A 72,089-nucleotide genomic window follows, 5' to 3' on the forward strand; every position below is an offset into this window, starting at 1 on the left:
AAGTGTCCTCCGTGTATGTGAGATGACGCAAGTGTGCATTCAGGATGGCCAGGAAGTTGTGCAAGATGCATGCTGCTTTGATGACAAAGTCAACATTCTCCGGCTTCAAAAGAATGGTTCGGAGGAGTATGCGCCAACGTGCTGCCGTAATCGCAAAGGCATTTACCACGCACCTCCTGGAACAAAAAAGAGAACATTATTGCATTGCCTCCAGCCTGAACAAAAAACAATACCTTCCTTTATAAGAAAAAAGTTCAGGCGGGTTGGAAGCGCTTGCTTGTACATAGTTTTGGGCTGCATAATACTTTAGAACAGAATAAAGAAAAGAAAACGCTAATGCTGCTTCTTGTGTAGTCATCTCCAATTTTTTTTCTTTTCTCTTTCCGAGGTATCCAAGAAAAGTTGTTGATGTGAATTGTGATAGGTAAGCTAACAACAAACGGTTAGAATGCGAGCCGTCACACTGAGTATCAGCTAATAATGAGCCATGATTAATTCGTTAAGTAGATATTTCATGGGCATACCGTCACTGTCCGTTACAGTTGTGTACCAAGACAACACTGGCTTCAATGTGCAATTTTGTGGACACACAGCTGTATTTTCCAACCCATTGCATGTTATACAACACCACACTTAATGGTGAAAGTATCTGATTGTGGAAATTCGTAACGCAAAGCTTAATAAAGGCTTCTTGAGCGATACTAATAAGAAATGTGTACTTTTCCTGGGTTTTCAGTAACAATGTCCACAGATGATAGTGGCTAATTTATGGTGAACTGGATGCATTCTTCTATAAATTTATGTTTCATTTTAAAATAACAAAACAATAAATTATGGGGTTTTATGTGCTTAAACCACTTTCTGATTATGAGGCACGCCGTAACGGAGGACTTCGGAAATTTCGACCACCTGGGGTTCTTTAACGTGCACCTAAACCTAAGTACACGGGTGTTTTCGCATTTCACCCCCATCGAACTGCGGCCGCCGTGGCCGGGATTCGATCCCGCGACCTCGTGCTCAATTAAAATTTAACCACACTGACTGCAAATTTTTTACCATCTCAGTAATTTTATCTTACCGTGCTCGGCTCAGTCGATAGATGAACACACGTTGTGCATCATTCAGATGCTTTGCAGGAAACTGGCTAATAAAATCGCTGCGCATCTGGAATGCCTTGTCCCCAATGAATGTGAAAGGCGCAATGGTGGCTGTTGTTCCAAGATGTCGAGCACAAGCAGGCACAGAGAGCCATTCTTATTGGAGGGATTTTGCAAATGTAGAGATCTGGAAGACACCATCCCTGCTATGACGGCCTTCTGCTCCTACATGTATCAGAACGCACTTGTAGCTGCTGCTGACAATAGCCATCAGTACGACTGAAAAGCTGCCCTAAAAACTGGCGCTCAAGAATGACACAAGAGGCATGAGTGCACCAATCATAATGCAAGGGTGACAGGCAGTTAATAAGCAAAGTGAAGGGGCACCTTTCCAACTGCTAGGTCATCCACTACACCAAGGTTACATGCGATGAAGATAACTAAGCGGAAGCAATTGTATTGCAGTCTTGTGAGCTCTGGCGACATGCATCTTCTGTACTGAAACGAAACTGTAGAGTTGGCAATCGCAAAATTACCTGCATTTGTTTATATAAATATGTGAAACAGCAGCACCATGAGCACAGTACTGCTTAGATAAATGCCATATTTTAATAAATAAAACCTTGAATGAAAGCATTAAGGTTGGAATCAAGTAGTTGGTAAGATCTGTAAATCTCATCACAGTACCACAATTATTTCAGTGGTGTTCGCACACATTATACATGCACAAATTTACCTTCTAGTTGTTGAAGAAGCTGCTGGAATTCCGAGCAGCAACTTTGCCAACGTGCTTTCCGTCAACTGCTCCCAAGTAGTTTGGGACCTGCCGCTGTGCGGCAAATCTCTCAGCAAGCTGTGCCCACTCAGACGTGCGTGGTGCCTGTAAATACCCCAATCAACAAGAATTGCTCCTTTGATTTCTCGATACAAGTGGTAAAAAGGAATAGTGGAAATTCACTTGTGATTGTGCAATGTGTGTAATTGCCTCTTATAGCTACGCAATTTTTTAAAGTAGAGCAATATAATTCGCAATAAAGTAATTGCTATCATTGGAGTGTGAAGATGGGCTGCCTCTAGATAATGAGTAATTTGTAGAGGTTGGTGAACATCCAAAGTTTCAAATACGCCAGAAATTACACACCAACTATTCGTATATTAAAATGAACTATTTGTTGTGTATTTTGAACTATCGAAACTAAATAAATAGTTCACAAAAACGAAGTATTACACTTTCGTTACTGTCGTTCGTCTGCGAAACAAAGTGGTGTGTCGCTAATGATCAAAGTTGAAACAACAACAAAACTTTTCGAAGCAATGCAGAAACAAATTGGTTAATGCAGACTTTCGTTTTGCAGCTGAAATTTTTCTCCAGGGGTTCTCGAGTGTTGTGCTGCCTTGTGAGGTCCTCTGCTACAAAGCTCAAGAGCTTGTTAAAGAGCTGCGGCGTCATGCGAAAGAACGTATAGAAAGATCTGTGGTCACCTTGACGCATCCGTTGCATCTCTAAAAAAAGGTGCAATATTCCCCGACAGAAGGCCCGTGCCCTACCCACATACACGCGCAAGTATCAGGAGCTGTCCATTTTTAACTGACACACGCGCATACCCACCAGCCATGATTAACTTTACCCCCTGCATTGTTTATATGCTTGAATACGAACAGTGTGTCGTCGAAGCAGGATAACTAGTGAAAGTTAGATTTAAAAAATTGTGCGGCCACTGCCAAGAAACTTCCGAAAGCAGTGGAACAGCATTTTAACCTTCCAGGTGGCAATTTTATTACCTTACACTTCATGTTCTACAATCACACTTACGAGAGACAGAAAATGTAAGGAATCATATCCATAAAGTTGATATATGACAACCAGCACGGGTTCTTGAAAACATGCACTATACTAATGGCACAAATATAACTAGCAGTCCTTAACAATTTTAGTAGGTGTGTGCAAATGTCGCATAGCAGATTTAGAATCGAATATTGAATCAAATGAAGGAAAAAATAGAGCGTGGATATCGAATGAAATATTGACTAGCAGGAAATTTATTACAAAACTTAATCTTTACAAATGCTGTGCAAGGATAGAGGGTGCTACGCAAGCTGTGTATATACAGTATGGTCTAGTGTTAATAAAAGCAGCTCCAAAATAGTAGTCCAGCACTAGTTACACCTTTGCTTTAGTATATGAAGGTCTCGAAAATACATATATTATTAATATATTGTCTGTTGAATAGGATCAAGCACTTCTCCCCCTATGAAGCTGAAGAATCAGTGAAGCTATGTTGTACTGCATACGCCTAGATGGGTTAGACGGACGGCTGTTGAAGCCGCGTCAAATATCGTCACAGCATAGCTAATACACGATCTGCATGCATCCGGTGGCTAATCAGCCCGATCTTCGCCCATGCTTTCGCACTTTCCGAAATACAGCCTGCACCTGTGGTTCCCTCTGTTCGCATACGTTACGTTATGGTTTCGATCGGTGCTGTCAATCTGGACGAACCTTGGACCGACGACGCGGTGACGTCCTGAAAATTGTGGCGTTCCCGCGCTGTGTGTGCGATCCCTGCATGACTGTATCAACCTTTTTCACTTATGTCTGCCATGCGCGCACATAGAAACGCTGATAAGAAAAGTAATTGCTGTCCTGACGAAGATAAGTCCGCATGTCCATACAGTGGCTCCTTGTTCTACCTCTGTAGATAATCCAAAGTAAAAGGGTTACTCAAAACCTTAAAGTCCTACTTTTTTACGCCCTTGAAAGACGGGCCGGACACACCAGCGTCGCTGTAAACGTTTTCTGCGCTCCCGCCGCCTTTGTAGAGAAGCCCGTGGATTCTTTCTTATCTATAAGGTTGATGTCATCGCGTCAGGAATTAATGAAAGCGTTGAAAAATTGAGTTGCCTGGCCACGTAGCCCGTCACATCTTCGCGCGTTTCCCTTTTATTTAGAAGTACGGCCCTATATTGGCCTTTCAGTAGCTCGTTAATATTGTTATCTTTTGTTATCACTTGTTGTTCTTGATTGGTGGCATAGCACCTACTCGGTGACGCTTTTTGCTGTCACCTAATAATATTTTCGAATTTCATATTTTGTGCACATCTTGAAATGATGTGTTTGCAAACGCCATCTGTTTACATATGTACCAACTGTTCATCAGAACGATTGACACGCATTGTGTTCGCGCATTTTCTTCGGTTTTTATGTAAATATATCTTAATCTGGATGATGGGCGGATGTATATGAACTGTGCTACAGCGATGGAAAGAAACGCGAACAGCGGAGCGCGTGAACGAAGCATACCTGAAGTCATAGTGCGCGTGGTCCAGTCATCACCATTGACAGGCGGGCACATCCGGTTTGATTGCGCTGTACGATGGTGCGCCCCCTATCGTGCGATATTTTTGTTTCTGTTCTGCTTCTGTTTTATTTGCAAACGAGGAAAGGTGACGGTACAGTACTGATGCCAGCGCAAACTGTACTTTCGCGATGAAAAGAAACGCGAACCGCCGAAAGCGTGGCTTTTGGCACAGTCAGCGCTAGTGCGAGGATACGTGTCCCACTCTCATATGCTTTGGCTGTCGCTAGGCGAATCTCTGCTTTCAATCGGCGCCTCCGAAGCGCCAGACATGACTGGCAGATGATAAGCTTTCCTTGGCAATATGACCGGCAAGTAAACTGCTGCGCGCTTTCATGCTGTCGCGATGATTGTGTGCTTAACAGAACTGAAGCGTTAACTGCGAGCTTGATCATCGCTGCCTCACGGCAGTGGTGATCATGGGAATAAAGGAAGAACAAACTTCAAGAATAAAAACGATGATTGGAAGTGGAGCTGAGCATGCGCGATCTATTGTCCTACGGCGCACGAGCAAATCTATCGGCTTGAGTCCCTTCAGTTTGAAAAGAAAAACGTGCCGTGTGCGTCGGACGCCGACAGGATCGGAATGACCGCTTTGTACCGCCAAGGAATTCCGCGGAGAAGAATTGCTGAGATTACCGGAAGAGTGCTTTCGACAGTCAATAGAGTTCTGAAAGCCTCCAAACTGAAGGTGGACTCTCGGAACGGTTCGCGGCCACTTTCCACTACCGCGGAACAAGACCTACTAATTATTGCAGCTGCCATAGACAATCATTTTTTAACAGCCCCGCAGATCAAAAACGAGCTCGGGCTAAACATTGGCGTTCAAACGGTTCCACAGCGCCTCAACGAAGCAGACGTTCACAGCAGGACAGCCGCAAGAAAGCCTTTGCTTTCAGATCGCCACAATGCCGCCCGTCTTCAATTCGCACAATTGCACAAAGACTGGGCTGTGGAGGATTGGGGCCAGGTGATGTTCACAGATGAGAGCACATTTACCACAAAGGGTCACGAGAGACAAAGTTTGGTGTCAAGACAATCATCGGTGAGCCTTTGCACTCCATAGTGCTTTTGAATTGCGATGTTCTTTGTATATATGTGGTCCTGAATTTGTTCACTTAGTGCTAGTGTGGTCAGAGTAGTATCACAATTTACCGAAGATAGCTCTACGGCGAATGTATTATGACGGTGCGACTACCGATCGTTTAAAGGACATAATACATATTTCAGCGTTTTCAAGTCAGGCATGTGTTCTGCATTTTTAAGTCTTAAGTCTTAAGTCTGCAGTCTTTAAGGAAATAAAAATGAAATGAAATGAAATTAAGATTGGCTACATTTTCGTTGCTTCATGCCATTAATTAGGGGCTCGAGGTGCAGTCTCAGCGAATGAATAAAAACTACGTTACAGTCGCAGCGCAGTCCCCGTTGTAGTGTCAGGTGCCTACTTTCCTACAATATACAAGAAAAGTGTTTCGATACAGCAGCGATTCAGCTAAACGTATTATACCACTGTGATGCACGTAAATACAAACTTAACTTTCATTTTTTTTCTTGCTTGAAGCAGACGGGATCAAAGCTGCATAAAGTGAACAAGCCTCAGCGAGCGCTGCTCCGTGAATGTGTGGGGCGCCATCACAGCCGAAGGCTTGGGTCCCCTTATACGGCTAGATGAACGTTGCACTGCGGCAGAATACTGTAATGTAATCGAGCAGGTTGTCCGGCCCTTTGCTTTGGATGGGCCATTCAAGGATGGGCTCTTTTATTGATGATGATGATGTATGGGGTTTCATGGCGCAAGGGCCAGGAATGGCCAAAGAGCGCCATGTCTGTGGTAGTGGGTGTGCAGTGTAACTATGATTACTATGAATTGGTGTGTCGTGGCTGTAAAGGGGCCTTAAAATATACGCTCTAAAATGCGTAAAATCTGTGTAATAAAATTATGGCGATGACGTATGACTTGTACTATGAACATTTAGATGCATATAAAAACATGATATGATAGCTAAAATATATCAGATTATGAGAAATGCCAGAGCACTACTGCCTCCTTAGAGCCCTTGAAACACAAGGGTCTGGAGGCATGTGCTATACCGTACAACTATCCCAGCGGCATCCTCTAAAGAGAGGAAGCGCTAGGAATGCATGGGGCTAATAACATGTAGGACCACATCTCTCAGAAAACCTAGGACTGTGTCTGTGTTAAAAAGCGGTTCTGGGCCGAGGAACATTACTGGATGAAGAGGGATGTGCTGTCTGTAAGCGAAGGAAAAATGTTTCATTGTTTCATATTCGGCTTCCCGACACTCCAGGAGGACGTGGAGTACGGTCAGCCTCTCCCCGCATCTACCACAAGTAGGAGGCTCACTTCCGGTGAGTAGAAAATTATGGGTGCCAAACGTATGTCCTATTCTGAGACGACAGAACAGGACATCTGTTCGGCGCGATTTTATAGTAGAGGGCCAGAATCCTAACTGCGGTTTTATCAGGTGCAGCTTATTATTTGTTTCCGCGTCCCATATGTGTTGCCAGTGGGCTCGCAGCTTCCTTCGCAAGAAAGGCCTCAGATCTGTGACAGGCACCTCAGCGGTAGGATTAGCGGCTCGCGATGCGATGGACGTGGCCATCTCGTCCGCCAGAACGTTACCCTCAATGCTCCTGTGGCCAGGCACCCAGCATATAATGATACGCTGGTTAGATATGTACGCTTTACACAAGACGGTGTAGAGTTCACTAAGTACAGGATTTTTGTGTGTATAGACTGACATCAAGGCCTTCACGACGCTTAGAGAGTCTGTATAGATCGCTGCTTTTGGAAGTTTTGATTTTCTTATATGCTTCACAGCAGAAAGTAATGCGTAGGCCTCAGCCGTAAATATGCTTGTTTCCGGATGCAGTACGTCGGATTCCGAAAACGATGGGCCGACGGCTGCATAGGATACCCCGGCATTTGACTTGGAAGCGTCTGTGTAGAACTCTGCGCAGGAGTGCTTGTGCTGGAGTTCTAGGAAATGCATTCGGATTTCAGCCTCAGGAGCGTGCTTTGTAACTTTTATAAAGGATATGTCACATTGTATCACCTGCCATTCCCAAGGAGGTAAGAGCTTGGTTAGGTGCATTAAGCGATGCTCGAGGAGCGGGACATGCATTTCATCGCTAAGCTGCTTCACACGCAGCGAGAAAGGCTGTCTTATGGAGGGACGATTGCTGAAAAGTGTAGCGCACGTCATATCGGTAACGTTATGAAAACATGGATGTTCAGGATTGGAGCGTGCTTTAAGGAAATATGTAAAGCTAATGTATGATCTCTGTAGGTGGAGAGACCATTCATTTGATTCCACATATAGACTTTGTATGGGACTCGTTCTGAAAGCGCCAGTGGCCAGTCGGATTCCCAGATGGTGGACTGGGTCTAGCATCTTTAGCGCGCTCGGGGCGGCAGAGTTATACACAACGGCACCATAATCCAATCGAGACCGAATTAGGCTCTTGTATATGTTCATTAAACACTTCCTATCACTACCCCATGTAGTCTGGGATAGAAGTTTCAATAAGTTCATTGTTTTCAGACACTTTTCTTTAAGATGTTTAATGTGTGGGACGAAAGTAAGTTTATTGTCGAGTATAACACCTAGAAATTTGTGCTCTTTGTTTACAGGTATCTGATGTCCACATATTTCCAAGCAAGGATCCGGCACCAGGCCTCTCTTCCTTGTGAACAGCACACAAGAACTCTTTTGAGGATTGATTTTAAAACCATTTTTCTCTGCCCACCCTGACACCTTGTTCAAACCATGCTGTACCTGTCTCTCGCATACTGCGAGGTTACAGGATTTGAAGCCTATTTGAATGTCATCCACATAGACGGAATACAAAATGGCCGGGGGTAAGGAAGCACGAAGCGTTGTCATCTTAACAATAAAAAGTGTGCAACTGAGCACGCCTCCCTGGGGTACACCAGTTTCTTGTGTAAAAGGACGTGACAGCACATTGCCAACTTTCACCCGGAAGGTACGGTTGGACAAGTAGCTTTTTATTACGTTGAGCATATTATCATGAATGCCCATTTCCGATAAGTCTCGCAAGATGCCGTATCGCCACGTTGTGTCATACGCCTTTTCCATATCGAGAAATATCGAGAGGAAGAACTGTTTATGTATAAATGCGTCCCGGATATTTGTTTCAATACGTACAAGATGGTCGGTTGTGGAGCGCCCTTCTCGGAAGCCACACTGATAGGGATCAAGCATTTTGTTCTGTTCAAGCAAATGGATCAGTCGCCGATTTATCATTTTTTCAAACACCTTACACATGCAACTTGTGAGGGCTATCGGGCGGTAGCTTGCCACTGATGAAGGATCTTTGCCTTGTTTTAGAACAGGGATCACAATGGCTTCTTTCCACGCGGTCGGAAGGTACCCTGCGTCCCAGATAGTGTTGAAAAGTGTAAGTAGTGTCACTTGCGTGTCATTGTGTAAGTTTTTCAGCATTTCGTACATGATTCTATCAGATCCTGGTGCGGAGCTGTTGCATGCACTCAAGGCAGCTCTCAATTCGGCAATACTGAAAGGACGGTTGTAAGGCTCATTCTCTCGGCTTTTTCTTGTTAAAGGCTTACGTTCTTCTATTTCTTTATATATGAGAAAAGATTGCGAATAATTGTTTGAACTTGACACGCTCTGAAAGTGCTCCGCAAGTGAGTCTGCCTGATCTTGCAGTGTATCGCCTTGTGTATTTACAAGGGGGAGTGAATATGTTTGTCGCCCTCTAATTCTATTTACCCTGTTCCAGACTTTGGCCTCGTCTGTAAACGAGTTAATGCTCGATAAATACTTCTGCCAGCTTTCTCTTCTGGCCAGTCGGCGGGTTCTCCTGCCTTGGGATTTTACTTGCTTAAAGTTGACTAGATTCTCTGCAGTGGGAGAAGCGCGCAGCAACCCCCACGCTTTGTTTTGTTTCTTACGAGCGATCCTGCAGTCTTCGTTCCACCACGGGACCCGCCGTTTACATGGCAAGCCATGTGCTTCTGATATGCATTTAGATGCCATGTCTATAATGAAGCCTGTGAGATACTGCACAGCAGCATCAATTCCTAAATAAGACATGTCATTCCATGAGATATTAGTTAAGTTTCGGAACTTCTCCCAGTCGGCTGTATCGATCCTCCACCTAGGAGCCTGTGGTAGACATTCTTTTTCTTTATGTGTTTTTAGCAGTATGGGGAAGTGGTCGCTTCCGTAAGGATTCTTGGTGACCTCCCATTCGAGTTCAGACAGCATACAAGGGGAAACTAGGCTGAGGTCAATTGAAGAAAATGTTCTGTTTGCGACAGAATAATATGTGGGTGTCTTCTTATTCAGCAGACACGCACCGGACGAAAAAAGGAACTGTTCAACGAGGCGACCTCGCGCATCGATACGAGAGTCTCCCCACAGGCTGCTGTGCGCATTGAAATCCCCAAGCACAACGTAAGGTTCAGGCAATTCGTCTATGAGGGACAGAAATTCATGTTTAGTTAATTTGTAATGGGGGGGTATGTAGAGCGAGCAGACAGTGATAAGTTTGTTGAGGAGAACAGCACGAACCGCCACTGCCTCAAGGGGCGTTTGTAGCTGCAAACGTTTACACGCTATGCCTTTCTGAATAACAATGGCAACACCGCCCGATGATGCGAGAGCATCATCGCGATCTCTGCGAAACGTAACATACTGTCGCAGGAAATTTGTGTGTTTAGATTTTAAGTGTGTTTCCTGTAGACACAGCACTTTTGGATTGTGTTTGTGGATGAGTTCCTGCACGTCATCAAGGTTTCTAAGAAGGCCTCTGACGTTCCATTGAATTATTTGTGTATCCATATTGGAGGTCAATAAGTGCTGTGTGTACAGAAACAGAAGTAGAGATTATGGAAATTACAGAGATTAAATTACAGAGCCCTTTCGAGGCCCTGTAACGGGAGTTCTGCCCTTTCTGGAGCGTTCGAGGGAGCCTCGCCGCTCCTTAGGCGCTTGATGCGCCTTGAGGATAGGTGTAGTGTCCATTGCCTCTTGTGAGGCGCCGGACACGTGCTCTTGCGAGCGAGAAGTCACCAGGGAGAGTCCCGCCTTGGACGGCAAGACCCCTGCGCCCACCAGCCCGGAGGTCGATGGGGCTCCCTGGGGGATTTGGCTGCGCCGGCTGTTGCCAGCGCTGGATGGGACCTGGGAGGTTGAGGCAGCCTCGGCTGCACCCACCTTCGGGGTGGATGGTCCCTTCTCCTCGGTTGGCGGAGCAGCGCTAGCTGCAACCGCCGCGGGGGCAGACGGCGTAACTGGCGACTCACTGACTGTGGGTCGGACAGCCGCCGGAAGCCTTTGTGTCGCTGCCCACTGACGCGTCACATCGGCAAAGCTTTTCTTGGGCAGGTATGAAACCCGCCTGCGTGCCTCTTTGAAAGATATGTTTTCTTTAACCTTGATTGTAACTATTTCTTTTTCTTTTTTCCATGATGGACAGGACCGCGAGTACGCGGCATGTTCCCCATCACAGTTCACGCAGTGGAGAGAGTTCTCACAAGCTTCAGAGGTGTGTTCGTGGGCACTGCATTTCGCACAGGTTTGGCGGCCTCGGCAGCTCTGCGAGCTGTGGCCGAAACGTTGGCATTTGAAGCATCTCAGGGGGTTTGGCACATATGGCCTAACACGAAGCTTGATGTACCCGGCCTCTACAGACTCGGGCAGATTACTTGAGCCGAAAGTCAATATAAGGTGTTTTGTCTTGATTTCTTTGCTGTCACGCCTGATCTTAATTCTTTTAACATTGATAACATTCTGGTCACTGAAGCCCTCCAAGAGTTCATCCTCAGTGAGCTCCAGCAAGTCATCGTCCGAGACAACACCGCGGCTGGTGTTCATCGTACGGTGCGGGGTTGCAATTACTTGGGTTTCCCCAAACGACACTAGTTTTGTCAATTTCTCATATTGTTTCTGATCGCGGAGCTCCAAGAGGAGATCACCGCTTGCCATCCTCGACGCCTTATAACCTGGACCAAAGACTTCAGTCAATGTCTTAGAAACAAGGAATGGTGAGATAGTTCGCACTGGTTTAGCTGATTTTTCAGAGTGGATCACGTGAAAACGAGGGAAGGATTCTTTTTGCCGACCAAAAAACTGGAATACATCATCGGTGCGCCCTCTTTTCTGAGGGCGATCAGGAAGCGGAGGGAAAGAGGTTGCCATAAAGGGATTGAATTTTCGGCAATAACGCCAGCCACCCACCGGGGAGTCCTACAAGGGGACGCTACAGGGACTGTAAGAACAGGTCCTGCAAACGCCAGCTGTACGTTATCACTATAACCAAATATGAGATAACCTAGGTTGGTTATTCACACAAGGTTAACCCTTGCTGCCTGGAAAATTGGAAGTGAGAGGAAGATAGGAGAATACAGGAAAGATGGAAAGTAAGAAAAAGGCGAAGGTTGGAGGGAGAGCGAGAGACAGGAAAAGGCAACTACCGATTTCCCCCGGGTGGGTCAGTCCGGGGGTGCCGTCTACGTGAAGCAGAGGCCAAAGAGGTGTGTTGCCTCCGCCGGGGGGCCTTAAAGGTCCTAACACCCGGCATCGGCTCAACCTCCAGGATCCCCCTTTCCCCGGACACGGCTAAGCCGCGCACGGCTACACGCGGGAGGGTCCAAGCCTCGTGTGCTCGGGTACGTGGTGTCGCAACACACCAAACGCCTGCTGACGCAGACGCCCCTGCGGGAGGCTCTTTTATTAGCACGACTTTTTTCCACTCCATACTTCTCGTTCTCCCCGCAGGGGCGTCTGCGTCAGCAGGCGTTTGGTGTGTTGCGACACCACGTACCCGAGCACACGAGGGTTGGACCCTCCCGCGTGTCGCCGTGCGCGGCTTAGCCGTGTCTGGGGAAAGGGGGATCCTGGAGGTTGAGCCGATGCCGGGTGTTTGGACCTTTAAGGCCCCCCGGCGGAGGCAACACGCCTCTTTGGCCTCTACTTCACATAGACGGCACCTCCAGGCTGACCCACCTGGAGGAAATCGGCAGTCGCCTCTTCCTTTCTCTTCCTCTCGAATCTTCGTCTTTATCTCCTACTTTTACATCTTTCCTGTCTTCTCTTCACTTCTAATTACTTCCGCATTTCCTGGCGGCAAGGGTTAACCGTGTGTAATATATCCTGCCTTGGGTATATATATTAGGTTATAGCGGCGATGCACGGCTGGCGTCTGCAGGTTCTCTTCTAACCTTGTAGCGTCCCCTTGTAGGGCTCGGTGGTGGGTGGCCACCATCGCCGCCGAATTTTCCAGTGTTTACATGGCAAACGCTTTTCCCCCCCTCCAAGATCGCCCTCCAAAACGAGGGCGCACCGAAGCAACATTTCAGTTCCTATTAAAACCAAACTATGACACCTTCCCAAAGTTTCATGTCCTTCACAGTGAAGGCGACACAACTATTAGAAAACTATCACCTTTCATAGTATCCAAATGCCTATCAAACGCGATCGGATCAGGCTACAAAGCATCAAAGATGGCAAGTGGAGACCTCCTCCTCGAACTGACAAAGAAAGAACAAGTCGAAAAAATCAGTGAACTCAAAAGCATCGGTGACACTAATGTCACAATTTCCCCACATCGCTCGCTCAACACCAGCAGAGGAGTAATATCAGAAGAAGATTTCATGAACCTCAGTGACGAAGAGCTCCTTGAGGGATTCCAGGAGCAACATGTAATCAAGGTACAAAGGATAACACTTCGACGAAACGACCAACAGATCCCCACAAAACACGTAATACTTACATTTGGCTCCAGTACTGTACCAAGTTCACTCGACGCAGGGTACCTGAAAATCAACGTCCGACCATACATACCGAACCCGAGGCGGTGCTTCAAGTGCCAAAGGTTCGGACATGCATCACAATCATGCAGAGGAAAGGAGACATGTGCAAAGTGTAGCGCCAACGACCATCCATCTGACAACTGCAATGCTCCCGCACAATGTGTCAATTGCAAGGGCGACCATCCAGCTTACTCGCGGAGCTGCCCTTGCTGGAAAAAAGAAAAAGAAATAATTGCAATAACTGTAAAGGAAAAGATTTCATTTTACGAAGCGAGGAAAAGGTTAGCGCACTTACCTCAAGTAAGCTATGCCAGTGTGACGCGGCAGGGGGCAGCGCCACACCGGTCTCAGGAATCTACAGGGTCCACTTCCGGTACCCCTGTAGAAACCCCAACCGCCCCCTTGGTGGCTGCAGCCAGTACTGCTCCACCAGCAACGAATACGGGCCCGCAGACAACAGTGCCGCAGGGCCCGAAGTTGAAGCGTACCCCACGGCCCGAGACGCGCGTCTCGGCGCCTGGCTCTCGAGCGTCCAGTGCCTCGGAAAAGGCGATGGACGTCGATCCAAAAATCCCGGCGTCATTGACGCCAAAAGACCCGCCAAAAGACCCGCGCTCCTTGGAGCGCACACAGAAGGAGAAACATATTTTTACTTCTGTGAGAAAGGGAAAGGTAATCTGAGCGGTTACCGCCCTTCATAAGAGTAACCAGGTTTTAAATAGATGCCACCTACAATTTGTAAGCTCACACACATAAGCATTTTTTTCCCCGATTCCAATAAGATGGCTTTTATCATTCATTGGAACTGCAGAGGCCTAATTCACAATCTAGGTGACATCAAAGATATCATAAATAAGTTATCACCAGTGGCATTCTGCCTTCAAGAAACGTATCTAGGACCAAAGCATACAAATTTCCTTAAAGGCTTTACAGTTATAAGAAAGGACCGCGAACACTCCAGTCGGCTATCAGGAGGTGTCGCTATTGTCGTTCAAGGCGGCATCCCTACACGGAACGTTACATTAAATACTCCGCACGAGGCAGTAGCTGTCACCGTTTTGTCATTTAAGACTGTAACCATCTGTTCATTATACATTCCTCCCCATAGCCATTTCACAACTCGAGATTTGGAAGATTTAATTGACCAGCTGCCGGAGCCTTTTGTTTTAGTTGGTGATTTTAATGCTCACTGCACTCTTTGGTGTAGCGATAACAATGACCAAAGAGGACAAATTATCGAAGATTTTATTTTGACTAATAACATCTGTCTTTTAAATTCAGGTGCGCCAACTCATTTTTCACCCAGTTCACGTACTTTTAGCTGCATTGATTTAGCATTCTGCTCTCCCGACATTTTTACCGATTTTAAATGGGATGTACTGAAGAAATCATATGGCAGTGATCATCTACCTGCTATAATCAACCTCACGTCAACACTACCCATTATATCTCACAAACCGCGCCGTTGGAAACTACAAATGGCAGACTGGTCTGTTTTCACAGAAAGTGCCAGGCTGGAGGAGCTTACTTTAACAGATTTAAGCATTGACGAAATTAATGAACAATTTACTAACTGTATTATTTCTGCAGCCGAAAAGGCCATTCCGCAATCTTCTGGCGTTGTTCCGAAAAAGCTTAATCCTTGGTGGACACATGAATGCACCATAGCAAAAAAGCAGCAAAATAAGGCCTGGGGAATCTTACGCAGGTACCCAACACACAACAACCTTCTAAATTTTAAACAAGCCAAAGCGAAAGCTCGGTATATCCGGAGACAGGCAGAAAAATGTTCTTGGCAAAAATATGTATCTACGATTAATAGCACCGTTACATCCAAAAGGATGTGGGACCAGGTCAGAAAGTTTAAGGGGGACTACTCACCATACACGATACCCATACTTACACCTTCAGGCACTCAGACAACACTACAAGAACAAGCGAATATACTTGGGGAACATTTCTATAACATCTCTAGCTCGGCTAATTATTCAAACAGGTTCTTAAAATACAAACTGTCGGCAGAAAAAGAGAAGCTACCAACTGCGTGTATGTCAAGGGACGAAAACAATGCTCCATTTACGCTACAAGAGCTTAACAGGGTTCTCTCTGCTGGCAAGAAAACTGCAGTAGGTCCTGACCGGATTCATTATTCCATGCTTGCACACCTGTCCCCAGCATCCGTAAATGCTCTCCTTAAATTTTTTAACAGAGTATTTGAATCGGGAAGCATGCCAACAAGTTGGAAAAACGCAATAGTTGTGCCTTTTTTAAAAACAGGTAAATCCCCCACATCCCCAAGCAGCTTTCGACCCATTGCCCTCACAAGCTGTTTGGCGAAATCATACGAAAGTGTCGTAAATGCGAGATTAACTTTCACGCTTGATACACGTAACTCCATCGATTTTCACCAGTGCGGCTATAAAAAAGGGTGTTCAACGACAGACCACCTCGTCCGACTTGAACACGAAATACGTGAAGCATTTCAACAAAAACAGCACTGCCTGGCAGTGTTCTTCGACCTTGAAAAAGCGTACGACACCACGTGGAGATTTGGTATCTTACGTGATCTCGCCGCGTTAGGAATCCGTGGCAAAATGCTAAACTGTCTCGCTGATTTTATGTCCAACAGAACTTTCCAAATCCGTCTAGGCACTGTGCTCTCGCGCACATTTATCCAAGAAAACGGCGTGCCACAAGGTTGCGTACTGAGCACAACACTCTTTATAGTAAAAATGAACTCTGTCAACACAGTTATTCCCACCTCCGTTATGCACTCCATATATGTCGATGATCTGCAAATAGCATGCCGCGCCTCAAACTTACGAACATGTGAAAGACAGCTCCAGATAACAATAAATAAACTAATGGAATGGGCTGAGCAAAATGGCTTCCGCTTCTCTACTCAGAAAACTGTTACAGTGCTTTTTTCGCAAAAACGAGGCTTGTACTTAGACCCGGATGTAAAATTGAATGATGTCGCGCTGCCGGTAAAACAAGAATATAAATTCTTGGGAGTAATTTTTGACAAAAAACTAAACTTCCTATCCCACATTAAAACACTAAAGATTAAGGCTAATAAAGCATTGAATATCCTGAAAGTTTTATCTCATAAGCACTGGGGTTCCGACCGAACGTGTCTTTTACGTATTTACCGCTCTCTTGTTCGCAGCCTTTTAGACTACGGCTCTATTGTTTACGGCTCAGCCAGACAGTCCTACATCCAACGACTTGATCCAGTACATAACCTTGGATTGCGACTGGCAAGTGGTGCCTACAAAACTTCACCTATTCAAAGTTTATATGTTGAGTGTAATGAACCCTCCTTACACCAGCGCAGAGCATTACTCACTTTTTCCTACGTACTAAGAATTCAGTCGTCACCACAACACATATGCTACAACATCCTCACACAATGCAACTCACGCCTACACTATACAAATAAACCGAACATGATCAAACCGCTTGTCCTGCGATATGAGGAATATGTCCGGGATTATGACATTCCTTGCGAAGTCCTCGAGGTTGCCAGAAAGCCACAGCGTTTGCCCCCATGGTACGATTTTGAACCGTTATGTGACTGGACATTGACACATTTAAAGAAGAAAGACACCCCACGCGAACACATTACACAAGAATTCCGTGAACTTCAGGACAAATATCAAAATAGCGTGCAATATTACACTGATGGCTCCAAAACGAAAGAACACGTGGGTGTGGGGGTCATAACGGAAAATTGGGAAAAAAGTATCCGATTGCCACAACACGCCTCTGTTTTCACGGCCGAAGTTTTCGCTATATGGGTTGTTGTGAAAAAAATTATCGCTGATAAACACAAAAATGCAGTCATATACACAGATTCTTTAAGCACACTGAAGGCACTACATCTGAAATCCGAGTGTGAACCCCTGATTGGAGACATTTTAAACATGGTGGTTTTTAACGAATACGGGAGGACAATTCGTTTCTGCTGGGTCCCAAGCCATGTTGGGATACCGGGTAACGAAGCAGCTGATACATATGCATTGATGGCAGCACACAAAGACATTACAAACACAACACTCCCATATAAAGATAGCATCCGCGCAATTAGAAAAGCCTTAACGGTAAAATGGCAACGCGAATGGGACCGCTGTTCCGACAACAAGCTACATCTCACGAAACCAATAGTTGGGGAGTGGAAGTCATGCTATCATCAGGAGCGGTTCATCGAAGTAGTTTTATGCCGACTACGCATTGGACACACACACATCACACACAATTACTTACTTAGGAAAGAAGACACACCAACATGCGAGAAATGTCAACAGCCACTAACAGTTATACACATATTACTCACATGTACGCAGATTGAAACACACAGACGAGCACTTTTGCACAAATTATATCAACTACACATACCGTTACACCCTGCTCTAATTTTAGGCGATGATCCACTAGTCCCATTAGGTGACGTGCGTAAATTTTTAGACGACACTGGATTTTTACATAAAATATAGATTATTAACATAGTCTTTCACTTTATAAACCGTTTTTTAGAACACCTCGTGTTTGGCGCAGTATAGCCTTAGCCGCTTTTGCGCCATTAAACCCACATTTAACTAACTAACTTCCCGTTCCGTGGAGGCTTTGCTAGAGAACCTTGCCATCCGTAAACTGTCTTGGCCAGCAAAAGGAGCGCACATCAATCCAATTGAGAATGTCTGGGGAATTATCAACTCATGCTTGTCACGTCTGCAGCTCCATAAGATGAACAAGACAAACCCTTTGGGCTGCTGTTCACGCTGAGTGGGACAGGCTTCGCGGCACTGAGCTAGCCACAGACCTGTTTGCCTCTATGCCAAGGCGCATGGAATCCGTCATCCTGGCCGAAGGAGACTTCACCAAATACTAATTAATGCAAAGTACGTTTTTGTCGAGCGAATCCGCTTCGTGATTTCCTCAGACATTGTGCCAGCTTGAGCTTTTGTTTCAGTTGTTCTTTATATCTTTCTTAGACACATAAATTTGTTATGGTCTGGAATTCACGCTCCAGTTCTGTTAAAGGCCGATCCACACGACGAACTAAATTGCACTTTTGGACCATTGTCCGCGCATCACATGAGAGGACGTCACCAGTTCGTGCGACAGCCGTTGGCCCGCACAAGACCGCGGCCCTCGCGGTCCAACAAATAACCGAGACCTTTCCCGCTTCAGTTCTGGCGGCGGACCGCATGCAAACCGCAGCGATTTTGGCGTAGCCAACAAATGTTGTCCAGCAACAAAGTGTCTTCAGCCAAATCCAATCTAGTCTTCGGCTCAGCAAAAGCCAGTCGTTTTATGTCCGCCGTTCCGCCTACACGTGCGTGCAGCAGGGGCGCTATTCTGGATATGCCGTCATTTTCTTCGATGCGTGACGTAGACGCGACGCGAATAAAATTGCGCTGATGGCTCCATTTTGCTTTCGTAACGTGACGCCAACTTGACGTTTTGCCTAAGAAACTGAAATGAAGGCGCTGTACGTAAAGTTCTCGGTAAGGCAAAACAGTTTTCCTCCGCAGTAAAAATAAAGCAGCTAGCTCAAAGCGCATAATTCTTGCGTCGAAAACGCTTCTCGCTTCCGTCGTCTGCTGCGTACAAGCCGTCGACTGCTTCAATAGCTAGGATGCGTGTCCCCGGGAAATGGAATGACTCATCGTACGTTGGCGCCAATGCGCTTGTTTTGTTCCTTGAGACAACATACGCGACCTACCAGAGGTGATGCGCGCACGTTCTAGGCCACGTTATCGCTATCTCGTGAAACGCAAGTGACTCAGCCCGACTCGGCTGGCTGAGGAACGGCCGAATATCACCGATAGCGTTGCGGGCGCCAGAGATTTCCACTAGCGCGACGCAAGCGCCGGCGCTGCCATCTCTTGTTCACTTCGCTGGTTAACTTCAAGGCGTCGCCTTGCGTACATTTCTTTTATAAATTGTAAAGACGCCCTTGTCATAACTTTTGATTGTGCGAAAAGGCATTAATCTTGATTGCAATACAAATGCCGCAGTGAAAAGTGGACAACATTGCTGAAAGTTTGGTATGAACAACCAATATTGTTTTGTATAAACGCGTTCTTTTAAAAAAATGATGGCCCTAAACACAAATGCTAACACCAGCCGAGAGAGATGCAAATACTATGAGCACGCGTTATGAACAGAAGATTTTCATGGCGCCAAACGACGGGGAAAATGCGGCCATACACATTCTTCTCGGCTGCCATTGCATATGGCTGCTCATTAGCGAAATTCGCGCGACTCGTCACACCAAAAATTATGACGGAAAATCTCAGCGATGGCGGCCCAGCGCAACGTCACGCATCGTCAAAATGACGTTTACAAAACAGCCCTTCCTGTCACGCTCCTCACGGGATATTCCATCAGCCAATCAGCAAACTGGCATGGGCGCATATTTTGGATCGCCACCACATATTTTCGAAATTGCAGATGCATTGCACTGGCTTCTGTAAGCTCGCGCTCACATTCTTTTTGAAGAGCTAACGTCGCAATATAGCTGCCAAAGACCAAAACATGTATTAGTCCATAAGATTTGCAGCTCGACGTCACGTTTCCTCATCTTTATGAAAACGCAAAATTGCATTTTGCAAAACTTCCGCTTCTCGGCACAAATTTCAAAGCACGTTACCTCTCGACAATCAATGAATAAACATGGCGGATTATGGCGGCCGTGCAGTCGCCATGCGTCTCGAGAATAGCGCTTCTGATATATTTTTTAAATGCCATGTCCTCTAGGAGTGACGAGGAGGTTTTTTTATATTGTATCCCTCGTTGAGCAGTTCACGGCTTTGTGGGACTCTAGCCGGAGAGATTACAATTACAACGCGAAAACGCGTTATTGTAGCTGGTTGGTCTGCTCTGCCGTCTGCTACGGCGGTTCGCCATGTGGATGTGCTCTGCGCCGGACCGGATCGCGGTGGGCCATGACGTCGCATCACGTGACCGATCGGCTCGCAGACTAGGTCCGTCATGTGGATCGGCCTTAAGCAAACAAACATCGCGACAGCATGAAAGCGTGCCGCATTTTACTTGCCGGGCTTATTGGCAAGGAAAGCTTATCATCTGCCAGTCATGTCTGGCACGCGGAACGCACACGTGGTGCGATAGCGCCAGCCGGAACAAGATTGTAGCGCTACGGTGGCGCTGACTCAAAGAAGAGATTCGCCTAGCGACAGCAAAAGCATATGAGAGTTGGAAAAGTATCCTCTCCAGCGCTGACTGTGCCAAAAGCCACGTTTTACGCGGTTCGCGTTTCTTTTCATCGTGATAGTACAGTTTGCGCTGACATCATTACTGTACCGTCACCTTTCCTTCTTTTCAAATAAAACAGAAGCAGAACAGAATAAAAAAATATCGCGGGTAGGGGGTGCATCACCGCAGAGCGCGATCAAACCGGATGTGCCCGCTTGTCAATGGTAATGACTGGACGGCGCGCAGTTATGCTTCGGCCACGCGCTCCGCTGTTCGCGCGTTTCTTTCTATCGCCAAAGTACCTAGGCCATTCACTCTATTCTCATGAAGGCCAGACCCTGGCCGAAATGTCGATAAATCGCTTCATACGCGCGTCTACTTCGCTGTGTATACTTGCCCGGATCCAGAAAGGTTTTTTTCTGGTATATGTTATAAGAAGCCAACGAACACTGACACCAAGGAGAACATAGGGGAAATTGTGCTTAATGAATGAAATACAGGAACGATGAAAAAATGAACATGAAAGTGGATGAAAAACAACTTAACGCAGGTGGGGAACTATCCCACAACCTTCGTATTTCGCGTGCGATGCTCTACCAATTGAGCTACCGCGGCGCCGTTTCCGCATCCACTTTCTTGGGTATTTATGTTTGCTACAGTAGGACCACGGGAGTGTTACCCAGCGCCACCACCCACAGACCTTGGTGGCAGACGTGGAACATCCCTTCTACCGCAGGCATCACGAGAACTTGATCTTTTTGGGTGAAGGAAACCGGTCAATAAACCCACACATGCTACCTGAAGGCATCGACGTTGCCAGATTTGAGACCCTCGTTATGTAATGAACGAGAAGAAAGGGGGGTTAACCAAGGAGCCCGATTTTTATTAGTCATATCATAAGAAGCCAGCAAGCACTGATACCAAGGACAACATAGGGGAAATGACTTGTGCTTAATAAATGAAATAAACAAAATATAAATTAATGGAAATGAATGTGGGTGAAAAAACAGCTTACCGCAGGTGGGGAACGACCCCGCAACCATCGCATATCGTGTCCCATGATCTACCAATAGAGCTACCGCGGCGTCGTGGTAGCTCAATTATATATATATATATATATATATATATATATATATAAGAAAGTCAGGGTACGCCGCCATCCGGTAGTTGAACAGAGACTTGTACGTTGAGGACTCACGTACGAAGAAAACCAAACTTTATTTACTGCGTATCGGCCGTGGTCTGGCCTTAGCCATGGAGTACATGATATGGTGAGGCGTTATAGGTAAATAAGCACATGAGATAACCTCCATTCCCTCCCCTCCGTAAAGCTTATTCACTGATAAGACACATTGTTGCTGTGAGGAGCTTGCACTCGTGACAATGAACAGTACTTGTAAAAAAAAAGACACCCGAGGGGATGGTTGTAACAGATTCCCAGAGCAACACTATATACAGCAAAACAGGGTAACAGAAAAGATGACTCATGGTTCAAAATTGACCATAAAAAAGAGGAACTTATGAATGACGACATGGCTTTAACCGATTCGTAGGAAAACACTACACACAACAAAAAACGGGGTTCACAGATAAGATGACACGTGATAAAAAAGAAACATGAGAGAAGACAGATTTTTGGTGTACGGTGACAGTACACGTCAAGATTCATCAGCACGCATTTCAAGCGTGATAAAATGCACCACTGTAAAGGCGAGGTTTACAAAAGAGCTTAGCAAAAAAGGTGTTTGCACACGTTTGGAGAAAAATCTGACAACAATCATTCATGAACATCACTAATTCTAGGTTAAATACAAAGAAATTACACATCAGCACCAAGAAAATTGTTTTGGGCGAATCGCACGCGCGTGTCGGGTGGCCGAGTGACGACGCATTCTGGCGTATTCTGTCAACGTCGCATAAACGAAGCGATAGAAAACAAGCTGTTTAGTCTGAAAGGAACGACTATGCGATTCGCTATATTGCCAACAAAAACCTGAATGTACCCGGGTACTCATTAATGCTATAAGTTACGGTAGAAAATGTACGGATTATAAATGATTCGTGAGCATCCCTTTCATAGTGCGATTTGAAACCAGATTCAAGTATGGTGGCGGCTAGCTAGCTAGCGGCTAGCTTGGATTGTGACATGTTTGGATAGAGGAAGATTAGGAAGGCTCACGAAATGCGACCTATGATTGTTAAAACACACTCTAATGGCTGTTTGTTTGTACAATGTACTGTAGCTTGACGCTGAACATTCTAGCATAGAGATTACATTGGTCGTGCTACACTCGAAGTCCCCTTTTATTTCAGGGCTAAAAATAGACGCGGTGTTCTTAACACTTAGAGAAGTCATGATGTGAGCGCAAGCCTTGCACAGTGATTTGTTACAAGTATTTTAGCCTGCGTGAATGGGTCTTGTTGTTTTAGAAGACCTTAGTACGTCGCGTAAATGTTTTAAGCGTCGGAAGACTGCGTGTAGCAGCTCCGGGCACACGTCTCCGAGACGATTACTCTGCATGAGTATGACTTGCCAAATGGACTGACACACTGAAATGGGCATCATTCGATATCATGCGCATTGTTATCGTTCGTTATCAGTCATCTGTCAAAGCATTAATGAACAGTCAAGAACAGTTGCGCAAATTTTGTGCATCGAGCCCTTTCGAATGTGCTATGCTTCTTCAGTACGAACAGGATGAACGACCAGAAATCCAGGAGAAGTCCAGGAAGCTACTACATGATAACGTTGGCCTGGAAGCGCTGTCGCCGCGCGTCGTTTATGTCGATGCTGAACCTTCTCGCAGCAAGAGTACTTGTCTATCGAAAAATTCGAACGTGCTTAACATTTCTAACGTGCTCTTATCTGACTCGCAAAGGGCTGTGCTTTATCGAGGATTTAATTTCAGCCCAGCCACAGAACTATTGGAACGAATTTCAGCTAGCTAAAGATTTAAATGACTTCTTGCGAAACATAAAGCTAACGGAGTTATTGGACGCGGGGAACCCTCATCCAATAACATATCATCATGCCAACAGTAGATCCCGTCTATTCAACGGGATAAATGTTTCGATTTGTACATTTCTCCTGTGTAGCAAGACATCTTGCAGGCCTAAGGTTGATGAATTTCGATCAAGCAAAATTTTCCCTTCACGAACGAAAACCAATTGAAGGATTGCAGAAACGCTCCGATAGTCTTATAAAGCCCGCCAATAAAGGAGGTGCTATAATAATGATGGACATGACTGACTATGTCGAGGAGGCTCAGAGGCAATTATCTGATGGCACCTTCTACATACGACTTGATGAATAATCAATTGACAATTTTAAAGGAATTGTCTCTAACACCATCAGGGATTTCAGTAGAGATACCGAACTCACCGACGAAGCAATGCACTTCTTAGTCCCACTCAGTCGGGTCCTAGGAAGGTTTTATTTACTACGCAAAATACACTAGTATAACAACCCCGGTTGCTCTATTGTGTGAGGCGTTGGAACTGTCACCGAGCCACTTGCAAGTATGCGGATAGCCTGATTAGAATGATTCCTCCGACTTTTCCTTCTAATCTAAAGGGTTCGTCCCACTCCTCAGCCGATATCATTAAACTTGACATCCCTTTGGCTCGTTACTGGCTACACTGGATGTTGCCTACCTTTATACCATAATTCCTTCGATGACCGCATCCGACCAGTAATCAACTCTCCTTTTAACATATCTGTGTATAGCTCTACTCTAGCCACCTTGATAAAATTTATCTTGCATCTTTACAATCTGGAATTTGACGGCACAAACTTACGGTGATAAATTTATTGGACAAGTAGAAAATGAACTTATTTCAACACGTTGACTAAAGCCGTACTTCTATAAACGCTACATTGATGATATCTTTCTCATCAGGCACCACGAGGAGGAGGAACTTCTTGCGGTCATTGCAGATTTTAATAGGGTTCATTCATCCATTTCCTTTTCGTAGTCTTAATCACGCGTATCTATCCGTTTTCAGCATGTCACAATATCCCCATGCGGTAAAAAAAAACTGACTACTGCCGCTTACAGGAAACCCACTGACATTTACCTGTACCTTCATTTTGAAAGTAGCCATGTTGAACACTGCAAAACGAGCATACCCTCTGTTAAAGCACTTCATTTCAGGAAAGTGTGTTCCCAATACTAAGATCGTATTAATAATTGCGAGAGACCCTGCTAGGCCTCATAAGGCAGAAGTACCTACCTGCTCCTACCCCGGAACGACGCGATTAAGCGAGCTGATGCAGTCGACGGCAGTGCGCTTCTCGACTGGATAAGTGGGCTGAGCAACGAAGGCATACTAATTTAGTGTTAATACACTCTGCATCGGTTCCAAACGTAAACTTCATCTTTAAAGAAACATAACATTTGCATGCAGAGTAGTCGCCTAAGAGACTTATTTCCAGAGGACCCACGGTCAGTCTACAAACGATCAAAAGATTTAGACGACATACTAACGTCTTCTAACACAAGACGTATTTACGTAGTCTGTAATCCTTGCAACAAATCAGGCTGGAAAGTTTGAGCTCACGTGACGACTTCACAAAGCGTTATGAGCAGCGCGTAAAATTTTAGGATTAAAATAAAACGTTACTTCGACTGTTGCACCAACAATGTTATCTATAGGCTAAAATGCTCAGCACCAAGCTACAGTACATTGAACAACAGGAAACAGCGTTCAGATTTTGTTTTAGCAATCATACCTCTATGACGTGAGCCTTCCTAATTTACCGCTATTCAAACATGTGACTAACCCGAGCCACTCTTTTGACCAGGTAACCGCCATCATACATGAATCTGGTTTCAAATCGCACCACGAAAGGAATGTTCGCAAGTCTTTTGTAATCCATAGCTTTGCTGCCATAGCTTTTCGCATTAACAAGTACCCGGGTACGTTGACCTATTTGTTCGCGAAATAGAGAATCGCATACTCGTTGCCTTCAGACTAAACAGCTCGTTTTCCATTGCTTCCGTTATGCGACGTCGCCAGAATAGCTGTATTCCCACACCCGACACACGGGCGCGAATCGCCCCAAACAGTTTTCTGGTTACTGATGTGTCATTTCATTGTAGCTAACCTAGTATGTGTGATGTTCGTGAATTATTGCTGCCACATTTTTCTCCAAACACGTACACGCACATTTATTGCTGAGCTATTTTGCAAACCCGCCTTTGTTACATTCGTTGAAGTAGGAACTTGCTGTTTCAACCAAACCGACCCATGGTGCATTTTTACCGCGTTTGGCATGTGTGCTGATGAGTCATGGCGGGTGCAGTAACCTTAGAGCGAGATATCTTCTGACATGGTTTGCTTCTTTAACCAGGTCTCATTTTTTTTTCTTTGAACCCTGTTTTTGTTACAACCATCCCATCCAGTGTTTCACATCTGTGCCGATGACTCATGACGCATGCAGTCACTGTAAAGCAAAAATCTGTCATCTGTCATCGTTTTCTCTTTAGGATGTGTCATCTACTCTGTGAATCCTCTTTTTTGTTGTGTATAGCGTTGCCCTAGCGAGCCTGTTAAAACCATTTCGTCGAGCATTTCTTTTTCCTCTTTATTGTGTATTTTGAACCACGTGTCCTCTCTTCACTGAACCCTGTTTTTCCTGTATATAATGTTGATCGGCGAACCTGTTACATGCCTTGGCGTGCTTCTGGTCTTTTTAATTAACATGTACTTCTTGGCATTTAACTTAGCAAATAAAGCGTCATGTTGTTTCTTACGTGCGCCCTCAACCTACAAGTGCACACACACACACACACACACACACACACACACACACACACACACACACACATATATATATATATATATATATATATACTACAAAAAAAGCAGTTCTGGGTCCGGGTAAAAATTCACAGTGAAGTAGACGCGCGTATGAAGCGGTTTATATATATACACACGCATATATACATATATATATATATATATATATATATATATATATATATATGATAGTAGTATCGAGTTTATACGCTGTGGTATACAATCGCAATAAATTACTTGCAATACTCCCAAGTATGTACGACAGCAATATATAGTGCGAATTACTATCACATCAACTATGGTACATGAGATGCTTCTGACAGTGATAATTATATTGACGTAGACCTATTTCTCAATCACATAAGATGAACCATCGGGGCTCTTACAAGTGTATCAATTTGAATTTCTTTCATGCAAAAACATATACTATATCAATAACATGATAACGATTGCACAAGAGGCAATCGGGGCCGCAGAGGTCGTAGGTCCCAGCTGTAGCAGTATAGCGCAGATAAATAATTCGCATTTGCTACCAAAGATCTAATAACTAAACAAACAATTGTACTTGATCTTTAAGTATACAGCCTAAATTCAGGTAATAGTGGCGCCCAGGTTATGCGCCGCGGTATACAGTCACAAAAATAAACAGCAGATCTGTGAGACCTTGGAGAATTGCAACCCAATTTTCAACGAAGCTGTTTCTTTCGAGCAGTTGCAATGAAAGTTTCAGTTTCAAGTAATCATGTCGCATGCTTCAAGATGTTTTCAGTATTTATATGACTGTTCCGTTTGAAAATTCTCCCGTATGTAATGCTTCGGAACACTTCTTGACGGAAATATTGAAAAAGGTTGTAATTCATCGACACACATTTACTTCGCCAAAACGTTTACAGTGCCGTCTTCCCTCACCCACTCACTTTTCGCTAGATTTGGTATCGGTTGAGTTCTCCGGAGCAATGGCATCAATTATTTCTTTGCAAAACAAATTCGGCAAGCTCCGGCTCGCTTGTGTATGCAATTTACTTCAAATGTCATAAATAGTCCCCTGTCTTTGACTTTTACCTACATGTTCCACATAAGGCGCCCTTTATTTTCACCAAATATAAACGAAACGCCTTGTTCAGTTACCCCAGGAAAACGCTTAAACCTAGTCGGAACGTGTTATGATGCCTAGAAATGGGGAAAGAAATACGACGGCGTAGTAGAAATTTGCAGCTTTGCTAACTGGACCAGCAACGTAAATGTTGTGTTGCACATTCCACTTACAATGACTCCCTTCCCCTTTCCACAAAATGTAAGCATCTTGTGACTTACAGCTATGTCGGGACACCGAGAATTACACATCTGCTGGCGGCCATATCAAAACCTCTAACGCTTGTATAAGATTTTTTTACAAAGGCTGTGTTTCCTGCAACCGCATTTAATCTTCATAAAAAATTTCCATAGCGCACCACCACGTTTCTGTAAAAATGTCTTCGTGGCTTTTACAGTTGTCTCAGGCCAGCCGGCTCAATTCTTCGCCGCTCGTTAGGCACTCTCATACCACTCTAGAGTGATTGCATGAGTAATTTATTGCGAAAGGCCCACTTACTCATCTATTGTCAGCTTCACCTACACATCACTGAATTAATTGTCCTTAGAGTCACCAAATACAACGAATCTACCTCTTTTGGTTCAGTGAGTACACCCGGCGAAAGTAATATATCGCCCATGAAAAAGTAAAAGGAACAATGATGCTGGCTCAATAATTAATTGGACTAATTTTAAGTAAGGCAGAAACGGTAAAGCAACGTGACGCTTTGCACCTAAGATGCAGCCTGTTCCTACAAAGTATAATATATCTGAAACGTAAAGCTCTGGCGGGACATCAGGAAACCTAGGCAATGGCAGCAGCGTGATACTTTCGAACAGAGGCTAACAATGTTTTAACGCGGTATTTCATTACCACGCATTTACCATGGCACGTAAACTTCGGGTATTTTTCTCCTTATGTTCTAAAAGTTTGACGCTAGTTGTTATTGAGCCAGCTTAACGGTCTAATTTTTACACCGCTCGAAAACAGACTAATAACGCTATGGCCCACTTACATGCACATTGCTTAGAAAAGTGCGCATTTAACATACCATTTGCAAAATTGCCTACACATCGGCCTCCCACTCATTTTACTTTCCCCTGATCTAGATAAGATGCCTTGTTTAGCTGACCGAGGACGCAGGAGAAAAAATTTGCCAATCTCTTATGATGCACAAAAACGCATGGAGAAATGTGGGCTTAGTAGTTGTCTGCAACACTTGCATTCAAAGCAGGAAAGTGAAAGCTTCACAATGCACTGGACTAACAATATTCTTTATTTTCTCCAAATTTCAACTGTTGTTGTGTTGTTGTTTCAGGGGTCTGCGAATCATTTACATTAGTGGCAGTAAGACACCCTGGAAGTCTTCAAAGAGAAACTTTCCACAAAGGCTGTAATGAACCTATACACAGAATAGAGATATATCACTCGTCACTCAGATCATTGTTTTGTATTTCGGATAAATATAAACACCGCACTCGCCATATCTCACAGAGAATACCGGGAGAAAACGACTAAATGCCGTGCACAACTCATAAAAACTGTGAAAAAGCTAGTATTCAGTAATTGTTTTCAGGGCTCATGTGCCACCTACAGAATGCAATTTTTTTTGTACACGTCATCATGAAGCGATCCTCACAAATGTGAAATATCTGGTGTGGTTGCTGCTGTCGTGAAACAAGTAATACTGTAGCTGTTACTTAGAAACACCATGAAAATGAAATTGTCAAAGTTAGAACTTGCCGTTCCAAAAAATGTAGGACTGCGTTCTATTGATATTTGAATAGTTCTGCAAGTTCGACCAAGTTTATTTTCATGAGCATATTTACGATAAGTGTACCCACCATTGTTGCTCAGTGGCTATTGTGTTGGACTGCTGAGCACGAGGTAGCGGGATCGTATCCCGGCCACGGCGGCCGTATTTCGATGGGTGTGAAATGCGAAAACACCATTTTACTTAGATTTAGGTGCACGTTAAAGAACGCCAGGTGGTTGAAATTTCCGGAGTCCTCCACTACGGCGTGCCTCATAATCAGAAATTGCTTTTGGTTCGTAAAACGCCATAATTCTTTTTACGATGAGTGTAATGACACAGTGAAATTAGACAGGTATACCTGTAAGAGCCTTGAATAGATTTTTGATGTTGATAAGATACTGAGGCTTCAACACTATGTAGACTATCTCTGGACAAAGAATAGATGGTTCCATCATTTGATAATTCAACGATGTTATGCCGTAAGACCCACAAGCCTTTTGGCGCGGCTGATTATAGCACTTTATCCCTATGTTCTCCTCGCCCGCAGGTCAAGTGCAGCACGCTTATTCTGTTTTCGAAAATGGATATAGCAGTCTAAGAAAAACTGGCCATCGTGCAGGTTGCTCAAACTGACGTTTCCAACGGCGGGAACTGACAAGATCCGGGCGATCTTCAAAACGCGAGCGTGTCGGCGAATCCCAAGCATCGTCCGGTACAGGGCGCCCCGAGAAGGCACAAAATACTATCCTCATGTTCCAAGCAGGGAGTGCGTAGTAAAGAAAGGCAATATTTATGAGGCCACTGTAATAAAAAGAAAATTACGCGTCAGCTGCAGTTCTCGTTGGACTTTCCAGTGTGCACCCCAAAGTGCCCGCTTTGAAAAGTGGCGAGGAGGGGGGGGGGGCAAGAGACATACTTTGCCTCTACCCCGACTACTGAGAGGGGTGGGGGGAAAGTGCCCCTATTGCCCTCCCGGTGGATAATCCTATGCATGCGCACCATCAGACCTCTATATGACAAAAAGAGAACGCGGAGTTTCATGGAGAAGGAAGTAGCTTCTAGGCAACGATTGTGTTCGCTAACTCCAGCCCTCCTTTCCAAAGGGAGGGTAACGCGAAGAATTGAGATTTCACCAGACAGTATTATGACTTCATGATGATGATGTATGGGGTTTTTTGGCGCAAGGGCCAGGTATGGCCAAAGAGCGCCATGTCTGTGCTAATCGGTTTGCAATGTACTAATGATTACTATGAGGTTGGTGTGACGTGGCTGTAAAGGGGCCTTAAAATATACGCAATAAAGTGCGTAAAATCTGTATAATAAAATTATGGCGATGACGTATGACTTGTACTATGAACATTTAGATGCATTTAAAAAGAATGATACGATAGGTAAAATATAGCAGATTATAAGAAATGCTAGAGCACTGCTGCCTCCATATGGCCCTTGAAAACACAAGGGCCTGGAGGCATGTGCTATTCAGAACAATTATCGCAGCAGCATCCTCTGGAGCGAGGATGCTCTACGAATTTATTGGGCTTATAACGTGTAGAACTACATCCTTTAAGAAGTCGAGGACTGCCTTGGTATTAAAAAGCGGTTCCTTACCAAGAAACATAGCTGGGTGAAGAGGTATGCAATGACGATATGCAAGAGGAAAATGCTTCTTTCTTTCAGGTTCGGCTTCGCGACACTCCAAGAGGACGTGGAGGACGGTCAGCCTCTCACCACATCGACCACAGGTTGGCGGTTCGTTTCCAGTAAGAAGAAAATGGTGTGTACCAAATGTGTGCCCTATTCTCAGGCGGCAAAATAGGACATCTGTTCGCCGTGATTTTGATGGGAAGGGCCAAAAACCTAGCTGTGGCTTTATAACGTGCAGTTTATTGTTTATTTCTGCGTTCCACATGCGTTGCCAGTGTTGTCGCAGTTTCTTACGCAAGAAAGGCTTCAGATCTGTGACCGGGACAGCAACTGCAGAAGAAGTGTTTAGTGATGTGAGTGATGTGGCCATTTGATCAGCCAGTACATTGCCCTCGATACCTCTGTGGCCAGGTACCCAGCATATTATAATGTTCTGGTTAGATGTGTACGCTTTACACAATACCGAATACAGTTCATTGAATACGGGATTTTTATGTTTGTAGAGTGACATTAGGGCCTTCACGACGCTTAGAGAGTCTGTATAGATCGCTGCTTTTGGAAGTTTTGATCTTCTAATATGCTTCACAGCAGAGAGTAATGCGTAGGCCTCGGCCGTAAAGATGCTTGTTTCCGGATGCAGTACATCGGATTCCGAGAAGGATGGGCCGACGGCTGCATAGGATACCCCGGCATTTGACTTCGAAGCGTCTGTGTAGTACTCTGCGCAGGAGTGTTTGTACTGCAGTTCTAGGAAATGCATTCTGATTTCAGCCTCAGGAGCGTGCTTTGTAATTTTTATAAAGGATATGTCACATTGTATAACCTGCCACTCCCAAGGAGGTAAGAGATTGGTTAGGTGCATTAAGCGATGCTCGAGGAGTGGGACATGCATTTCATTGCTAAGCTCCTTCACACGCAGCGAAAAAGGCTGTCTTATGGAGGGACGGTTGCTGAAAAGTGTAGCGCACGTCATATCGGTAACGGTATCAAAACATGGGTGTTCAGGATTAGAGCGCACTTTAAGGAGATATGTAAAGCTGATGTATGACCTCTGTAGGTAGAGAGACCATTCATTGGATTCGGCATATAGGCTTTCAATCGGGCTTGTTCTGAAAGCGCCTGTGGCTAAACGGATACCTAGATGGTGAACAGGGTCTAGCATCTTTAGCGCGCTCGGGGCGGCAGAGTTATACACAACGGCACCATAATCCAATCGAGACCGAATTAGGCTCTTGTATAGGTTCATTAAACACTTCCTATCACTACCCCATGTAGTCTTGGATAGAAGTTTCAATAGGTTCATTGTTTTCAGACACTTTTCTTTAAGATGTTTAATGTGTGGGACGAAAGTAAGTCTATTGTCAAGTATAACACCTAGAAATTTGTGCTCTTTGTTTACAGGTATCTGTTGTCCACACAGTTCTAAGGAAGGGTCCGGAACCAGGCCTCTCTTTCTTGTAAACAACACACAAGAACTCTTGTGAGGATTGATTTTAAATCCATTTTTCTCTGCCCACCCTGACACCTTGTTTAAACCATGCTGTACCTGTCTCTCGCAGACTGCGAGGTTACAGGACTTGAAACCTATTTGAATGTCGTCCACATAGACAGAATACAGAATGGCCGGTGGTAAGGAAGCACGAAGTGTTGTCATCTTAACAATAAAGAGTGTGCAACTGAGCACGCCACCCTGGGGTACACCAGTTTCTTGCGTAAAAGGACGTGAGAGGACATTGCCAACTTTTACCCGGAAGGTGCGATTGGACAAGTAGCTTTTTATTACGTTTAGCATATTACCATGAATGCCCATTTCTGACAAATCTCTCAAGATTCCGTAGCGCCAGGTCGTATCGTACGCCTTCTCCATATCGAGGAATATCGATAAGAAGAACTGTTTGTGTACAAACGCGTCACGAATATGTCCTTCAATACGTACAAGATGGTCGGTTGTGCAGCGCCCTTCTCGGAAGCCACACTGATAGGGATCAAGCATTTTGTTCTGTTCAAGGAAATGGATGAGACGCCGATTTATCATCTTTTCAAATACCTTGCACATGCAGCTTGTGAGGGCTATCGGGCGGTAACTTGCCACTGAAGAAGGGTCTTTCCCTTGTTTCAAAACAGGGACCACAATGGCTTCTTTCCATGCCGTTGGAAGGTACCCTGCGTCCCAGATGCTGTTGAAAAGCGTAAGTAGTGTTACTTGCGTGTCATTGTGCGTGTTTTTGAGCATTTCGTACATGATTCTATCAGAGCCCGGTGCAGAGCTTTTGCATGCGCTCAAGGCAGCTCTCAACTCGGCAATGCTGAAAGGACAGTTGTATGGTTGATTCTGTTGACATTTTCTCATGAGTGGCTTACATTCTTCTATTTGTTTATATTTCAGAAAGGATTGCGAGTAATGGGTGGCACTTGACACGCTCTCAAAGTGCTCCCCAAGCGAGTCCGCCTGATCATGTAGGGTATCGCCTTCTGTGTTTACCAAAGGGAGTCCATGTGCTTGTCGGCCTCTTATCCTATTGACCCTGTTCCAGGCTTTCGCCTCATCTCTGAACGAGTTAATACTCGATAGAAATTTCTGCCAACTTTCTCGTCTGGCCTGTCGGCGGGTTCGCCTGCCTTCGGATTTTGCTTTTTTAAAGTTGACTAGATTCTCTGCAGTGGGAGAAGCGCGTAGCAACCCCCACGCCCTGTTCTGTTTTTTACGAGCGATCCTACAATCGTCGTTCCACCATGGGACACGCCGTTTGCAGGCCAAGCCTTTTACTTCTGATATGCATTTAAATGCGACATCTATTATGAATGCTGTAAAAAACTCGACTGCAGCGTCAATTCCTAACGAAGACAGGTCAGCCCATGAGATACTAGCTAGAGATCGAAATTTCTCCCAATCAGCTGTCTCAATCTTCCACCTAGGAGCGTATGGTGGATATTCGTTTTCTTTATATGATCTTAGCAGTATAGGGAAGTGGTCGCTACCGTAAGGGTTGTCGGTAACTTCCCATTCAAGTTCAGGCAGTACAGACGGAGACACTATACTAAGATCTATTGACGAAAAGGATCGGTTTGCAAGAGAGTAATATGTGGGTTCTTTCTTGTTGAGAAGGCACGCTCCGGAAGAAAAAAGGAACTGTTCAATAAGGCGACCTCGCGCATCTATACGAGAGTCGCCCCACAGGGAGCTGTGCGCATTGAAATCGCCAAGAACAGCATAAGGTTCTGGCAATTGATCGATCAAGGAGTGAAATTCATGTTTGTTCAGTTGGTAATGCGGGGGTATGTAAAGGGAGCAAATGGTGATGAGTTTGTTTAGTAGGACAACTCGGACCGCCACTGCTTCAAGGGGCGTTTGTAGCTGTACAAGTTGACACGCAATACTTCTATGAGTAAGAATCGCAACACCACCCGATGATGCGACGGCATCATCACGATCTTTGCGAAACGTAACATACGTACGGAGAAAGTTTGTGTGTTTAGCTTTTAAGTGTATTTCCTGTAAACACAGCACTTTTGGATTATGTTTGTGGATGAGTTCTTGCAAATCATCAAGGTTTCTAAGGAGACCTCTGATGTTCCATTGAATTATTTGTGTATTCATGTTTAAGGTAAATTGGTGCTGTGTTTACGGAAACGGAGTGGATGCCTTAATTTACAGAGCCCTTTCGAGGCCCTGTAATAGGTGTTTTGTTCTTTTTGAAGCGTTCGAGCGGTTCTCGACGCTCCTTAGGCGTTTGTTGCGCCTTGGGGTCAGGTGTAGTGTCCATTGCCTCGTGTGAGACCCCCGCAGGGGCGTCTGCGCAAGCAGGCGTTTGGTGTGTTGCGACACCACGTACCCGAGCACACGAGGGTTGGACCCTCCCGCGTGTAGCCGTGCGCGGCTTAGCCGTGTCTGGGGAAAAGGGGATCCTGGGGGTTGAGCCGATGCTGGGTGCTCGGACCTTTAAGGCCCCCCGGCGGAGGCAACACACCTCTTCGGCCTCGGCTTCACATAGACGGCACCTCCAGACTGACCCACCTGGAGGAAATCGGCAGTCGCCTTTTCCTGTCTTTCTCTTCCTACAACCTTCGTCTTTCCCTTACTTTCCCACTTTCCTGTCTCCTTCTCTCTTCTATTTACTTCCTTCTTCTTGGCGGCAAGGGTTAACCTTGTGTGAGTAGCCAACCTTGGTTATGTCATATTGGGTTATAGTGGCAACGTACAGCTGGCGTTTGCAGGCCCTGTTTTTCAGGCCCTGCAGCGTCCCCTTGTTGGACTCCTTGGTGGGTGGCTGGCGTTGCTGCCGAAAACTACATGTCCACTCATGGCTACCTCTTTCCCTCCATTACCTGATCGCCCTCAGAAAAGAGGGCGCACCGATGAAGTCTTCCAATTTTTTGGCCGCCAAAAAGAATCCTTCCCGCGTTTCCATGTCATCCACTCTGCAAAACCAGATAAACCAGTAAGAACTATCTCACCCTTCCTTGTTTCCAAGTCACTGACTGAAGCCTTTGGTCCTGGATATAAGGCGTCGAGGATGTCAAGCGGCGATCTCCTCTTGGAGCTCCGCGATCAAAAACAATATGATAAATTGTCAACACTAGTGTCATTTGGGGAAACCGAAATAATTATAACACCGCACCGCACGATGAACACCACCCGTGGTGCTGTCTCTGACGATGACTTAATGGAGCTCACTGAGGCTGAACTCTTGGAGGGCTTCAGTGACCAGAATGTTATCAATGTTAAACGAATTAAGATGAGGAGAGATGGAAAAGAGATCAAGACGAAACACCTGATACTGACTTTCGGCTCAAGTGTCCTTCCCGAGTCCATCGAGGCTGGTTATATCAAACTTCGTGTTCGGCCATACGTTCCCAATCCTCTCAGATGCTTTAAGTGCCAACGTTTTGGCCACAGTTCACAGAACTGTCGAGGCCGGCTGACTTGTGCCAAGTGCAGTGACAACGAACATTCCTCCGAAACGTGCCAAAACACTCCACATTGTGTGAACTGTGATGGCGAGCATGCCGCATACTCGCGCGCCTGCCCGTCCTGGAAAAGAGAAAAAGAGATTGTGACAATCAAAGTCAAAGAAAACATATCTTTCAAAGAGGCACGTAGGCGGGTGTCATACCTGTCTAAGAGCAGCTTTGCCGATGTGGCGCGTAAGGGGGCAGCGTCACAACGGCCTCCGGCGGCTGTCCGACCCACAAGCAGTGAGTCGGCAGTTACGCCATCTGCCCCTGCGGCGGTTGCAGCTAGCGCTGCTCCGTCAACACTGCAAAGGGGACCATCAACCCCGAAGGTGGGCGCAGCCGAGGCTGCTCCAACCTCCCCGGCCCCTTCCAGCGCTGGCAACAGCCGGCGCACCCAAATCCCTCAGGGAGCCCCATCGACCTCCGGGCTGGTGGGCGCAGGGGTCTCGCCTTCCGAGGTGAGAATCTCTCGAAAAACTTCTCGCTCTCAAGAGCGCGTGTCCGGCGCCTCACAAGAGGCAATGGACACAAAACCTATCCCCAAGGCGCTCCAAGCGCCTAAGGAGCGGCGAGGCTCCCTCGAACGCTCCAAAAAAGGCAGAACCCCGGTTACAGGGCCTCGCAAGAGCTCTGTAATCTAAGGCATCACTTCCGTTTCCGTAAACACAGCACCAATTCGCTTTAAATATGGATACACAAATCATACAATGGAACGTCAGAGGTCTCCTTAGAAACCTTGATGATGTACAAGAACTGATCCACCAATACAATCCAAAAGTGCTGTGTTTACAGGAAACACACTTAAAATCCAAACACACAAGCTTTCTCCGACAGTACATAACTTTTCGTAAAGATCGCGATGATGCTGTTGCATCATCGGGCGGTGTCGCCATTGTTATCCATAAGAGCATTGCGTGTCAACTTTTACAGCTACAAACGCCTCTCGAAGCAGTGGCGGTTCGAGCTGTTCTCCTAAACAAACTCATCACCATTAGCTCTCTTTACATACCCCCACATTACAAATTAACGAAACAAGAATTTCAATCCTATATAGATCAGTTGCCAGAACCTTATGTTGTTCTTGGCGATTTCAATGCGCACAGCTCCCTGTGGGGCGACTCTCGTACAGACGCGCGAGGTCGTCTCGTTGAACAGTTCCTTTTCTCTTCTGGTGCTTGTCTTCTGAATAAGAAGGAAGCGACATACTATTCTCTTGCAAACAGAACATTTTCTTCAATAGATCTTAGCCTAGTCTCCCCGTCACTGCTCTCTGAACTTGAATGGGAAGTTAACGACAATCCTTACGGGAGCGACCACTTCCCGATACTACTAAGAACATATAAAGAAAACGAATGTCTACCACAGGCTCCTAGGTGGAAAATCGATACAGCCGACTGGGAGAAATTCCGAACCTTAACTAGCATATCATGGGATGACATGTCCTCGTTAGAAATTGATGCTGCTGTGGATTACTTTACAGCTTTCATTATAGATGCCGCATCTAAATGCATACGTGAAGTAAGTGGCTCGGCATGCAAACGGCATGTCCCGTGGTGGAACGATGAATGTAGAGTCGCACGTAGGAATCAAAACAAAGCGTGGGGGTTGCTACGTGCTTCGCCCACTGCAGAGAATCTTGTTAACTTTAAGAAAGTTAAGTCTCAAGGCAGGAGAACTCGCCGACAGGCCAGAAGAGAGAGTTGGCAAAAGTTTTTATCGAACATCAACTCGTTTACAGATGAGGCGAAAGTCTGGAACCGCGTAAATAGAATTAGAGGGACACAAACATATTCACTCCCTCTGGTAAACACACAGGGTGATACGCTGCAACATCAGGCAGACTCACTTGGGGAACACTTTGAGAGTGTGTCAAGTTCAAAACATTATTCGAAATCCTTCCTGAAGTATAAGCAAATAGAAGAATGTAAGCCACTCAAAACAAAATGTCTACAGAATGAATCGTACAATTGCCCTTTCAGTATTGCCGAGTTGAGAGCTGCCTTGAGCTCATGCAAGAGCTCTGCACCGGGATCTGACAGAATCATGTACGAAATGCTCAAAAACTTACACAATGACACGCAGGTTACACTACTCACACTTTTCAACACCATTTGGGACGCAGGGTACCTTCCGACCGCATGGAAAGAAGCCATAGTGGTCCCTGTTTTAAAACAAGGCAAAGATCCCTCCTCAGTGGCAAGCTACCGCCCGATAGCCCTCACAAGTTGCATGTGTAAGGTATTTGAAAAAATGATAAATCGGCGACTCATCCATTTCCTTGAACAGAACAAAATGCTTGATCCCTATCAGTGTGGCTTCCGAGAAGGGCGCTCCACTACCGACCATCTTGTACGTATTGAAGGAAATATCCGGGACGCCTTTATACATAAACAGTTCTTTTTATCAATATTTCTCGATATGGAGAAGGCGTACGATACGACGTGGCGTTACGGAATTTTAAGAGACTTGTCAGAAATGGGCATCCATGGCAATATGCTAAACCTAATAGAAAGCTATCTGTCCACTCGTACCTTCCGCGTAAAAGTCGGTAATGTACTTTCGCGTCCTTTCACGCAAGAAACTGGAGTACCCCAAGGAGGCGTGCTCAGCTGCACACTCTTCATCGTGAAGATGAACACGCTTCGCGCTTCATTACCATCGGCAACCTCTTATTCTGTCTACGTGGACGACATACAAATAGCTTTCAAATCTTGTAACCTCGCAGTGTGCAAGAGACAGGTACAGCATGGCCTGAACAAAGTGTCGATGTGGGCAGACAAGAATGGATTTAAGATCAATCCTAACAAAAGCTCTTGTGTTCTTTTTACAAGAAAGAGAGGACTTATCCCAGATCCTTGCTTAGAACTATGTGGACAACAAATACCCGTAAACAAAGAGCACAAATTTCTAGGTGTTATATTAGACTACAGACTCACTTTCGTCCCCCACATTAAACATATTAAAGAAAAATGTCTGAAAACAATGAACCTAATGAAACTTCTATCCCATACGTCGTGGGGTAGTGACAGGAAGTGCTTATTTAATCTCTATAAGAGCCTGATCCGTTCACGATTAGATTATGGTGCCGTGATCTATCATTCTGCCGCTCCAAGTGCGCTAAAGATGCTAGACCCTGTTCACCATCTAGGTATCCGTTTAGCCACAGGAGCTTTCAGAACGAGTCCCGTACAAAGTTTATATGCAGAATCGAATGAATGGTCACTTCATATCCAGAGAACGTACATCAGCCAAACATATTTTCTGAAAGTCCACTCAAATCCTGAACATCCCTGTTTTAAAACCGTTAATGACATGACATATGCTACACTCTTTCGCAATCGTCCCTCCGTAAGACAGCCTTTCTCGCTGCGTGTGAGGGAGCTTAGTGATGAAATGCATGTCCCACTCCTCGAGTTCCGCCTAATGCCTCCAGCTAAGCTGCTACCTCCTTGGGAGTGGCAGATGATACAATGCGACATATCTTTCATGCAGGTTACAAAACACGCTCCAGAGATTGAAATCCAGATGCATTTCCAGGAACTGCAATACAAACACTCCTGCACGGAGTTTTACACAGACGCATCGAAGTCACGCGAGGGGGTGTCATATGCAGCCGTCGGTCCATCCTTCTCGGAATCCGATTTACTGCATCCAGAAACTAGTATCTTCACAGCTGAGGCCTACGCAATATTGTCGACCGTGAAGCATATAAGGAAATCAAAACTCAAAAAGTCAGTTATATATACGGACTCCCTTAGTGTTGTGAAGTCTTTGATGTCGTTCTGTAAGCACAAAAATCCTATAATAATTGAACTCTATTCCGTCTTATGCAAAGCATATGCATCTAACCAGGATGTGGTTATATGCTGGGTGCCTGGCCATAGGGGCATCCAGGGTAACGTTCTAGCGGACCAGATGGCCACATCAATTGCATCACACACTGTTAATTCTACTGCTGCAGTCCCCGTCACAGACCTGAAACCCTTCTTAAGAAGGAAACTGCGAAACTACTGGCAACGATTGTGGGACCTGGAAACAAATAATAAGTTGCATTTAATAAAGCCACAATTAGGTTTCTGGCCTCCTGTAACAAAATCACGCCGGACAGATGTCCTATTCTGTCGCCTCAGAATGGGACACACATTTGGCACACATAACTTTTTACTCACTGAAAATGATCCTCCAACCTGCGGTAGATGCGGGGAGAGGCTGACCGTCCTCCACGTCCTCCTGGAGTGTCGGGCAGCCGAATCTGAAAGAAGGAAACATTTTTCCCTAGCATACCGGCAGCACATCCCCCTACATCCCGTAATGCTACTCGGCCCAGAACCTTTATTTGACACCAACACAGTACTAAATTTCCTGAAAGATGTCGTCCTGCATGTTTTTAGCCCCACATGTTCGTAGCGGGTCCTCTCTTCAGAGGATGCCGCTGCGATATCTCTTTAGTATAGCACATGCCTCTAGGCCCTTGTCTTTCAAGGGCTCTGGCGAGGCAGCAGTGCTCCAAGTAATTTTAACATCCTACATATTTTTTGATTTTGCATCATTCTTCTACGATGGATTTTAATGTTCTTAGTAATCGTCATTAGTCATCGCCATAATTTTATAGCACGTAGATTTTACGCACTTTACAGCGACAATTTTTAGGCCACTTTACAGCCAAGTCACATCTCCATAATACATCGATAACACTACCATTTGTCATGGCGCTCTTTGGCCAAACCTGGCCCTTGCGCCATTAAACACTACATATCATCATCGTGTGAGACGCCGGACAAGCGCTCTTGCGAGAGAGAAGTTTTTAGAGGGAGTCCCGCCTTGGAGGGCAAGACCCCTGCGCCCACCAGCCCGGAGGTCGATGGGGCTCCCTGAGGGATTTGGCTGCGCTGGCCGTTGCCTGCGCTGGAAAGGGCCGGGGAGGTTGGGACAGCCTCGGCGGCGGCAACCTTCGCGGTCGATGGTCCCTCATTCTGGGTCGACGGAGCAGCGCTAGCTGCAACCGCCGCGGGGGCAGATGGCGTAACTGCCGACTCACTGCCTGTGGGTCGGACAGTTGCCGGAGGCCGTTGTGGCGCTGCCCCCTGACGCGCCACTTCGGCAAAGGTTTTCTTGGGCAGGTACGATACCCGCCTGCGTGCCTCCTTGAAACTTATATTTTCCTTTACTTTAACTGTTACAATTTCCTTTTCTTTTTTCCAGGATGGGCACGCACGCGAGTACGCGGCGTGCTCCCCATCACAGTTTACACAGTGGAGAGCATTCTCACAAGCTTCAGATGTGTGTTCGTGGGCACTGCATTTTGCACATGTTTGGCGGCCGCGGCAGCTCTGCGAACTGTGGCCGAAGCGCTGGCATTTGAAACATCGCAGTGGATTTGGCACGTACGGCCTGACACGGAGCTTGATGTACCCGGCCTCGATTGACTCGGGTAGGACACTTGAATTGAAGGTGAGTATTATGTGTTTGGTCGCAATCTCTTTACCGTCGCGCCTCATCTTTATTCTTTTCACATTGACAACATTTTGCTCACTAAAGCCCTCCAAGAGCTCTGCGTCTGTTAGCTGAAGCAAATCATCGTCTGAGACAACGCCGCGGGTAGTGTTCATAGTGCGGTGCGGAGTCACTGTCACTTGAACGTCCCCAAATGACACGAGGCTGGGTAGCTTTTCAAATTGTTTCAGATTCTGGAGCTCCAAGAGGAGATCTCCACTTGCCATCCTTGTTGCCTTGTAACCTTGACCAAGAGCCTCAGTTAAAGACTTTGAAACTAGAAATGGGGAGATTGTGCGTACTTGTGTGTCTGACTTTTCGGAGTGAATCACGTGAAATCGTGGGAAGTTGGGTCTTTCACGACCAAAGAACTTGAATACATCTTCGGTGCGCCCTCTTTTCTGAGGGCGATCAAGGAGGGGTGGGAAGGAATTTGCCATAGGAGAACTTAATTTTCGGCAATAACGCCAGCCACCCACCGTGGAGCCCTACAGGGGGACGCTACAGGTACTGTAAAAAACAGGTCCTGTAAACGCCAGCTGTACGTTATCACTATAACCAAATATGAGATAACCTAGGTTGGCTATTCACACAAGGTTAACCCTCGCTGCCTGGAAAAATTGGAAGTAAATGGAAGCTAGGAGAAGACAGGAAAGATGAAAAAGTAAGAGAAAGACGAAGGCTGGAGGGAGAGAGAGACAGGAAAAGGCAACTGCCGATTTCCCCCGGGTGGGTCAGTCCGGGGGTGCCGTCTATGTGAAGCAGAGGCCGAAGAGGTGTGTTGCCTCCGCCGGGGGGCCTTAGAGGTCCGAGCACCCAGCATCGGCTCAACCCCCAGGATCCCCTTTTCCCCAGACACGGCTAAGCCGCGCACGGCTACACGCGGGAGGGTCCAACCCTCGTGTGCTCGGGTACGTGGTGACGCAACACACCAAACGCCTGCTTGCGCAGACGCCCCTGCGGGGATTATGACTTCATAGTTCCCCCACTTTTGAGAAAAGGACAGGACTCTTTTGTGTCCATTCGACCCCACTAATTACCTCGCAAACTCGGCAAGTAAGCCGTTCTTGCAAGGAAGCTGTTTAATGGGAACAGTACTTCATTCTAACGTTCTCAGGTTTGGAGTATTTTGTTGAGAAGGTACTTTCTGATGCATGACACGGCATTTGTACAAATAATAAAATTATGCAGATCCCACGCACTGTAGGAATCGATGTAAGCGAAGCTTTCTGTGCTGGTTGCCATGATTGATAATAATTAATGGTGATGTGGACGGCGGTAGCTTAATTTCTTCGACGTCGACTCGAACACGAGAGTGGTAAGTTGATGTTAAACGTTAACTAGCATGCACCACTCCCGTTTGTCTCTGTAGCGCACAAAACACTAAGGGAGAGGTGCTTCCTTGTGGCGTTGCTGTGCTCCATGTTTCATAATCTTTGAGATGGTTGAACGTTGTCGTTGCCTTACGTGGCACATGACATCGTGGCAGAAGTATGAAACTTGGAATTGGATTATGGGACTGTACGTGCCAAGGTCGCAATGGGATAATGAGGCATGATGATGATATGTAGTGTTTAATGGCGCAAGGGCCAGGTTTGGCCAAAGAGCGTCATGACAAATGGTAGTGTTATCGATGTATTATGGAGATGTGATTTGGCTGTAAAGTGGCCTAAAAATTGTCGCTGTAAAGTGCGTAAAATCTACGTGCTATAAAATTATGGCGATGACTAATGACGATTACTAAGAACATTAAAATCCATCGTAGAAGAATGATGCAAAATCAAAAATATGTAGGATGTTAAAATTACTTGGAGCACTGCTGCCTCGCCAGAGCCCTTGAAAGACAAGGGCCTAGAGGCATGTGCTATACTTAAGAGATATCGCAGCGGCATCCTCTGAAGAGAGGACCCGCTACGAACATGTGGGGCTAAAAACATGTAGGACGACATCTTTCAGGAAATTTAGTACTGTGTTGGTGTCAAATAAAGGTTCTGGGCCGAGTAGCATTACGGGATGTAGGGGGATGTGCTGCCGGTATGCTAGGGAAAAATGTTTCCTTCTTTCAGATTCGGCTGCCCGACACTCCAGGAGGACGTGGAGGACGGTCAGCCTCTCCCCGCATCTACCACAGGTTGGAGGATCATTTTCAGTGAGTAAGAAGTTGTGTGTGCCAAATGTGTGTCCTATTCTGAGGCGACAGAATAGGACATCTGTTCGCCGTGATTTTGTTACGGAGGGCCAAGAACCTAACTGTGGCTTTATCACGTGCAGTTTGTTATTTACTTCTGCGTCCCATTTACGTTGCCAGTGGTTTCGCAGTTTCCTTCTTAAAAAAGGCTTCAGATCCGTGACAAGGACCGAAGCAGTAGGACTGACTGTATGCAATGAAATTGATGTGGCCATCTGGTCTGCTAGAACGTTACCCTCGATGCCCCTATGTCCAGGCACCCAGCATATAATGACATGCTGGTTAGACATATACGCTATACAGAGGACGGAATAGAGCTCAGTAATTACGGGGTTTCTGTGTTTACAGTGTGACTTCAAGGCTTTTACGACGCTTAAGGAGTCTGTAAATAAAATTGTTTTTTGAATATTTGATTTTCTGATATGTTTCACAGCCGACAATAGTGCATGGGCCTCAGCCGTAAATATGCTTGTTTCAGGGTGCAGTACACCGGATTCCGAGAAGGATGGCCCAATGGCTGCGTAGGACACCCCGGCATGCGACTTAGAAGCGTCTGTATAAAACTCTGTGCAAGAGTACTTGTACTGGAGCTCCAAGAAGTGCATTTTGATATGTGTCTCTGACGCATGTTTAGTGACCTGTACAAAGGATGTGTCACACTCTATCAGCTGCCACTCCCAGGGTGGTACTATCTTAGCTGGAGGCATTAGGCGTTGGTCGAGAACTGGGACATTCATTTCTGTGCTAAGTTCTCTTGCACGCAGTGAGAAAGGAAGTCTCATAGAGGGTCTGTTATGAAAAAGTGTTTGACATGTCAAGTCGTTAACGGTTGTGAAACACGGATGTTCCTTATTAGAGCGCACTTTGAGAAAATAGTTGAAGCTGATGTAAGTTATCCGAAAATGGAGTGACCACTCATCGGACTCAACATACAAACTTTCAACAGGGCTTGTTCTAAATGCGCCAGTGGCCAGACGGATTCCCAGATGGTGAACGGGGTCTAACATCTTAAGTGCGCTCGGTGCGGCAGAGTGATATACTGCGGCTCCATAGTCTATTCGCGACCGAACTAGGCTCCTGTAAAGATTTAACAGGCACTTCCTGTCGCTACCCCATGTTGTGTGGGATAGGATTTTAAGTAGGTTCATTGTTTTTAGACATTTTTCTTTAAGATGTTTTATGTGAGGAATGAATGTGAGCCTAGAGTCAAGAATAACACCAAGGAATTTGTGTTCTTTGCTGACAGGAATTTGGTGTCCGCCCAGTTCTACACAAGGATCTGGGACCAGGCCTCTCTTTCTTTTGAAGAGAACACAAGAACTTTTGTGGGGGTTGACCTTAAATCCGTTTTCGTCTGCCCACTTGGAAACCTTGTTCAAGCCCTGCTGTACCTGTCTTTCGCACACTGTGAGGTTGCAGGATTTGAAGCCTATTTGTATATCATCTACGTATACGGAATAAAAAATGGCAGGTGGTAGTGAAGCACGTAGCGTGTTCATCTTGACGATAAAGAGAGTGCAGCTGAGCACGCCTCCCTGGGGTACACCAGTTTCCTGCGTAAAGGGATGTGAGAGTTCATTGCCGACTTTTACTCGGAAGGTACGATTTGACAAATAGCTTTCAATTGTGTTCAGCATATTCCCACGGATGACAATTTCCGACAGGTCTCGCAAGATCCCGTAACGCCATGCCGTGTCATATGCCTTCTCCATATCGAGGAATATCGATAGAAAAAACTGTTTATGTATAAAGGCATCGCGGATATTTCCTTCCATGCGCACGAGGTGATCGGTTGTGGACCGCCCTTCTCGGAATCCACACTGATAAGGATCGAGTATATTGTTGAGCTCAAGGAAATGTATAAGTCTGCGATTTATCATTTTTTCAAAAAGCTTACACAGACAATTAGTTAGAGCTATCGGACGGTAACTAGCCGCCAAGGAAGGGTCTTTTCCCTGCTTTAGGACAGGAACCACAATCGCTTCTTTCCATGTGGATGGGAGGTATCCCGAAGCCCAAATAGTATTGTATAGTGTAAGAAGTGTAACTTGTGCGTCAGTATGTAGGTGTCTGATCATGTCATACATGACTCTGTCTGGTCCCGGTGCAGTGCTTTTACATGTGTTCAAGGCAGCTCTCAACTCGGCAATACCGAAAGGCCGGTTATACGGTTCATTCTGCCTGGATTTTCGTATGATTGGCTTACGTTCTATTATTTCTTTATGTTTAAGAAAGGACTGGGAATAATTGATTGAGCTTGACACACGCTCAAAGTGCTCCCCGAGTGAATCTGCCTGGTCTTGCAGGGTTTCGCCTTGTGTGTTTACTAAAGGGAGGGAGTATGTTTGTCGCCCTCTTATTCTACTAACCCTGTTCGAGACCTTGGCCTCATCTGTATACGAGTTGATACCTGTTAAAAAGTTCTGCCAGCTCTCTCTTCTGGCCTGTCGGCGGGTTCGCCTGCCTTGAGATTTTGCTTTTTTAAAATTGTTAAGATTCTCCGCAGTGGGGGAGGCGCGTAGCAACCCCGACGCTTTATTTTGCTTCTTACGAGCGATCCTACAATCGTCGTTCCACCAGGGGACACGCCGTTTGCCTGCCAATCCATTTACTTGTGATATACATTTAGTTGCGGCATCTATGATGAAGGCTGTAAAGTACGCCACAGCTCCATCGATTTCTAAAGAAGACATATCAGCCAGCGAGATGTTAGTAAGAGTTCGAAATTTCTCCTAGTCAGCTGTATGTATCTTCCACCTAGGAGCTTGTGGAGGAAATTCATTTTCTTTGGATGTTCTTAGCAGTACGGGGAAGTGATCGCTCGTAACTTCCCATTCGAGTTCGGGCAGTATAGACGCGGAGACTATACTAAGATCTATTGACGAAAAGGTTCTGTTTGCAAGAGAGTAATATGTGGGTTCTTTCTTATTGAGAAGGCACGCTCCAAAAGAAAAAAGGAACTGCTCAACGAGACGACCTCGCGCATCAATACGAGAGTCTCCCCACAAGCTGCTGTGTGCATTGAAATCGCCAAGAACAAGATAAGGTTCTGGCAATTGATCTATCAAGGACTGAAATTCATGTTTGTTTAGTTGGTAATGCGGGGGTACGTAAATCGAACAAATAGTGATGAGTTTGTTCAGTAGGGCAACTCGAACCGCTACTGCTTCGAGGGCCGTTCGTAGCTGTAAACATTGACACGCTATGCTTTTTTGAATTACAATGGCAACACCGCCAGATGATGCCATAGCATCATCGCGATCTTTGCGGAAAGTTATGTGCTGTCGAAGAAAATTTGTGTGTTTTGGTTTTAAGTGTGTTTCCTGTAGGCACAGCACTTTTGGATTGTGTTTTTGAATGAGCTCTTGCACGTCATCAAGGTTCCTAAGCAGACCTCTGACGTTCCATTGAATAATTTGTGTATTCATATTGAAAGTAAATATGTGCTGTGTGTATGGAAATGGAGGTGATGCTTTAGGTTACAGGGCTCTTTCGAGGCCCTGTAACGGGAGTTCTGCCCTTTCTGGAGCGTTCGAGGGAGCCTCGCCGCTCCTTAGGCGCTTGGCGCGCCGTGGGGATAGGTGTAGTGTCCATTGCCTCTTGTGAGGCGCCGGACACGTGCTCTTGTGAGCGAGAAGTTACCAGGGAAGGTCCCGCCTTGTGGGGCAAGACCCCTGTGCCCACCAGCCCGGAGGTCGATGGGGCTCCCTGAGGGATTTGGCTGCGCCGGCTGTTGCTAGCGCTGGAAGAGGCCGGGGATGATGATGATGTGTGTGGGTTAGTGGCGCAAGGGCCAGATATGGCCAAAGAGCGCCATGTCCGTGTTAATTTGTTTGCAGTGAAATCATGAGTACTAAGAAGTTGGTGTGCCGTGGCTGTAGAAGGGCCTTAAAAATGGTAGCGCTAAAGTGCGTAAAATCTGTATAATACGATTATGGCGATGATTTATGAAGTGTACTATGAACAATAAGACAATTAAAAAGAATGATATGATGTCTAAAGATATATCAGGTTATATAAGATATGCTAGAGCACTAATGCCTCCTTAGAGCCCTTGAGACACAAGGGCCTGGAGGCATGTGCTATTTAAAACAATTATCGCAGCGGCATCCTCTGGAGCGAGGATGCTCTACGAATTTAATGGGCTTATGACGTGTAGAACTACATCTTTTAAGAAGTCGAGGACTGCCTTGGTATTAAAAAGCGGTTCATGACCAAGAAACATAGCCGGGTGCAGAGGGATGTAATAACGGTATGCTAGCGGAAAATGTTTCTTTCTTTCAGGTTCGGCTTTCCGACACTCCAAGAGGACATGGAGGACGGTCAGCCTCTCACCGCATCTACCACAGGTTGGAGGATCGTTTCCCGTGAGTAAAAAGTTGTGGGTCCCAAATGTGTGTCCTATTCTGAGGCGACAGAATAGGACTTCTGTTCGCCGAGATTTTGTTGGGGAGGGCCAGAAACCTAACCGAGGCTTTATAACGTGCAGTTTGTTATTTGTTTGCGCGTCCCACGTGCACTGCCAGTGACTTCGCAGTTTATTTCGTACGAAAGGCCTCAGGTCTGTGACAGGCACATCAGCGGTAGGGTTAACAGCTTGCGATGTGATTGACGTGGCCATCTCGTCCGCGAGAACGTTGCCTTCGATTCCCCTATGGCCAGGGACCCAGCATATTATGATATTCTGGTTAGATGAGTACGCTTTACATAATGCCGAATACAGTTAATTGAATACGGGATTTTTATGTTTGTAGAGTGACTTTAAGGCCTTCACGACGCTTAGAGAGTCTGTATAGATCGCTGCTTTTGAAAGTTTTGATCTTCTTATATGCTTCACGGCAGAGAGTAATGCGTAGGCCTCGGCCGTAAAGATGCTTGTTTCGGGATGCAGTACATCGGATTCCGAAAAGGATGGGCCGACTGCTGCATAGGATACCCCGGCATTTGACTTCGAAGCGTCTGTGTAGAAATCTGCGCAGGAGTGCTTGTACTGTAGTTCTAGGAAATGCATTCTGATTTCGATCTCTGGTGCGTGTTTTGTTATTTCTAAAAAGGATATGTCACATTCTATGACCTGCCACTCCCAAGGCGGTAACAACTTGGTTGGATGCATTAGGCGAAGCTCGATGATGATGATGATGAGTTGGGATTTTTATGGCGCAGCAGCCGTGCAGTCTATAATGCGCCAAGAACATGATTTTCGTATTAGCTTATTTGTTTAAATGCTGTAAAATGGTGTAAAAGGCCAGGTAAAATTATAAAACATGAAATGTGCTACAGTTCTTGTAGGATTCCTGTGGCTTTTAAAAAGTTAAAAGTATCTTCATGTGGGACCAGTGGCTCATCGCTCAATAAGAACATAGGATGGATCGGGATTCTTTTTTCGTAAAACATCTTAAAATATCTTTCCCTCCATTTTTCTAAGCCAGGACATGTTATTAAAATATGCAGCACGGTTAAAATTTCACCGCAGTGTTGGCATGTTGGTTGTGGTTTGTTATTAATTAAGTAACTATGTGTCAGCCTTGTGTGACCGATTCTTAAGCGACATAAAACAATCTCGTAAAATCTTTGTCTGTGGCGACAACTCTGCCATTCTTGTAGCATAGGTTTTATGCAATGAAGCTTGTTAAATTTTTCTTGATCCCACACTTTCTGCCAGTGTTTCTTAACTGCTATTTTTAAAGTGGCTTTATAATCTTGCCAAGGTAGGCCAACATCATGTAGCTCCAAATCTTTGGTACGGACTGCCATAAAATCTGCTCTTTCATTACCGGGAATTCCTACGTGACTAGGAATCCAGCAGAAAGTGACGTTTAACGCTCTCTTGTGACATGTTGTGTATTGTTTTTTTATTTTCTTCAGTAGATTATTTCTAGATGGTAACCTAGATGCGAGAGCTTGAAGAGAGCTCAAGGAGTCGCTAAATATAACAGATTGGTTATTTCCTCTTTTCAGGATGTCTTCAAGAGCTAACGAAATGGCATAAAGTTCTGCAGTAAAGACAGTAGCCTGAGTTGGAAGTCTCATTTGTTTTTCAAATTGATTTGATGTCCCTGCAGCGCCTACATTGTCATTGCTTTTTGATCCATCTGTAAAGTATTTCACGCAGAAATTATATTCTGATTCTATTTCTAAATATTCGCTTAGTAACGCCTCTCTTGGTGAAAATTGTTTTCTGTTTTTTGTTAACCTAAAGTCGCATTGCGCATGTTTCATCTCCCAAGGAGCAAAAGAAGGTTCATCTTGCAAGAACTTATTTCTTACGTCGAAACATAGGTCCGCATTCAGCTTTTGGTACCTGATGAAAAAGGAAGGAATGATTGCCGGTTTGTTGCTAAAATGTATTTCAAAGCGCAGCCTTGTAAATAGTCGTCTACAAGGATGCGTTGAACAGGACAGTACTCTCATTATGTACATGTTTCCAAGAAATAGTCTTCTGTGTTCCAAAGATAGCTGGTTGGTTTCTGCATACAAGCTTTGTACGGGAGACGTACGAAACGCGCCGGAACACAGACGTAGTCCGAGGTGATGCACCGGATCAAGAACCTCTAATGCTGACTTTCGAGCTGAGCCGTACACAAAACATCCGTAGTCTAATTGTGACCGGACAACTGCATTGTATATGCGAAGCAGACATATTCTATCTGAACCCCATGATCGGTGGGATAGGAGCTTTATTAAATTTATGGATTTCAGAGATTTATGTTTTGCATAAGCGATGTGCGCTTTGAAGTTGAGTTTTTTGTCAAAGATCACACCAAGAAATTTGTGTTCGTTCTTTACTGTGATTTGTTGCCCTTTAATATGTAATGTTGGGTCCGGTGTGAGCCTTCGGTATTGACTGAAAGGAACGCATATTGTTTTTTCTGTGCAAAATTTAAAACCATTTTCGTTTGCCCATCGCACTATGGAGTTTACACCTAACTGCAGTTGGCGTTCGCAAGTAGCCATATTACAAGAGGAAAAACAAAGTTGAATGTCATCGACATACAAGGAATACATTAGGGAAGAAGGAATAACTGTACTTATCGAGTTGAGCTTCACTAAAAATAGTGTAACGCTCAATACTCCACCTTGCGGCACTCCATTCTTCTGTACAAAACAGTTGGAGAAAGTTGGGCCAAGCATCACCTGAAAAGTTCTGTCCTCTAGATAGCTTTTGATTATACCAAGCATGTGCCCTTTTATTCCGTATCTGTTCAAGTCAATTAAAATCCCATGTCTCCATGTCGTATCATATGCTTTTGATAAGTCAAAGAAAACAGAGACGCAATGTTGCCTTTGGACGAAAGATTCACGGATTTTTGTTTCTAACCGGACTAATTGGTCGATTGTACTGCGATTGACTCTAAAGCCACACTGGTACTGATCAAGTAACCCGTTACTTTCCAAAAGGTGTACAAGCCGTTTGTTAACCATTCTTTCGAATGTTTTTCCTAAACAACTGGTTAAGGCAATGGGACGATAACTGTTCGGGTCAGAGCGTGCCTTTCCAGGTTTTAGAAATGGTAGAACAATCGCTTTCTTCCATGCTTTTGGAAAATAGCCTTCCGCCCACAACCTGTTGAAGAGGTGAAGGATTGTGTCGTACGTGTTCATGTGTAGGTGTCGCAGCATTTCGTAGTGTATGTTGTCCGGACCTGCTGAATGGCTCTTCCCTATATATATCGCATCGAAGAGTTCAGTTTTTGTGAAAGGACAGTTATATGGCTCAGTGCTGTTCAGTGATATCCGAAGATCTTTCTTTTCTGCAGTGGCCTTTATCTTAAGGAACTCGGGCGTGTAGTGAGCGTCACTCGAAATTTCAGCAAAGTGCTCGCCAAGTACATTTGCTTGGCCTTTAAGATCCCTTTCCTCGTCAAATATAGGGAGCGTGTATTCTGTATGAATACCGTCAATTTTTCTCACTTTCTCCCAGACTAATTTACTTGTTGTGTGACTGTTTATAGAGCTCACATATTTCACCCATGATGTCCTTTTTGCTATCCGTCTTTCCCTCCTAGCCTCACTGCGCTTTTGTTTAAAAAACAATAAATTTTCGAAAGTTGGGTACCTGTTTAGTCGAGACCATGCACAGTTTTGTTTCCTACGAGCTTTATCACATGCATCATTCCACCACGGTTTTGGTCTACGTGGCAGCTTCCCTTGTGAAAGTGGTATGGACTTTTCAGCTGCATGTAATATTTGTTTCGTTATCGCATCACATAAATCGTCAATATTGAGTGCGATGACATCATCAATCCTTATTTCGGAGCTTTCCAAAAAAAGAGACCAGTCTGCTTTACCCAGCTTCCATCTCTGTCTTCGTGCTGGCATTGTTGGAGGCGCGTCGATCGGCTTGAGTATAATAGGGTAGTGGTCGCTGCCACGTGGGTTTTCCCTCACGTCCCAAGTAAAAAACCCGGCAAGTGACGGCGTGCCACAGGAGAGGTCAATGCTTGAAGTAGATTGTGATTGAGCAATAAAATATGTTGGCTTTCCATCATTAAAAAGATACAAATTGCAGTTGTCTAAAAATTCTTCTACCATTTTTCCCCTTGCGTCAGTGTGGCTACTGCCCCAGATGTTATTATGAGCATTAAAATCACCCAATAAAAGGAAAGGTTCTGGAAGTTCTTCCACGAGATTTTCTAATTCTTTTCTTGTGATATTCTTACCTGGTGGTAAGTACAGGGAGCATACTGTTATTGTTTTTTCTATCTGAACCTTTACTGCAACAGCTTCTAGGTTGGTGTTAAGCTTCACTTCACGTACTGGGACTCCTTGAGCAACCACTATAGCGACTCCTCCGGATGCGACTGAAGACTGTTCCCTATCTTTTCGAAAGATGCCATATCGACGCAGAGGTTGTTTATGGCAACCTTTCAAATGAGTTTCTTGCAAACACATAAGAGAAGCCTCAGCGTCCTCGAAAAGGTCGTAAATGTCATCTATATTAGTTCTTAAACCACGGCAGTTCCACTGCACAATAGTAACCATATTTGATGATGTGGATTATCAGATACTTCACGAAGAGATTCTATGTAAGAGGTCACAAAGATGACATGTGAATGAGCAAGAAACTTGCTAAAATGCTTTTTAGGTCACGTCTCCTTGGACGGGGGAATGACCGGTAGTCTACCCCCTTTGTGTTTTGCAGGGGCGATGCCCGGCTTTTTGGTTTGCCTACCAGATGTAGGCTCTTTCGTTTGATTCGTGTCCGGCGGACACACTTCCATCATATCATCGCCCTTTGGGCGTTCATCGTTGATGGTGCTTGATGAAGGTGCCGACTTCTTGGAAAGAAAGCGGTCCTTCGGCACCGATGTTGAGACCTTGGTGGCCTCTACCGCGTGCTGACCGACGTCAGCCCCAGCAGAAGCTTCTGGGCCTCTTGGGGGAGGTTTGCTATGAGCGTCTGTTTTTTCACTGGGTAAGGAGGGCTGGAGTGCGGACACTTTGTCCAGCAGCTCCACCTGTGTTCCAACTGACACCATCGGCGGCGCACGCCCTCTCTGCACAGCCTGTGCGTAAGTACCTCTATCGGCAAACGCGACTCTCTTTTTGGCTTCAATGTACGATATGTTCTCCCGTACCTTCAATGCGATCACTTCTTTTTCTTTTTTCCACTCAGGGCAAGATCTGGAAAACGCCGCGTGATGACCCGCGCAGTTTGCACAGCACAGCTCGCTTGTGCACGTTTCATCACCATGGTCTGGTTGACCGCATTTAGCACAGGTTGCTCTTCCGCGACATGACTGGGATCCATGCCCATATTTCTGACACCGAAAGCACCGGCGGGGATTGGGCAAATAAGGTCTTACTCTAAGGTACAGGTAAGCGGCCTTAACGGCACTTGGAAGCGTTAAGGAGTTGAAGGTCAGCACAATGTGTTTGGTCGGATTTTCAATGTTATTTTTTCTAAATTTAATTCGTCTTGCACATAGAACACCCTGATCTCTCAAGGCTTCTTCGATTTCCTCGTCTGTGCACTTTAGAAGTTCTGTGTCTGAAATCACACCCTTGGCGTAGTTCAGTGTACGATGTGGCGAGACAGACACACTGTTCTCACCGATCTTGTCAAGTTTCTTAATCTGCCTGCTATGCTCAGCCGTCATAACTTCGAGCAAGAGGTCTCCAGAATTCATTTTCTTTGCTTTGTATGTCTCACCAATACACTCGTTAAGTGCCTTGGCGATGAGGAAAGGGGACATGTCTTGAATTTTTCGTTCACTTTCAGAAGTGATGACAAAAAATTTTGTAAAGCTATCGCTAGCTATACTTAAGTTTATTACCTCGGTCCGGTGCCTTTTCGGCCTCCGATCAGGTTTTGCTGAAGAGGGGGTTCTATCCATGAAGTTACTTATACGTTCGGCAGCTAAGCTGGCCGCCCACCATGGAGCCCAACATGGGAGTGTTTTAAAAACCACTAGCCATACATAACTGCTATAACCATATAACCATGACCAAGGAAGGCCACGCCCACATGGTTAACCCTTGCCGCCTTGAAATTCGGAAGTGAGAAGAAGTGATAAGAAGACAGGAAAGAAGAGACAGCGAGAGAGAAAGACGAAGATTGAAGAGGAGGACAGGAAAAGGTGACTGCCGATTTCCCCCGGGTGGGTCAGTCCGGGGGTGCCGTCTACGTGAAGCAGAGGCCAAAGAGGTGTGTTGCCGCCGCCGAGGGGCCGTAAAGGTCCAAACACCCGGCATTGGCTCAACCCCCAGGATCCCCCTTTCCCCGGACACGGCTAAGCCGCGCACGGCTACACGCGGGAGGGTCCAACCCTCGTGTGCTCGGGTACGTGGTGTCGCAACACACCAAACGCCTGCTTACGCAGACGCCCCTGCGGGGAGGCGAAGCTCGAGGAGTGGGACATGTATCTCATCACTAAGCTCCCTCACTCGAAGCGAGAAAGGCTTTCTTACAGAAGGACGATTATGGAATAGTGTAGTGCAGGTCATATCGTTAACAGTGTTAAAACATGGATGTTGATGATTGGAGTGTATTTTTAGGAAATATGTAAGGCTTATGTAACTTCTCTGAAGATGGAACGACCATTCATTTGATTCCGCGTATAAGCTTTCAATCGGGCTTGTTCTGAAAGCACCAGTGGCTAAGCGGATACCTAGATGGTGGATAGGATCTAGGATCTTTAGTGCGCTCGGAGCGGCAGAGTTATATACGACGGCACCATAGTCCAATCGTGATCGAATTAGGCTCTTATAAACATTCATCAGACACTTCCTGTCGCTACCCCATGTTGAGTGGGATAGAATTTTAAGTAGGTTCATTGTCCTTAGACATTTTTCTTTAAGATATTTAATGTGCTGTATAAAAGTAAGCTTGGAGTCTAGTATAATACCGAAAAATTTGTGTTCTTTGTTTATGGGTATTTGATGTCCACACAGTTGAACACACGGATCTGGAACCAGGCCTCTCTTTCTAGTAAAAAGAACACAAGTGCTTTTGTGGGGGTTGATCTTAAATCCGTTTTCGTCAGCCCACTTGGAAACCTTGTTCAGGCCGTGCTGTACCTGTCTCTCGCATACTGCGAGGTTGCAGGATTTAAAGCCTATTTGTATATCGTCGACGTATACGGAATAAAAAATGGCCGGTGGCAGTGAAGCACGTAGTGTGTTCATCTTAACAATAAAAAGAGTGCAGCTTAGCACACCTCCCTGGGGTACACCAGTTTCCTGCGTAAAAGGACGTGACAGTGCATTACCGACTTTTACTCGGAAGGTACGATTGGACAAATAGCTTTCTATTAGGGCGAGCATATTGCCACGGATGCCCATTCCCGACAAGTCTCTCAAGATTCCGTAGCGCCACGCTGTGTCGTACGCCTTCTCCATATCTAGGAACACGGATAGGAAATATTGCTTATGTAGAAAGGCGTCGCGAATGTTTCCCTCAATGCGCACAAGGTGATCAATTGTGGACCGCCCTTCCCTGAAGCCACACTGAAAGGGATCAAGCATTTGGTTTAATTCCAGGAAATGTATGAGCCGCCGATTAACCATTTTCTCAAACAGCTTACAAATGCAACTTGTGAGGGCTATCGGGCGGTAACTTGACGCCAACGAAGGATCTTTACCTTGCTTCAGAATGGGAATCACAATCGCTTCTCTCCATGCAAGTGGAAGATACCCAGCAGCCCAAATAGTGTTAAAAAGTGCAAGTAAAGTCAATTGTGTATCAGTGTGTACGTTCTTAATTATGTCGTACATAATTCTGTCAGGTCCTGGAGCAGAGCTCTTGCATGTGATCAAGGCAGCTCTTAGCTCGGCAATGCTAAAGGGACGGTTGTAAGGCTCATTCTCTCGACCTTTTCTTGTTAATGGCTTACGTTCTTCTGTTTCTTTGTATTTGAGAAAGGATTGTGTATAATTTGTTGGACTTGACACGCTCTCAAAATATTCCCCAAGTGAGTCTGCCTGGTCTTGCAGTGTATGTCCCTGTGTGTTTACCAGGGGGAGTGCATGTGTTTGCCGCCCTCTAATCCTATTTACTCTGTCCCAGGCTCTGTCCCTGAACGAGTTAATACTTGATAAAAACTTGTGCCAGCTTTCTCTTCTGGCCTGTCGGCGGGTTCGCCTGCCTTGGGACTTTACTTTTTTAAAGTTAGTTAGTTTAATGGGGTTTAATGGCGCAAAAGCAGCTAAGGCTATGCTGCGCCAAACACGAGGTGTTCTAAAATACAGTTTATAAAGTGAAAGCCTGTGTTAATAATCTATATTTTATGTAAAAATCCAGTGTCGTCTAAAAATTTACGGACGTCACATAATGGGACTAGCGGGTCATCACCTAAAATTAAAGCAGGGTGTAAAGGTATGTGTAGTTGATATAATTTGTGCAAAAGTGTTCGTCTGTGTGTTTCAGTCTGCGTACATGTGAGTAATATGTGCATAACTGTTAATGGCTGTTGACATTTCTCGCATGTTGGTGTGTTTTCTTTCGTAAGTAAGTAATTGTGTGTGAGGTGTGTGTGCCCAATGCGTAGCCGGCATAAAACTACTTCGATGAACCGCTCTTGATGATAACACGACTTCCACTCGCCAACTATGGGTTTCGTGAGATGTAGCTTGTTGTCAGCACAATGGTCCCATTCGCGTTGCCATTTTACCGTGAAGGCTTTTCTAATTGCACGGATGCTATCACTATATGGGAGTGTCGTGTTTGTAATATCTTTGTGCGCTGCCATCAATGCACATCTATCAGCTGCTTCGTTACCTGGTATCCCAACATGGCTCGGGACCCAGCAGAAACGAATTGACCTCCCGTATTCGTTAAGCACCAACATGTTTAAAATGTCTCCTATCAGGGGTTCACACTCAGATTTCAGATGTAGTGCCTTCAGTGTGCTTAAAGAATCTGTGTATATGACTGCATGTTTGTGTTTATCAGTTATAATCTTTTTAACAACAACCCAGATAGCGTAAACTTCAGCCGTGAAAACAGAAGCATGTTGTGGTAATCGAATACTTGTTTCCCAATTTTCCGCTACGACCCCCACACCCACGTGATCTTTTGTTTTAGAGCCATCAGTGTAATATTGCATGTTATTTTGATATTTGTCCTGAAGAGCATTGAATTCTTGTATAATGTGTTCGCGTGGAGTATCTCTTTTCTTTAAATGTGCCAATGTCCAGTCGCACAACTGTGTGAAATCGTACCACGGGGCCAGCCGTTGTGGTTTCTTGGCAACCTGGAGGACTTCATGGGGAATGTCATAATCCCGACAGTATTGCTCATACCGCAGGACAAGTGGCCTAATCATGTTCGGTTTATTCGTGTAGTGTAAGCGTGAGTTGCATTGTGTGAGGATGTTGTAGCATATGTGTTGCGGTGATGACTGAATTCTGAGTACGTAGGAAAGAGTGAGTAATGCTCTGCGCTGCTGTAAGGAGGGTTCATTACATTCGACGTATAAACTTTCAATGGGTGAAGTTCTGTAGGCACCACTCGCCAGTCGCAGTCCAAGGTTATGTACTGGATCAAGTCTTTGGATGTAGGATTGTCTGGCTGAGCCGTAAACAATGGAGCCGTAATCTAAAAGGCTACGAACAAGAGACCGGTAAATACGTAAAAGACACGTTCGGTCGGAACCCCAGTGCTTATGAGATAACACTTTGAGGATATTCAATGCTTTATTTGCCTTAATTTTTAGTGCTTTAATGTGGGCAAGAAAGTTTAGTTTTTTGTCAAAGGTTACTCCCAGGAATTTATATTCTTGTTTTACCGGCAGCGCGACATCATTCAATCTTAAAACCGGGTCTAAGTACATCCCTCGTTTTTGCGAAAATAGCACTGTAACAGTTTTCTGAGTAGAGAAGCGGAAGCCATTTTTCTCAGCCCACTCCATTAGTTTATTTATTGTTATCTGGAGTTGCCTTTCACATGTTCGTAAGTTAGAGCCGCGGCACGCTATTTGTAGATCATCGACATATATGGAGTGCATAACAGAGGTGGGAATTACATTGTTGACAGAGTTCATTTTTATTATAAAGAGTGTTGTGCTAAGTACGCAACCTTGTGGCACGCCGCTCTCCTGGATAAATGTGCGCGAGAGCACAGTGCCTAGACGGATTTGGAATGTTCTGTTGGACATAAAATCAGCGAGACAGTTTAGCATTTTGCCACGGATTCCTAACGCGGCGAGGTCACGTAAGATTCCAAATCTCCACGTGGTGTCGTACGCTTTCTCAAGGTCGAAGAACACCGCCAGGCAGTGCTGTTTGTGTAAAAATGCTTCACGTATTTCGTGTTCAAGTCGGACGAGGTGGTCTGTCGTTGAACACCCTTTCTTATAGCCACACTGGTGAAAATCAATGGAGTTCCGTTTATCAAGCGTGAAGGTTAACCTTGCATTTACGACACTCTCGTACGATTTTGACAAACAACTTGTCAGGGCAATGGGTCGAAAGCTGCTTGGGGATGTGGGGGATTTTCCTGTTTTTAAAAAAGGCACAACTATTGCATTTTTCCAACATTTTGGCATGCTTCCGGATTCAAATACTTTGTTAAAAAATTTAAGGAGAGCATCTACGGATGCTTGGGACAGGTGTGCGAGCATAGAATAATGGATCTGGTCAGGACCTACTGCAGTTTTTTTGCCAGCACAGAGAACCCTGTTAAGCTCTTGTAACGTAAATGGAGCGTTGTATTCGTCCCTTGACGTACAAGTAGTTGGTAGTTTTTCTTTTTCTGCGGATAGTTTGTAAGTTAAGAACCTGTTTGTATAATTAGCCGAGCTAGAGACGTCATAGAAATGTTCCCCAAGTATATTCGCTTGTTCTTGTAGTGTTGTCTGAGTGCCTGAAGGTGTGAGTATGGGTATCGTGTATGGTGTGTAGTCCCCCTTAAACTTCCTGACCTGTTCCCACATCCTTTTGGATGTGACGGTGCTATTAATTGTTGATACATATTTTTGCCATGAAGATTTTGCTGCCTGTCTCCGAATGTATCGAGCTTTCGCTTTGGCTTGTTTAAAATTTAGAAGGTTGTTATGTGTTGGGTACCTGCGTAAGATTCCCCAGGCCCTATTTTGCAGCTTTTTTGCTATGGTACACTCGTGTGTCCACCAAGGATTTAGCTTTTTGCGAACAACGCCAGAAGATTGTGGAATGGCCTTTTCAGCTGCAGAAATAATACAGTTAGTAAATTTTTCATTAATTTCGTCGATGCTTAAGTTTGTTAAAGTGAGCTCCTCCAGCCTGGCACTTTCTGTAAAAACAGCCCAGTCTGCCATTTGTAACCTCCATCGGCGTGGCCTGTAGGATGTAATGGGTAGCGTTGAGGTGAGGTTGATTATGGCAGGTAGATGATCACTGCCATATGAAGTCTCGAGTACATCCCATTTAAAATCTGTAAAAATGTCCGGAGAGCAAAAGGCTAAATCGAGGCAGCTAAAATTGCGTGAACTTGGTGAAAAATAAGTTGGCGCACCTGAGTTTAAAAGACAGATATCGTTTGACAGAATAAAATCTTCAACGAGTTGCCCTCTTTGGTCAGTTTTGACACTGCCCCAAAGAGTACAATGAGCATTAAAATCGCCTACTAAAACAAATGGTTCCGGTAATTGTTCTGTTAAATTTTCTAACTGTTTAGTAGTGAAGTGGGTGTGAGGTGGAATATACAGTGAACAAATGGTGATGGTTTTATAAGATAGAATGGTGACAGCTACGGCTTCTAAGGATGTATTCAATTGGACATTTCGGGTAGGAGTGCCGCCCTGTACGACTATAGCCACTCCGCCTGACAAACGGGTGGAACATTCGCGGTCCCTTCGGACAACGGTGAAACCTTTGAGAATTTGACTATTTTTCGCGCCGAGATTCGTTTCCTGAAGACATACAGCAACTGGTGAAAAGGTGTTGATGATGTCTTTGATGTCACCTAAATTGTGTATGAGACCTCTACAATTCCAATGGATAATAAAAGCCATTTTGAAATTGAAGGGTAAGAATTGGCACTATGGAATGAATAAGAGGTGAGATGTTAGGTGACATGGAATTTAAAAGGCTTATACAAATGAGCGATAACCTTTAGGTTATCGCTTTCTTAATCTGAGTTGTTATTGGGATTTTGTCCCGCTTACCGCGCTCAAGAGAGCGCTTGTCCTTTGGTGTCAATGACACCGGGGTTTTTGCGTCGACCTCCATCGCTCTCTCTGAGGCGCTGGAGGATCGAGAGTTAGGCGCCGAGACACGTGTCTCGGGCCTTGGGGTTCGCTTGATCTTAGGGCCCTGCGGGACTGGTGTCTGCAGGGCATTTGAAGAGGATGGAGCAGCGTCGGCTGCTTCCACCACGGGGGCGGGAGGGGTCACTGCGGGACCACTGCGCGTGGGCTCGGAGGACTCCTGAGGCCTCTGTGACGCAGCCCCCATCTGCGTCACATCGGCGTAACTTCTTCGCGGAAGGTACGACAGCCGCTTTCTAGCTTCATAGAACGAGATTTTTTCTTTGACTGTTAAAGCAATTACTTCTTTTTCTTTTTTCCAGCAAGGGCAGGACCGCGAATAAGCGGGATGATCTCCCTTGCAGTTGACACAAAGTGGAGAAGAGGTGCAATTGTCAGTTTGGTGATCGTTCGAACTGCATTTAGCACAAGTATTTCGTCCTCGACATGCATGCGAAGCATGTCCAAACCTTTGGCATTTGAAACATCGTCTGGGGTTCGGAATATATGGTCTAACATTTACCTTTACATAACCTGCATCCAGCGAGGTAGGCATTACACTCGTTCCAAAGGTGAGTATTACATGTTTTGTGGGGATTTCTTGGTCGTTCCTGCGGATGACAATTCTTTGGACTTTGGTAACATTTTGTTCCTGGAAACCTTCCAGCAGTTCTTCGTCGCTTAAGCCAATAAAATCTTCCTCTGATAATACACCCCTGCTTGTATTTAATGTTCTGTGCGGTGAAATTGTCACTGTTGCGTTACCAATACTGGTAAGTTCTGTGAGCTTTTGCGCTTGGTCTTTGTCATTGAGTTCTAGGAGGAGGTCCCCGCTAGACATTTTTGAAGCTTTGTATGTAGGTCCGATTTTTTCTTTTAGACACTTGGCCACTAGGAATGGAGAGAGCTTTCTCACTGGTACGTTGTTTTCGCTGTGCAGTACATAGAATTTGGGAAATGATGGAACATTGCTCCGAAAAGAGAACTGGAACGTTGCTTCGGTGCGGCATCTTTTCAGACGCCGATCATAGAGAATAGAGGTTTGCGCTGCCATGAGAAAATTGTGTATGTTCGGCAACAGCGCCGACCGCCCACCACGGAGCCCAACAAGGGGACGCGGCAGAGCTTGTGTACAAGCCTGCACGACGCCAGCCGTACGCCGTCACTATAACCAAATATGGTGTACCCAAGGTAGGATATCCACACAAGGTTAACCCTTGCCGCCGTGGAGAAAGGAAGTAATAAGAAGTGAAGAGAAGACAGGAAAGATGTAAAAATGGGAGAGAAAGTCGAAGATTGGAGAGGAGGACAGGAAGAGGCGACTACCGATTTCCCCCGGGTGGGTCAGTCCGGGGGTGCCGTCTATGTGAAGCCGAGGCCGAAGAGGGGTGTTGCCTCCGCCGGGGGGCCTTAAAGGTCCAAACACCCAGCATCGGCTCAACCTCCAGGATCCCCCTTTCCCCAGACACGGCTAAGCCGCGCACGGCTACACGCGGGAGGGTCCAACCCCCATGTGCTCGGGTACGTGGTGTCGCAACACACCAAACGCCTGCTGACGCAGACGCCCCTGCGGGGTTTACTTTTTACTTTTTTAAAGTTCATAAGATTTTCCGCTGTGGGAGAAGCGCGTAGCAACCCCCACGCCTTGTTCTGATTCTTACGGGCGATCCTACATTCGCTGTTCCACCACGGCACACGTCGTTTGCATGCCAGACCACTCACTTCGGATATGCATTTTGATGCGGCATCTATTATGAGTGATGTAAGATATTCCACAGCCGCATCAATTTCTAAAGAAGACATATCGGCCCATGAGATGTTAGTGAGAGTTCGATATTTCTCCCAGTCGGCTGTATCTATCTTCCACCTAGGAGCTCGTGGAGGAAGTTCATTTTCTTTAGATGTTCTTAGCAATACAGGGAAGTGATCGCTCCCGTAAGGGTTTCTCGTAATTTACCGTTCGAGTTCGAGCAGTAAAGAGGCGGAAACTATACTAAGATCTATTGACGAAAAGGTTCTGTTCGCAAGAGAGTAATATGTGGGTTCTTTCTTAATTAGAAGGCACGCTCCAGAAGAGAAAAGGAACTGTTCAACGAGGCGACCTCGCGCATCGATACGAGAGTCTCCCCACAAGGTGCTGTGTGCATTGAAATCGCCAAGAACAACATAAGGTTCTGGCAATTCATCTATGAAGGACTGAAATTCATGTTTGCTTAGTTTGTAGTGTGGGGGTATATAAATCGAGCAAATAGTGATAAGTTTGTTTAGCAAAACTATTCGAACCGCCACTGCTTCAGGGCCGTTCGTAGCTGTAAATGTTGACATGCTATGCTCTTTTGGATTACAATTGCAACACCTCCCGATGATGCGATTGCATCATCACGATCTTTGCGAAAAGTAACATACTGTCGGAGAAAGTTGGTGTGTTGTGTTTTTAGGTGTGTTTCCTGTAGACACAGCACTTTTGGATTGTGTTTGTGTATGAGTTCTTGTACGTCATCAACGTTCCTAAGAAGACCTCTAACGTTCCATTGAATAATTTGTGTATCCATATTGAAGGTTAATAAGTGCTGTGTGTATGGAAACAGGTGATGCCTTAGGTTACAGAGCTCTTTCGAGGCCCTGTAACAGGGGTTCTGCCCTTTCTGGAGCGTTCGAGTGAGCCTCGCCGCTCCTTAGGCGCTTGGTGCGCCTTGGGAATAGGTGTAGTGTCCATTGCCTCTTGTGAGGCGCCGGACACATGCTCTTGCGAGCGAGAAGATGATGATGTGTGGAATTTTATGGCGCAAGGGCCAGGTGTGGCCAAAGAGCGCCATGTCTGTGGTAATGAGTTTGCGGTGTAATTATGATTGCTATGAAGTTGGTGTGAGGTGGCTGTAAAGAGGCCTTAAAATATACGCTCTAAAGTGCGTAAAATCTGTATGATAAAATTATGGCGATGACGTATGACTTGTACTATGAATATTTAGATGTATTTAAAAAGAATGATACGATAGGTAAAATATATCACGATTATAAGAAATGCCAGAGCACTACTGCCTCCTTAGAGCCCTTGAAGCACAAGGGCCTGGAGGCATGTGCTACGGAAAACAATTATCGTAGTTAGTCGCTTTTGCGCCATTAAACCCGAATTAACTAAGGCCATGCTGCGCCAGTCACAGGACAGTGTGAGATCTAATGTTAAGGTAGTTATAGCTGTGTTACCTTAAAGTCGATGTAGATAATTGGTTTCATCTAAAAACTGGAACAGGTTGGTGAATGGCACTAGTGGAATATCGCCTAATATTAAAGCAGGGTGCAGAGGTATATGTAAGTGATACAAATTTTTGAAATGTTTCCGTCTCTGTGTTTCAGTGTGTGGGCATGATATAATGATGTGGGTTACTGTGAGTGTTTCGTGACATTTCTCGCATGTTGGTGGACTTTCGTTTCGAAGTAAAAAATTGTGTGTTAGATGCGTGTGTCCAATTCGAAGTCGACATAACATTACCTCATAGAATCGTTCTTGGTGAGTGCATGATTTCCACTCGCGAAGCAGGGGTTTAGTTATATGTAATTTGTTATTTACGCACGAGTTCCATTCTTGTTGCCATTTTGATGCTAGGGCCTTACGAACCGCTCTGATGCTGTCTTTGTATGGAAGTGTTATGTGTGTGATGCTTTTGTGCGCTGCCATGGATGCGCTTCTATCTGCAGCTTCATTCCCTGCTATCCCAACATGGCTTGGGACCCAGCAGAATCGTATGGTTCCTTCGTATTTCTTGTTAAACACTATGTTTAAGATATCCCCAAGCAGGGGTTCAGACGCGGAGTTTAAGTTAAGGGCTCTTAGGGCACTTAACGAGTCGGTATAAATAACAGCATTCTTCTGCTTGTCGGAGGTAATTTTTTTTACTGCCATCCATATCGCATAAACTTCGGCAGTAAAGACTGAAGAAAAATTATTTATGCGAATGCTATTTTCCCAGTGTTTTGTTACGATCCCGACACCTACGTATTCTTGTGTTTTAGAGCCGTCAGTGTAAAATTCTGTGTAATTTTTATATTTTTCTTGGATAGCTGGGAACTCCTGTATTATATGCTCTTGTGGAATGTCTTTTCTTTATATGTGTTAACGTCCAGTCACACAGCTGTGTAAAATTGCACCACGGGGGCAATCTTGGTGGCCTTTCGGCAACCTGCAGGGCTTCGGGAGGAACATCATAGGTCTGACAATATTGTTCGTGTCTTAAGATGAGTGGCCGAATTATGTTTGGTTTATTTGTGTAGTGTATTCGTGATTGGCACTGTGTTACGATGTTGTAGCATATATGTTGTGGTGATGACCGAATTCTTAGTACATAGCAAAGTGTAAGTTGTGCTCTGCGGTGCTGTAATGAAGGCTCATTAGCGTCAACGTATAAACTTTGTGCAGGCGATGTCCTGTAGGCACCGCTCGCCAGTCGTAGGCCAAGATTGTGAACTGGATCAAGTCGCTTAATGTAGGACTGCCTAGCTGCACCATAAACTACACTGCCGTAGTCGAGGATGCTACGTACGAGGGATCGGTATATACGTAGTAGACATGTTCGGTCAGATCCCCAGTGCTTATGTGATAAAACCTTTAGGATATTTAGCGCTTTGTTTGCTTTAATTTTGGTTGCGTTAATGTGGGCCAAGAAGTTCAGTTTAGTGTCAAACGTTACGCCTAGAAATTTATAGTGTTCTTTGACCGGTAGCGTTGTACCATGCAATGTGAGACCTGGAGTACACTGTAACCCTCGCTTCTGGGAAAAGAGAACTGTAACAGTTTTGTGTGTTGAGAACCGGAAACCATTTTTGTTGGCCCAATGTGTAAGATTATTTATTGTTATTTGTAGTTGTCGTTCACAGGTGGGTAAGCTTGAGGCGCGGCAAGCCATTTGCAAATCGTCGACATATATTGAGTGCATAACAGATGATGGGATGATCTTATTTACCGAGTTCATTTTGACTATGAAGAGCGTCGTGCTCAGAATGCAACCTTGTGGAACGCCATTTTCTTGTGTAAATGTGTGCGAGAGTGTTGTGCCGAGACGTACTTGAAATGTTCGGTTTGACATGAAATCGCATAGAAAATTTAGCATTCTTCCGCGAATTCCCATGTCAGCCAGGTCTCTCAAAATTCCGTATCGCCATGTGGTATCATATGCCTTTTCAAAATCAAAGAAAACCGCGAGGCAGTATTGCTTGTGAAGAAACGCGTCACGGATTTCTTGCTCTAGTCGCACGAGATGGTCAGTGGTGGAACAGCCCTTTTTGTATCCGCACTGGTGTTTGTCTATTAGGTTTCTTGTTTCTAGGATGAATGTGAGTCTTATGTTTATAATGCTCTCATAAGATTTGGCTAGGCAACTTGTTAGTGCAATGGGTCTATAGCTGCTAGGGGATGTAGCGGGTTTACCAGGTTTTAGAAAAGGAACTACCACTGCTTTTTTCCAATCTGTGGGCATTACTCCAGATTCCCATATCTTATTGAAAAATTTAAGAAGTGCCCCTACCGATGCTTGGGATAGGTGTGCCAGCATTGTGTAGTGCACACGGTCAGGACCTGTTGCCGTTTTTTTACCAGCAGAGAGGACTCTGTTCAATTCGTGTATTGTGAGGGGTTTATTGTACATTTCAGCTGAAGCCCCAGTGTAAGGCAGCCTCTCTTTCTCAGCCGATTCTTTATATTTTAAAAATGTATTTGAATAGTTTGCTGAGCTGGATATGTTATGAAAGTGTTCACCTAATAAGTTGGCCTGGTCCTGTAGTGTTGTTTGTGTGCCTGGACATGTAAGTAGTGGTATAGTGTATGATGAGTACTCTCCTCTAATTTCCTCACCTGGTCCCACATTCGTTTTGATGTGACTGTACTATTGATTGAAGATATGTATTTTTGCCATGATAATTTTTCTGCATTTCTTCGAATATATCGTGCTCTGGCTTTGGCTTGTTTGAAATTTAGAAGATTCTTATAAGTGGGGTACCTTCGTAGGATTCCCCAGGCCTTATTTTGTTCTTTTTTGGCTTTAGTACATTCGCTTGTCCACCAAGGATTTAGCTTTTTGCGCACAATACCGGAAGACTGCGGTATCGCCTTTTCTGCCGCTGTGATTATGACTTCAGTGATTTTTTTATTAAGTTCGTCAATACTGAGCTCTGATGAAAAGACATTTTCCAGTTTCGCGTTCTGCATAAAAACCTGCCAGTCCGCGAGCTGTAATTTCCATCGGCGTGGTCTAGTTACTAGGGTTTGTGGTGATGATGGGTGTTTGATGAGTGCGGGTAAATGGTCGCTACCATATGATGTGTCGAGAGCTTCCCATTTAAAATCAGTGAAAAGAGAGGGTGAACAAAAAGCTAAATCTAAACAACTAAAAGTGCGGGAAGTCGGTGAGAAATAAGTTGGCGCACCTGAGTTTAAAAGACAGATATCGTTTGACAGAATAAAATCTTCAACGAGTTGCCCTCTTTGGTCAGTTTTGACACTGCCCCAAAGAGTACAATGAGCATTAAAATCGCCTACTAAAACAAATGGTTCCGGTAATTGTTCTGTTAAATTTTCTAACTGTTTAGTAGTGAAGTGGGTGTGAGGTGGAATATACAGTGAACAAATGGTGATGGTTTTATAAGATAGAATGGTGACAGCTACGGCTTCTAAAGATGTATTCAATTGGACATTTCGGGTAGGAGTGCCGCCCTGCACGACTATAGCCACTCCGCCTGACAAACGGGTGGAACATTCGCGGTCCCTTCGGACAACGGTGAAACCTTTGAGAATTTGACTATTTTTCGCACCGAGATTCGTTTCCTGAAGACATACAGCAACTGGTGAAAAGATGTTGATGATGTCTTTGATGTCACCTAAATTGTGTATGAGACCTCTACAATTCCAATGGATAATAAAAGCCATTTTGAAATTGAAAGGTAAGAATTGGCACTATGGAATGAATAAGAGGTGAGATGTTAGGTGACATGGAATTTAAAAGACTTATACAAATGAGCGATAACCTTTAGGTTATCGCTTTCTTAATCTGAGTTGTTATTGGGATTTTGTCCCGCTTACCGCGCTCAAGAGAGCGCTTGTCCTTTGGTGTCAACGACACCGGGGTTTTTGCGTCGACCTCCATCGCTCTCTCTGAGGCGCTGGAGGATCGAGAGTTAGGCGCCGAGACACGTGTCTCGGGCCTTGGGGTTCGCTTGATCTTAGGGCCCTGCGGGACTGGTGTCTGCAGGGCGTTTGAAGAGGATGGAGCAGCGTCGGCTGCTTCCACCACGGGGGCGGGAGGGGTCACTGCGGGGCCACTGCGCGTGGGCTCGGAGGACTCCTGAGGCCTCTGTGACGCTGCCCCCATCTGCGTCACATCGGCGTAACTTCTTCGCGGAAGGTACGACAGCCGCTTTCTAGCTTCATAGAACGAGATTTTTAGAGCGCAGCTCTTTGGCGTCCGTTCCTGGGTTTCGCGTCGTCGTCGGCGTCGTCGTCGTCGTCGGCGTCGTCGTCGGCCTCGTAACCAGCTCCGCCCCCCTTTCATCCCCCCAGCGCTAGCAGCGACCGACTGATACCGCTAGATGCCGCTGACGCCGCTAGAGAGTCAAGATAACGTGACTGCATAGAACACCGTCGCCGCCATGCAGAAAGAGGAGGAAAGGGTACCCCCCCCCCTGTTCTTGTGTGGCGGATAGCTGGGGTTGACTCACTATCGCCGTCAGCGGCATCAGTCAGTCGCTGCTATCTCTTCCCTCCTCCCTTTATCGTGTTGTCCGCTTGCTGCTCGCGCTTCTGCCCCCATCGTTTGCCGCTGGGTGTACACGCCGCCCCCCTCCGCTTCCGCTTACTGCTGGTTGCTCTCGACGGCGGCGATGAGCCTCCGCTTCGGCGGCGCGAACTGCAGGGTCTTCTCGGCGGCGGCGATGAGCTTCTGCTTCAGCCTCGCTTACTGCTGGTTGCTCTCGACGGCGGCGATGAGCCTCCGCTTCGGCGGCGCGAACGGCAGGGTCTTCTCGGCGGCGGCGCTTAGCCTCTGCTTCCCCCACGGCTGTGACAACCTCGCGAGGCACTTGTATAGATCTCGTCTTTGAGAATCAAGCATTGGTGTACCAAGTCGAACATATATCAGTCTATTTCTCCGACCACAAAGCTTCCTTCATGACTGTCAAGAACTGTTAGTGGAGTCTTTGTTAAAGGAATACGTGTGAAAAATAAAAAAAAATTATGTGATAGCGCATACATGTGTTGCTCGATTTCTTTGCCTCAATCTATCCAAAAGGTGAAACAGCTCATTTGCTGCGCTCAAATTTCGCATTAGGAAGTAACGTAATCGTCGGTAATTTTTTCTTTGACTGTTAAAGCAATTACTTCTTTTTCTTTTTTCCAGCAAGGGCAGGACCGCGAATAAGCGGGATGATCTCCCTTGCAGTTGACACAAAGTGGAGAAGAGGTGCAATTGTCAGTTTGGTGATCGTTCGAACTGCATTTAGCACAAGTATTTCGTCCTCGACATGCATGCGAAGCATGTCCAAACCTTTGGCATTTGAAACATCGTCTGGGGTTCGGAATATATGGTCTAACATTTACCTTTACATAACCTGCATCCAGCGAGGTAGGCATTACACTCGTTCCAAAGGTGAGTATTACATGTTTTGTGGGGATTTCTTGGTCGTTCCTGCGGATGACAATTCTTTGGACTATGGTAACATTTTGTTCCTGGAAACCTTCCAGCAGTTCTTCGTCGCTTAAGCCAATAAAATCTTCCTCTGATATTACACCCCTGCTTGTATTTAATGTTCTGTGCGGTGAAATTGTCACTGTTGCGTTACCAATACTGGTAAGTTCTGTGAGCTCTTGCGCTTGGTCTTTGTCATTGAGTTCTAGGAGGAGGTCCCCGCTAGACATTTTTGAAGCTTTGTATGTAGGTCCGATATTTTCTTTTAGACACTTGGCCACTAGGAATGGAGAGAGCTTTCTCACTGGTACGTTGTTTTCGCTGTGCAGTACATAGAACTTAGGAAATGATGGAACATTGCTCCGAAAAGAGAACTGGAACGTTGCTTCGGTGCGGCATCTTTTCAGACGCCGATCACAGAGAATAGAGGTTTGCGCTGCCATGAGAAAATTGTGTATGTTCGGCAACAGCGCCGACCGCCCACCACGGAGTCCAACGAGGGGACGCGGCAGAGTTTGTGTACAAGCCTGCACGACGCCAGCCGTACGCCGTCACTATAACCCAATATGGTGTACCCAAGGTAGGATATCCACACAAGGTTAACCCTTGCCGCCGTGGAGAAAGGAAGTAAATGGAAGAGAGAAGAAGACAGGAAAGATAAAAAAGTGAGAGATAAAGACTAAGCTTTGGGGAGAAAGAGACAGGAAGAGGCGACTACCGATTTCCCCCGGGTGGGTCAGTCCGGGGGTGCCGTCTACGTGAAGCCGAGGCCAAAGGGGTGTGTTGCCGCCGCCAAGGGGCCGTAAAGGTCCAAACACCCGGCATGGGCTCAACCCCCAGGATCCCCTTTTCCCCGGACACGGCTAAGCCGGCCACGGCTACACGCGGGAGGGTCCAACCCTCGTGTGCTCGGGTACGTGGTGTCGCAACACACCAAACGCCTGCTTACGCAGACGCCCCTGCGGGGAATTATTGTAGTGGCATCCTCTCGAGAGAGGAGGCGCTACGAATTCATGGGACTAATAACATGTAAGACGACATCTCTGAGGAAACCTAGGACACTGTTTGTATTAAAAAGCGGTTCTGGACCGAGAAACATTAGAGGATGAAGAGGAATGTGTTGGCGGTATGCTAAGGAAAAATGTCTCCTTCTCTCAGATTCGGCTTCGCGACACTCCAGGAGGACGTGGAGTACGGTCAGCCTCTCCCCGCATCTACCACAGTTTGGAGGCTCACTTCCGGTCAGTAGAAAGTTATGGGTGCCATATGTGTGTCCTATTCTTAAACGACAGAATAGGACATCTGTTCGGCGCGATTTTGTTGTAGAGGGCCAGAGTCCTAACTGTGGCTTTATTAGGTGGAGCTTATTATCTTTTTCCGCGTCCCACATGCGTTGCCAGTGGGCCCGCAGCCGCCTTCGCAAGAAAGGCCTCAGATCTGTGACAGGCACCTCGGCGGTAGGGTTAACGGCTTGCGATGCTATAGACGTGGCCATCTCGTCCGCCAGAACGTTGCCCTCGATGTTTCTATGGCCAGGCACCCAGCATATAATGATATGCTGGTTAGATATGTACGCTTTGCACAAGACGGAATATAGTTCATTAAGTACTGGATTTTTGTGTCTATAGGGTGACATCAAGGCCTTCACGACGCTTAGGGAGTCTGTATATATCGCTGACTTTAGGAGTTTTGATTTTCTTATATGCTTCACAGCAGTCAGTAATGCGTAGGCCTCGGCCGTAAATATACTTGTTTCCGGATGTAGTACATCGGATTCTGAGAAGGATGGGCCGACGGCAGCATACGACACCCCGGCATTAGACTTCGAAGCGTCTGTGTAGAACTCGGCGCAGGAGTGCTTGTGCTGGAGTTCTAGGAAATGAATTCGTATTTCGATCTCTGGTGCGTGTTTTGTTACCTCTAAAAAGGATATGTCGCATTCTATGACCTGCCACTCCCAAGGCGGTAACAATTGGGTTGGATGCATTAGGCGAGGCTCGAGTAGTGGGACATGTATCTCTTCACTAAGCTCCCTCACTCGAAGCGAGAAAGGCTTTCTTACAGAGGGGCGATTATGGAAAAGTGTAGTGCAGGTCATATCGTTAACAGTGTTGAAACATGGATGTTGATTATTGGAGTGCACTTTAAGGAAGTGTGTGAAGCTGATGTAAGATCTTTGCAGATTGAGTGGCCACTGATTCGATTCTACATACAAGCTTTGAATGGGGCTAGTTCTGAATGCGCCTGTGGCCAGACGGATACCCAGGTGGTGGATGGGATCCAGCATCTTTAGTGCACTCGGGGCGGCAGAGCTGTACACTATGGCGCCATAGTCTAACCGAGATTGGATAAGGCTCTTATAAATATTCATTATACATTTCCTGTCGCTACCCCATGTTGTGTGTGATAGCGTCTTTAGTAAGTTCATAGTTTTTAGACATTTAGTTTTGAGATATTTTATGTGCGAGATGAAAGTAAGCTTAGAGTCAAGTATTACACCTAGAAATTTCTGTTCTTTGTTGACAGGTATTTGTTGTCCACCCAGTTCCATGCACGGGTCTGGAACCAGGCCTCTCTTTCTTGTAAAGAGAACACATGAACTTTTGTGGGGGTTGACTTTAAATCCATTTTCGTCTGCCCACTTAGATATCTTGTTCAAACTCTGCTGTACTTGTCTTTCGCACACTGCAAGGTTACATGATTTAAAACCTATTTGTATGTCATCTACGTCCACGGAATAAAATATAGCTGGTGGTAATGAAGCGCGGAGTGTGTTCATTTAAACTATAAAGAGCGTGCAGCTGAGCACACCTCCCTGGGGTACGCCAGTCTCCTGTATAAATGGACGTGATAGTACATTCCCGACTTTCACGCGGAAGGTACGGTTGGACAGGTAACTTTCTATCAGTTTTAGCATATTGCCATGGATGCCCATTCTCGACAAGTCTCGCAAGATTCCGTACCGCCACGTTGTGTCGTACGCCTTCTCCATATCCAGAAATATCGATAGGAAAAACTGTTTGTGGACGAAAGCGTCGCGAATATATCCTTCAATACGTACAAGATGATCGGTTGTGGACCGCCCTTCTCTAAAGCCACACTGACAGGGATCTAGCACTTTCTTCAGTTCAAGGAAGTGAATTAGTCGTCGATTAATCATCTTTTCTAATACCTTACAAAGGCAGCTTGTGAGGGCTATCGGGCGGTAACTTGCCACTGAGGAAGGGTCTTTGCCTTGTTTCAAAACAGGGACAACAATGGCTTGTTTCCATGCGGTTGGAAGGTACCCCACAGCCCAAATAGTGTTAAAAAGTGCAAGTATTGTAACTTGCGTGTCACTGTGT

The 72,089-nt window shown here is 45.6% G+C and overlaps 1 long non-coding RNA gene across 1 annotated transcript; it reads left to right on the plus strand.

Moving 5' to 3' along the window:
* The first annotated feature begins 6,736 nt into the window (after positions 1–6,736).
* LOC142568139 (uncharacterized) lies at positions 6,737–47,728 on the plus strand. Its single transcript, XR_012825369.1, has 3 exons — positions 6,737–6,823; positions 8,109–8,336; positions 47,694–47,728. It is a non-coding gene; the product is annotated as an uncharacterized LOC142568139 (long non-coding RNA).
* Positions 47,729–72,089: the final 24,361 nt, after the last annotated feature.

The sequence above is a fragment of the Dermacentor variabilis genome, unplaced genomic scaffold, assembly GCF_050947875.1.
Source record: "Dermacentor variabilis isolate Ectoservices unplaced genomic scaffold, ASM5094787v1 scaffold_17, whole genome shotgun sequence".
Taxonomy (NCBI): Eukaryota; Metazoa; Arthropoda; class Arachnida; order Ixodida; family Ixodidae; genus Dermacentor; species Dermacentor variabilis.